Source organism: Rhinolophus ferrumequinum, chromosome 6 (genome assembly GCF_004115265.2).
Source record: "Rhinolophus ferrumequinum isolate MPI-CBG mRhiFer1 chromosome 6, mRhiFer1_v1.p, whole genome shotgun sequence".
NCBI lineage: Eukaryota > Metazoa > Chordata > Mammalia > Chiroptera > Rhinolophidae > Rhinolophus > Rhinolophus ferrumequinum.
The window spans coordinates 86,187,016-86,259,104 of record NC_046289.1 but is presented as its reverse complement, the minus strand read 5'-3'; the positions used below and the strand labels follow the sequence as shown (position 1 = coordinate 86,259,104).

The 72,089-nt window shown below is 37.0% G+C and overlaps 1 pseudogene; it reads left to right on the top strand.

The window, feature by feature from the left end:
* The first annotated feature begins 25,289 nt into the window (after nucleotides 1-25,289).
* LOC117023210 (leucine-rich repeat-containing protein 34-like) lies at nucleotides 25,290-69,550 on the top strand (annotated as a pseudogene).
* Nucleotides 69,551-72,089: the final 2,539 nt, after the last annotated feature.

Below are 72,089 nucleotides of genomic sequence, written 5' to 3'. Positions count from 1 at the left end.
GAGTAAATAAATCCTGTGGTGGAGGGATCAGTGAGAAGCTAGTTTTGAATTAATGAACCAGATTTTATGTGTATACATGCATGTGTGTTTGTGTCTTGTTCACAGCATGGGACTGCTGTTGTTGGCTTTATATCCATTCATTGTCTCTACCTATAATGGGTAAAATGGAGACCTAAGCATCCAAGCCACAATGTGTGTCTTGAGCCATAAGAATCTCCTATTCTGAGATCCAGAGTGGAGTGTGTAGGATGGGTCAATTAGCGATATTTCTACTTCTTCCTTTTGTCCAAATACCCAGAGAGTGAGAATCCTTAACTAAGTAAAACCCTGTGAGTAGACTATAGAGAACAAAAATAGTTGCAAAAAACTGAATTAGCTCACAGAAATTTTTCAGCAGCATATAGTAGCAGGAGTCGAGTGGACTATTACAGAATTGTCACAGCCTTTAGGCTAGCCTTTAGGACCTCTCTTGTCACTGTGATTCTACTTCTAGCTGACTTTCGGATAATTCAGGATCCCAGTTTGAAAAACACTGGAGCTGTTTCCACCTGCTTCAAAATAAATTCCTCTGGACTCCAGCATTAGATTTATTTATTCATTCTTTAGACAGTATTTATTTAGTCCCTACTCTGGCTACACTAGGTATGGCTTCCAAATGTTGGGGATATATCAGGGAACAAAACAAAGTGCTGTCCCTGGATAGAGCTTATAGTCTAAAAATAAACAAGAAGAATAAAATAATATAAATTCAGAAAATAATAAGTGTTATGAAGAAAATAATACGGGATGAGAGAGAGAATAACGGGAGTAATGGTGGTTGTGGTTAAGGGAGATCTTTTTGAGGAGATTGTTTGCCAGTTTTACTTAGTTTTTGGGAAAAGTGTAAAGGTTCAGCTTTTTAAAGGTTTTCAGTAGTCATAAAAAGAATGGAGGGGCTATATCAGGCAGGACCTGCTAGGCATTTAAGATGGGAAATACTTGTACTCATTCTTATGGCCTATGTTTCATACCTTCTCTGTGTGTGTCCTCAATTAATGTATGAAAAATATAAACATTGATGACTGGATTGCATGCTGTGATTATAACAGAGTCAATATTGGAAATCAGAGATTCTGAATTATTTGTGCTTCTGTTGAACCATATCTTGTTTGTCCTTTTCCTCCTTCTCTTTTTCCTTTAGACTGTTAGTTTTTTGTTTTTTTCCAACTTAGATTATTCTCAGATTTTTTGAGAATAATTCTTTTCTCTGGACCACTGAAGAGTGTATGTGCTACAATGAAATGTGCTGGATTTTAAGAACTCAGACCTTTCAGTGTGCTTCCTTGAAAAGCACTTGGCTAGGAAAAAAGCTTTTCATGTGGGTAAGGATAGGGCAGATGTGTTTGTCCTAAAGTTAGAAGATGTTTTACTGCCACTTCTACCGAAAAGTAGATCAGAGTTAAGAAATCAGTTTCAATTTCCAAAGAAATGTCTGCCTGCAACTCAAATATTTTACAAGCTTTTGGGATACGGTCACATAAAATAGCTGTTTCTACAACATTTCATTTTATAATGGTGATATAACTTATATGAGATCTTTGAGATTCATGGTTTTGAATTGTTGCACTATGCAGCATGAGCACATGGATCCAAATGTAGCAGGCAGTTCTCATTTCTCCTTAGTAGAATATCCCCTTTAAATCTCAGCACTACCTTTTCAGTTCTAACTACCAAATATCAATCTTTTCTATTGGCTTTTAGTTTGGTCATCACCAGTCCCTCTGATGGTTATGAATATTTTATTTTCCAGGGTGTCTAGAAAAGATTTCCCATAAATGGACAGCATCTTTTGTATGTTTATGTGCTTTGGTAATTACTCCCTTTCTCTTTTAGAGAAAAGAGTAGGAAATTGGGCAGCATAGTGGAATGAGAAAAAATTTTCCTCTAGTCTTACGTTCATCTATTTTCAGAAAAGCTTTTACGGTGTGTTGATTAAAGGGCAATATAATATTTGTTTATAGAGATAAAATGCAAAGGAAGTAGTAGTTCTTAAAGTCCATTAGTGGAAATGGTGTACCTTGGTATCAGATCCTTTTGTGATGTGACTGGGGATGGAGACAGGTAAGGAGAACAAATATGGTAACAGTTGGAAATCTCAGTCAAACTTTAGAATATAAATATTTTTGTCAAAATTATCTAAGACTCTTAGATTACTACTTAGGGTATCATGGTACACCTTGTATCAGACTAAGTCTCTTGCAGTTAGCAATTATAAACTCTGAACAAAATATGAAAAACTACTTTTAAAGGCATCGAGGAACACCTAAACACAGACAGAAACACAGACAAAATCATAGTTGGAGATTTTTAACAATTCTCTTGGTAACTGATAGATCAACAAGACAAAAAATGAGTAAGAATAGAGATCTGAAAAACATTATTAACTAACATGATCTAATTGACATAGATAGGATACCGCACCTAACAATGGCAGAATATACATCCTTTTCAAACACACATGGAATAGTCACCAAGATAAATCATATGCTGGTCCATAAAATGAAACTCAATAAATTTCAAAATTGAAATTTTACAGTGTATTTTCTCTGACCACAATGGATTAAATTAGAAATCAATAGCAATAAGATATTTGCGGAATCCTCCATTATTTGGAAATTAAATAACACTCTTCTAAGTAACCAATGGGTCAAAGAAGAAATCACAGGGAGAAAATATTTTAAATGAATAATGTAGCTAAAAAAGTGCTGAGAGGGAAATTTATAGCTTTGAATGTATATGTTTGAGAAGAAAAAACAAGTTTCTACTTTATAAAGTTAGAAAGAGAAAGTGAACCCCAATATAAGTGGAAAGAAAAAATAAAGATAAGAACAAAGTAAAATCAATTAATGAAATCAAATGCTGGTTCTCTGAAAAGGTTAACAAAACAGATAAACTAGTAAAAGTCATCAAGAAAAAAGAGAGAGAAAACAAACAAATTAATCAATATCAGGAATGAAAGAGGGAGATATGACTGCAAATATTTTATGCATCAGGAGGATACTAAGAGAATACAATAAACAATTTGTTTTAGTGAAGCACAGTCTCCTGTTGGTGCAAATTACCTATCGAAGGTGATTTATTTTTTGAGAACTTACGTATTTGAAAATGTCTTATTCATGGTCACCCTTGGTACTCTGGCTTGGTATAGAATTCTAAATTGAACATAATTTCCCTGTAATATTTAAAGGCATTGCTCCATTATCTTCTAGCTTCAGATATTGCTATTGCAAAGTCTGGTGATACTGTGATCCTGAATTTTTGTATGTGATTTCTTTCACTGTGGAAGCTATCAGGACCTGAAATTATTTGAGAAATAAAATTACAAAATGATACTCTTTGGCACCAAGTGTAACCTTTCAGTTTGAAATCCCATATTCTTAAATTATGGAAAATTGTCATTTCTTTGATAGTTCCCCCCCCCCCCCCCCCCCCCCCCCCCGCCGTTCTGTATAATTCCTGTTGTTCATATCTTTCTTTTTCATACTTTCTGGAAGAAAAACACAAACCAAAAATTTTTATCTTCCAGTCTTTTTTGTTAAAATATAGAACTTTATTCTTTTTTTCTTTAAATTTCAAGAATGCTTTATTATTCTTAGTATTTTAATATAGCATCCTGATCTTATTTTACAACAATGCTCTTTCATTTCTCTGAGATTATTCATTATAATTGATTTCTTCTTCTCTTTGTGTTGTTTCTCTTTGCCAAGTTCCCTTTTTTAAAAAACCACTTTATTTAGGTCTTTGTCTTTCATGTTGAGGGTTTCTTCAAATGGCTAGTGATACCTGGCTTGTGTTTGTATTTAAGAGTGAGGTACTAAAGAAGCTGATGGAGACACCAAAAAGCTGGCTGGGCTTGTTGATTGGGCAGGGATCTCATCCAAATTTTCTTGGAGAAGACATCCAGATCTCATGATACTATGTCTTTTCTCTTGAGCCGATCAAGTTCTTCAGAAAGGAATTCTTCAATTTCTTGATTCCCAGGATTCTAGGAGTAGATATGGAGAAGGGAATCATTAGTTTATTTTTTTTTATATAATAAATCTCTAATTTTTTCATTTATCAGAATAGGGGAAACTGTCTGGCTGGACAGGGTGGAGGAAAATATCTGGGCAAATAAATGCTCTCTGTACAGATTTTCAGCTAGTGCTTCTATTTTCAGTCTGTGTGTGTCTTTTAATCTGAAGTGAATCTCTTGTAGTCAGCCAATGTAAGGTTCTTGTTTTCTTATGCATTCAGCCACCCTATGTCTTTTGATTGAAACATTTAGTCCATTTACATTTAAAGTAATTCCTGACAGATTTGTAGTTATTGCCATTTTATCATTCATATTTTTTGATATTTTTTTCTTCTTCTTCTAAAATAAATTTCTTTAACATTTTATGTAATACTGGTTTGGTGGTGATGAACTCCTTTAGCCTTTTCTTGTTTGGGAAGCTTTTAATCTGTCCTTTACTTCTGAATAATAGCTTTGCTGGGTTGAGTTGTAGGTCCTTGCTTTTCATCATTTTGAATATTTCCTTTCAATCCTTGGTTGTAAGTCCTTGCTTTTCATCATTTTGAATATTTCCTTTCAATCCTTTCTGAACTGCAAAGTTTCTGTTGAGAAATCAGCTGACAGTCTTATGGGAGCTCCCTTGTAAGTAACTAACTGCTCTTGCTGCTTTTAAGATTCTCTCTTTGTCTTTAAGCTTTGGCATTTTAATTATGATGTGTCTTCATGTGGGTCACTTTGGGTTCATCTTGTTTGGGACTCTCTGTGCTTCCTGGGCTTGTATGTCTATTTACTTCACAAGGTTAGGAAAATTTTCCATCATTATTTCTTCAAATAGCTTTTCAATTCCTTGTTCTGTCTTCTCCTTCTGGTAGACTCTATGATGCAAGTGTTGGTACACTTGATGTAGTCCCAGAGGTCTCCAAACTACCCTCATTGCTTTGGATTCTTTTTTCTTTTTGCTGTTCTGATTGGGTGTTTTCTGCTACCTTATCTTCTGAATTGCTGATTCGATCCTCTGCTTCATTTTGATCTACTGTCGATTCCCTCTAATGTATTCTTCATTTCAGTTATTGTATTCTTTATTTCTAACTGTTCTTTTTTATGTTTTCTTTTTCCATTTTGAAGTTTCCTATCTCTTTGTTGAAGTTCTCCTGGAGATTACGGAGTGTCCTTATAACCAGTGTTTTGAACTCTGCATCTGGTAGATTGCTTGTCTCCATTTTGTTTACTCCTTTTTCTGGAGCTTTGTTCTGTTTTTTTTTTTTTTTTTTTTTTTTGGGTGGGGAATACATGTTTCTTTGTCTCCTCATTTTTGCTGCCTCCTTATGCTTTTTTCTATGTATTATGTAGAGCTGCTATATCTCTCAGTCTTAGTAGAGTGGCCCTATGTAGTAGGTGTCATGTGGGGCCCAGTGGTGCAGTCTCCCTGGTCACCTGAATTGGGTGCTTCAGCTGTGCACTTTCTGTGTTGTGTGTGCCCTCCTCTTGTAGTTGAGTCTTGATTGAGGTTGGCATGACAATGGACGGGATTGACCCTAAGGCTGATTGTATGTGAAGATTCGTCATGACTACAGTGGAGGAGCTGTTGTGCAGGAGCTGATTTTACAGAGCAGGATTCATCATAGCAGAGCTCTGGTGCCTGCTGAGTCTGCCTTTTGTGTGTGCCATTTGTGGAGTTGGTTGGGTGGTGCTGTGGTGTGGTCTGAACCTAGCCACCAGGTGTCTTGCTTCTGGGTCCTGTTGGGAGGGGCTCTGGTGTAGGTCCAGGTCAGCCACTGCCTGTGCTCTGCCCAGGGCCACTTGGTATGAGCTACAATATGATCTATAGATGGTTGCCCCTTATGCTGAGCTTGGAGGTGCCTGGGACAGGCTAAGCTGCAAACTGAGGCTGGCTGCTGCTAGTGCCCAGTTTGAGGCTGCTTAGCAAGAGGTACAGGGCACACTGAGGAGAGATGCTGCCTGTTTGGGGTTTGTGAACTTTTAAGAAATTTTAGGAAAGTATGCAGCATGAGCTAAGACAGGCCATGGCTTGGGTGGGTCCACAAGTTAGGTGGGGTGGGCTCTCAGGGAATCACCAGTGTGGGGTGAACAAACAGTGTTAGCCAGGTTGATGGAGACTCAGATATGGCACCTATTTGCACCTGTACATGCAGCCTGGGTGTGAGGAGAGCTCAACAAATGAACAAAGGCTTCTGCCAGCCCTTCTGTCTGGGAGAAAGCTACCCCTCCAGCTCATGTCCTGAAGCCAGACAACTCCCTGTATGTCCCCAGACCCTTTTGAACTGCTGCTCCAGTGCTGGAGCTCAGAGCAAGTGAGTCGATTAACGAGTAAGTCCATGTGTGGGCTCTTTAAGAGGTGTGCCTGGGACTCCAGCAGCCCTTCATTTCACTCAACCACAATCTCCTCTGGTTTTCACAGCTGGAAGTTATGGGGACTTCTCATCCTGGCACTAGAATCCTGGGCTGAGGAGCCTGGTGTGAGACTGGCAGCCCTCACTCCCAAGGGGGACCTCTGCAGCCAAGATCGCTTTCCTGATTTTTAACTGACACACACTGGTGTGAGACCAGCCCCTTCCACATCTCTGCCCTTCCTGCCAGTCTCCACTTGCCTTCTTCTCTATTTCCTTAGTTACACGGTTTTTGTTCAGATAGACTTCCAGTGATTTTCAATGATCATTGTCTATAGTTTAGTTGTAATTTTGAGGGGGTTGTGGGAGGAGGCAAGTACAGGGTTTACTGTCTCTACTATCTTGACTGGAAACCTGTCATGAACCTTTGATGACTTCAAATTGTGTTCTCCATCCAAGTGTTTTGGAGCTCTTGCAGTATTTAGTCAGTCAGTCAATAATTATTTTTTAAGTGCTGATGCTGTGCCAGGCTCTGAAAAATATAGAAGTGAACAGGAAAGTAAAAAGCCCTTCTGTAGAGGAACCCTCTGGTTTGAGGGTTAGACATAAACACCCAAACCAAAAACATATATGAATATCTTCTCTCTTTTTTTTTCAAAGTATATTTTTATTTTTATTATTTATTTATTTATTATTTTTAAAAAGATTTTATTAGGGAAGGTGAACAGAACTTTATTGGGGAACAGTGTGTACTTCCAGGTCTTTTTCAAGTCAAGTTGTTGTTCTTTCAATCTTAGTTGTGGAGGGCGCAGCTCAGCTCCAGGTCCAGTTGCCGATGTTAGTTGCAGGGCGTGCAGTCCACCATCCATCGTGGGAGTCGAGAAATCGAACTGGCAACCTGTGGTTGAGAGGACATGCCTCCAACTGACTGAGCCATGCAGGAGCTCAGCGGCAGCTCAGTTCAAGGTGCCATGTTCAATCTTAGTTGCAGGGGATGCAGCCCAGCATCCCTTGTGGGAGTCGAGAGATCGAATCGGCAACCTTGTGGTTGAGAGCCCCCTGCCCATGTGGGAATCGAACGAGCAGCCTTTGGCATTAGGAGCACGGAGCTCCTAACCACTTGAACCACTGGGCCGGCCCCTGAAAAGCTTCTTAGTTTATAATTTTGCACTATATAAGTGTACCAAATCATCACATTGTGCACCTTAAACTTACACAATGTTTTATGCCAGTTATATCTCAGGAAAGTTGGGGGGAAAAGTATATAAGGGTAGCAGAGTTAGTTTCCCAATATGGTAGTTCTTAGGGTAGAATTATGGGCTAGAGATCTTAGCAGGGTAACAAAAACCATTCAAAAGTGGAAGGATAGAATCACGTGAATACAGAAAGTGAATATTAATACTGCAACCCAGGACATCCGACTGAAATCACAGATGTGGATTTCTTATTTGATCACACCAAGTATGGTCGATTTTCTTTTTTAAAATCATGTTGCTGACACTTCTTGCTGTGAATATGAGGAAAGATTTAATCTTCTCCCTGTAATAAATCAATTTCTAGTAAAATATAAAATGAAGAGCTGGAAAGTTATTCCAGGTAGCATATAAATGTCTTTGCAGGAAAGTGCTTTGCTATTAAATCAATCTATGCAGTCAAGCCAGGTGATTCTCCTGTCTAAGCTGATTTTGTGGCTGAACTTTCATTATATTTTCAAGGTGATATATAAGTTAGACAAATGAAAGACAGTTTGGGTAAGGATTGTATTCAGCATTATGTTCATTGTATGCAGTTAGATATTTTTTGTATTTTGATATTCTCTTCTTATTTGTTTTAACATTCATTTCCTATCTTAAAATTTTTATTAGGAAACTTTTTTGAAATAGAAGTTTTGCCATATCATCTCATTCGAGGCACTTGTATTGTGACAGTTTTTCTAACTGTGGTGTTAAACAATTCAGGTGTGATGTTAAACAATTCTTCACAATAATGATATTTGGCTCTCAGTTTATCTTGTTATATAACTATAATGGATGCAGTTAATGCTCATTTATCTCTCGTTCCCTTAATCCTATTCTATTTTTAACCACTCACTTCCCAGTGGAGCATGAAAGGAATTATCTTTGGAATCATACATGTCACCCAGTTGCGATTTGTCTACTGGGGACTGTCCATAGAACTAATCTGAATACTTTAGGCCAATAACTCCACTTTGTTCTATGCAACAACAAGGGAATTATATTTGACTGAAGTGTGAAGGAAGGCTCCAAGCCAATGGGAACACAATGGCTAGTAGAATGGCATGGTGAACGGTCAAATGCATGCTCCATGGAGAGCCGGGGAACATGTACTTTTCAAGTAAATGATTTGGATTCTGACTCGGTTCACATTCAATCTCTGCCACTCACCAGTTGTGTGACTTTGGACAAATCCTCTATGAACCTCATTTTTCTCATCTATAAAAAAGAGAACTTAATGTATTTTCTATACAATGATGCTTTTTTTCTTTAACTGAGACTGTAAGACACTACATATATAGAATGGCACAAACTAAGTGCTCTAGAAATATGGAGACAGAAATATATAGAGAGATAGATTCTGTCCTAATATTTTCTAGTTTCCACAATTTTACTTGTTAATGATGAAACCACTTCAAGGATATTGGCTAAATATTTGAAATGGGGTTCAAAGCAGGTTTGGCAATATAGCCTAGTCAGAAGAAAGACAGGTAGATAGTGGGCAGGGTTGTATACTGTACAAGCAGTCCTGGTAGCAACTCTTTCTATGGCTTTACCAACTGAAATATCTGAATGTTTTCAATGCTCCTTATAAGGCAGGCATCCATAATGGATCATTAGTACTTAAAAGTTGCATTAATAAAGGAAAAATCAAATCAGAATATTCCAGAAGAAAAAAGTTATTCATGAGATGATATAAGTGACCTAAAATCATACAGAGTATCAGATTCAACAGTTTTTTTTTTCTCTCTCTCTTTTTTTTTTTTTACAAATCACTAAAAGGGCTTCTCTCCTGATTTGACAGCCCATTTTTCTTTTGTGTGCTCCATCTCAGTGTGGTGCAGCTTTCTGTGGTGTTCAGTAAATATTCGTGATGGCCGATTTCTTCCTAGTGGCTGCACTACATGCAGACACAGATGTTCTCACTGATCATTTATGATTTGTAGACCAGAATTTAAAAAAACAGCCTGCTTAATTCACAAACTGAAAAATAATACGTTTACACAAAATGTACTTGGAATATTCAGACCTACAAATCCTTTCCTCTTTCATTCAAATACTTTGTTTTCCCTAAAATAAGACAAGGTTTGCTCCAAAAGACGCATTAGGGGATGTCATCCCGAAAAATTATGCTAGAGCTTATTTTCCAGTTAGGTCTTATTTTCAGGGAAACACAGTAGCAATGACATTTTAAAAAAAATTTGATGTATAAAGTAGCTTGCCTTCTTTCCCTGGATGTTAGGAAGTCAGCCTCATATGTGAAAAGGCTATGTATTTACTTTTTCGTAATTTATAAGACAGTAAGAATTTTTAGACAAATTTTCTTTTAGAATTGTTCACGTATTAGAAATGTACTTTGTATTAAGATTTGGTGGAACCATCGCTGAAGGATCTGATAGAACATAAAGCCAACACAATGAATAAGAGTTAGATCTACAACTGATTATATAATGCAACTACTTATTTGACATGGTACAGATTTTAGAATGTAGATAATGAATAATTTTTATAATTCAACCATTTATAACTGAACTTAAAAACAATGTCTTGGATTCAGAAACTTCCAACTAGGGAGAGATGCTTCTCTCTCATGGTATGACTCAGGCACATTGAATTTGAAGTAGGCACAAAGGAGGGGAAGGTTTAAGGAGAGAAATGGGTATACTGATTGAGCAGAAGACTAAGTGGGAAATACAAGTGCCAGCAAATACACGTGCCAGTGTGCATTGGTGAGGTGTGATGTAGATGTCCACAGAATTTTAGACTTCTCAGTGAAGAATGCTGTTTTAATACGAAGCAAAGAGGTGTGACGTCTGTTGGTATTGGCATGAATAAACATTTATAGTTATTTTAAAAACTTTCAAAATGTCCTACTTCCCAAGACTTTTTAATTTTGATTGTGTGTGTGTGTGTGTGTGTGTGTGTGTGTGGTGTGGTTTTATGAGGATTTGTCAGTAAGTGCCTAGTTCTTTATAAACAAAACCACACGAGACTAACGTGTTTAAATTAGTATCCTGAGACCAGAGGGGATTTGTAGCTCTGGATATTCCAAGTATATTTTGTGTAATTGTATTATTTCAGCTCTGCAGGTTTAAAAAAATTAGAAGCATCAACATGTTAACAACTGAATTTTTTTTCTATTCTCAATATTTTTAGGCCATGATTTTGATAACTTGAAGTAATTATTTGATTTTTTATATGAAGTTTAGCTTTGTTTTCTATCTTATGTATTCTTTGCTAACATAAATTTCATATTTTCTTTTTTTCAGAAAAATTAACTTTAGGTCCTGAATTTGCCTAAAAATTTCCCTTATCTCATGTAGACCTTGATTTCATTCTTAGCTCTTAATCTACTTGGTCAATTATATATTCAAGCAACTTTGAGACATAGATCCGTGTTACAAAACATTCTGAAAAGGACAAACTTTTGGAGTGCAGCTCACAGAAGTTTTATGAACTTTAAAATAAACATGAGAAAGTTATACATTTATAGGTACTCTCTTATTTTAACTAATTTTCAGTGTAACCTGTAACATGAGTAAACACAAAACAAGTTAATTTTTTTATCCCTCATACTCCTTTAAAACACATCCCTGGGAGTGGCATTTTCCTTGCCATATATGAAATCTCGGTGGGCCCAGGACTTTTCTGGTGACTTTAAGTAATAGAAAGTCCTAGAGTCACATTAAGCTCCAGGTAGTCTCAACTCAGAATGCAGAATGCACAATGTGCAACAATCATCAAAACTCTCTTTCCTCTTTAAATTAAAGATTATTGGGGCAACAATTCATAGATTTCAGGTGTACAATTCTGTAATACATTATCTATATCTCACATTGTGTATTCACCACCCAGAGTCAGTTCTCTTTCCATCACCATATATTAGACCCCGTTTACCCTCTTCTAGAGCCCAGCTCCCCCCTCCCTCCTTACCCTGTGGTAACTCCTGAACTATTGTCTATGTCTATGAGTTTTTGTTCGTTCAGTTGTTTATCTTGTTCTTTTGTTATTTTCGGTTTATATACCACATATCAGTGAAATCATATGGTTCTCCACTTTTTCTGTCTGACTTATTTCACTTAGCATTATAATCTCAAGATCCAACCATGTTATCACAAATGGTCCTATTTCATCTTTTCTTACTGCCAAATAGTATTCCATTGTGTATATATACCACAACTTCTTTATCCATTCATCTATCGAAGGACATTTTGGTTGCTTCCATGTCTTAACCACCATACATAAAGCTGCAGTGAACATTGGAGCACACTTGTCTTTATGGATAAATGTTTTCAGATTTTTTGAGTAGATACCCAGGAGAGGGATTGCTGGGTCATATGGTAATTCTGTTCATAATTTTTTGAGGAACCTCCACACTGCCTTCCATAACGGCTGCAGCAGTCTGCATTCCCACCAACAGTGTATGAGGGTGCCTTTTTCTCCACAGCTTCTCCAGCACTTGTTATTATTTGTCTTGTTGATGATAGACATTCTAACTGGAATAGCCATTCCAAAAAAAAACTTGTGGTTTTTATTTGCATTTCTCTGATGATTAGTGACGTGTATTTTTTCATATGTCTATTTGCATTTGTATGTCCTCTTTGGAGAAATGTCTCTTCAGGTCCTCTGCCCATTTTTCCATTGGGTTGTTTTTTTGTTGTTGTTGAGTTGTATGAATTCCTTGTATATATTGGATATTAGCCCCTTATTGGAGGTACTGTTGACGAAAATCTTCTCCCATTCAGTTGGTTGCCTCATTATTTTGTCGATGGTTTCCTTTGCTGTGCAGAAGCTTTTAAGTTTGATATAGTGCCATTCATTTATTTTAGCTTTTACTTCCCGTTCCTCTGGAGTCAAATTCATAAAATGCTCTTTGAGCCCAAGGTCCATAAGTTTAGTACCTATGTTTTCTTCTATGCAGTTTATTGTGTCAGGTCTTATGCTTAAGTCTTTGACCCATTTTGAATGAATTTTGGTACATGGTGACAGATAGCAGTCTAGTTTCATTCTTTTGCACGTGGCTTTCCAATTTTCCCAGCACCATTTATTGAAGAGGCTGTCTTTTCTCCATTGTATGTTTTTTGCTTCTTTGTCAAAACTTATCTGTCCATATTTATGTGGTTTATTTCTGGGTTCTCAATTCTATTCCATTGGTCTATGTGTCTGTTTTTCTGTCAATACCATGCTGTTTTTATTATTGTAGCCCTGTAGTACAAGCTAAAGTCAGGGAGTGTGATACCTCCAGCATTGCTCTTTTTTCTTAGGATTGCTTTGGCTATTCAGGGTCTTTTGTAGTTCCAAAAAAATCTGATGATTTTTTTGTTCTATTTCTTTAAAAAATGCCATTCGGATTTTGATGGGGATTACATTAAATGTGTATATTCCTTTGGGTAATACAGTCATTTTAACTATGTTGAGTCTTCCAATCCATGAGCACAGAATGTCTTTCCATTTCTTTGTGTCTTCTTCAATTTCTTTTAAAAATGTCTTATAGTTTTCAGCATTAGGTCACATTCTTGGTTAAGTTGATTCCTAGGTATTTCATTGTTTTTGTTGCAATTGCAAAAGGAGTTTTTATTTTATTTCTTTTTCTGAGATTTCATTGTTAGTATATAGGAATGCAATGGATTTTTGTACATTGATTTTGTAGGTGACAACTTTACGGTATTCGTTTATTGTTTCTAACAGCTTTTTGGTGGAGTCTTTACAGTTTTCTATATATAGCATCTTGTCATCTCAAAGAGTGACAATTTAACTTCATTCCCAATTTGGAAGCCTTTTCTTTCTTTCTCTTGCCTGATTGCTCTGGCGGGAACTTCCAACACTGTGTTGAAAAGCAGAGGTGATAGGGGACAGCCCTGTCGTGTTCCTGAACGTAGAGCAAAGGGCTTCAGTTTTTCACCATTAATTATGAGATTAGCTGAGGGTTTGTCATATATGCCTGTTATTATGTTAAGGTATTTTCCTTCTATACCCATTTTATTAAGTGTTTTAATCATAAATCGATGTTGTATCTTGACACACGCCTTTTCTGCATCAATTGATATAACCATATGATTTTAGTCCTTTATTTTGTTTATGTGATGTATCACATTGATGGATTTGCGTATGTTGATCCATCCTTGTGCCCCTGGGATAAACCCCACTTGGTCGTGATGAATAATCTTTTTAATGTATTGTTGCACTCGATTTGCTAGAATTTTGTTTAGGATTTTTGCATCTGTATTCATCAGAGATATTGGTCTGTAGTTTTCTTTTTTTGTGTTATCCTGACCAAGTTTCGGTATCAGGGTAATGTTGGCCTCATAAAATGAGTGAGGGAGTATTGTCTCTTCTTCAGTTTTTTGGAGAGTTTGTTGAGTAGGACAGGTATTAGATCCTCTCTGAACGTTTGGTAGAATTCACTACTGAAGCTATCTGGTCCTGGACATTTGCTTGTGGGAAGGCTTGGATGACTGATTCAGTTTCTTTACTGGTGATCGTTCTATTTAGATTTTCCATTCTTCGTGATTTAGCCTAGTAAGGCTATATGTTTCTAAGAACTTGTCCATTTCTTCTAGGTTATTGAATTTGGTGGCATATAGTACTTCATAGTATTCTTGGATGATCCTTTGTATTTCTGTGGCATCCGTGATAACTTCCCCTCTTTCATTTCTGATTTTGTTTATTAGTGTCTTTTCTCTTTTTATGTTAGTGAGTCTAGCCAAGAGTTTGTAAATTTTATTAATTTTTTTCAAAGAACTAGCTCTTTGTCACATTAATTTTTTCTATTGTCTTTTTGTTATTTGTTTCATTTAGTTCTGCTTTGATTTTTATTATTTCCTGCCTCCTGCTGACTTTGGGTTTCATTTGTTCTTTTTTTTCTAGTTCTTTAAGGTGTAACTTGAGGTTATTTATTTGGAATTTTTCTTGTTTCTTGAGATAGGCCTGTAATCATATAAATTTCCCTCCTAAACTACTTTCGCTGCATCCTCAAAATTTTGGTAGGATGTATTTTCATTCTCATTTGTTTCTATGCATCTTTTGATCTCTCCTCTTATTTCTTCTTTGACCCAGTCGTTCTTTAAAAGAATGTTGTTTAATCTCCACGTATTTGTGGTTTTTCCTGCTTTCTTTTGGCAAGTTGATATCCAATTTCAAAGCCTTGTGAAAAGAGAATATGCTTGGTATTATTTCAATCTTCTTAAATTTGCTGAGGCTAGTTTTATATCTCAGTATACGGTCTATCCTTGAGAATGTTCCATGTGTACCTGAAAAAAAATGTATCGTCTGATGTTTTAGGATCAAATGCTCTATAAATATCAATTATGTCCATTTCATCTAATGTGTCATGTAGGGCTGCTATTTCTTTATTTATTTTCTGTTTGGATGATCTATCCATGGCTGTCAATGATGTATTTAGGTCCCCTACTATAATTGTGTTTTGGTCAATTTCTTCCTTTAGTTCCGTTAGTAGTTGCTTGGTATATTTCGGTGCTCCCTGAACGTGGGCATAAATATTGATGACTGTTATGTCTTCTTGTTAATCATTATAAAATTCCATCTTTGTATCTTGTTACATTTTTTATTCTGAAGTCTGTTTCATCTGATATCAGTAGGGCTACACCTGATTTTCTCTGGATACCATTTGCTTGAAGTTTCAATTTCCACCCTTTCACTTTGAGTCTATGTTTGTCCTTTTAGCTTAGATGTGTCTCTTGGACACAGCATACGGTTGGGTTTAGTTTTTTTATTCAGTTGGCTACTCTGTACCTTTTTATTGGTGAGTTCAGTCCATTTACATTTAGGGTGATTATTGATATTAGGATTTCCTATCATTCTATCTTTAGTTTTCTGGTAAGACTGTGTCTCTATTTTTTTTTTGCCTTTTTGTTGTTGTCTTTTGTTTCATTGTGGTGGTGTTCTATGATTTTTCCCCTCTGTTTCTTCTTTTATTACATTATATATTTCAGTTCTGGATTTTTAAAAATTTTTATTGGTTTTTTAGTGGTTACCATTACATTTATGTTTGATATTTAGAGTATTCCATTTTCTTCAGCGTGCTTACTTTCTCCATTCCCATATTCCCGGTGCAGGCCTTTTATGTTTTGGTTGTCACCAATTATCCCTATTGATACTGGTCGAATAACCTCCTTCAGTATTTTCTTGTAGTGCAGGTCATGTGTTAGAAAATTCCCTCATCTTCTGTAAGTCTGGGAAGGTCTTTATTCCTCCTTCATATCTAAAGGATATCTTTGCTGGATATATTATTCTTGGCTCATAATTTCTCTCTTTCAATAGTTTTAGTACGGGTTCCACTTCCTCCTGTCTTGTAGAGTTTCTGCTGAAAAATCTGATGATATTCTAATGGGCTTTCCATTGTAGATTACCATCTTCTTTTCCCTGGCTGCCTTGAGGATTCTTTCTTTTTCATTGATTTTTGACAGCTTCAATACAATGTGCCTTGGAGACGGCCTATTGGGGTTGAGGTAATTAGATGTTCTATTTGCTTCTTGGATTTTAGGATCCAGTTCTTTCTACAAGTTTAGGAAGTTCTCATTGACTATTTGTTTGAATATACTCTCTGTTCCCTTCTCTCTTTCTTCTCTTTCTGGTATGCCCATTATTGTTATATTACTCTTTCTGATGGAGTCAGAAAGTTGTTGTAGCGTTTTTTCATTTCTTTTGAGTCTCAAGTCTCTTTCTTCCTCCATCTGTTTCATTTCCAGATTTCTATTTTCGATGTCACTGATTCTTTCCTCCATCTAGTCAACTCTACTACCTAAGCTGGCTGTTTCATTTTTCATTTCTTTTATTGTATTCTTAGTCTCCAGAAATTCTATTTTTTTTTTAAATTTCAATCTCTTTGGTAAAATGTTCATTTTGTTCTTTGATTATGTTTCTGAGTTCATTAAACTGCCTGTCAGTGTTTCCTTGCATCTCCTTGAGTTTTTAAGAACTGAAATCTTGAATTCTCTGTCATTTAAGTCACATATTTCCATGTCTTTAAATTCATTTTCTGGAGACTTTTCATTTTATTTCTGAGCTGTCTTGTTGCCTTGGTTATTCATGACAATTAATGATTTATTATTTCCCTTCCTAGACATCTACAGAAGTGTGTTGTGCCACAGGTTGATAGAAAGACGTCTTTCTTTTGTTTTCCATTAGGTGTTTGTAGAATGTTTTATTTTCTCTCGACTGGAGCCTTTTATTCTCTTTTACACTGTTGTGTTGTTTTCTCTGCACTATTCCAGCTTCTCACACAATGGGGGGATTCCCTGGAAGGTGGGCTTCTCCTCTGTGTGCTGTTCGCCTGGATCATATGGCGCCTCCTCCATGGGGGGAATGTGGAGAACTTCTGAAGTTCCAAAACTCTTCCTGCACCAGATTCAGAGCCCATGTGTTTCAGCATTTCTGTTTACTCCTGCAGGGATCCTCCCAGATAGGCAGGGACAGGGGCGGGGTGGGTTCTGAGGGGTCACCCAGAGCAATGGCGGTGACTGCCATCTCAGCCAGTCCTGCTTCCACAGCTCCCTCCCCTTTGCCGGAACTAGTTGGAGTGTGAGTCTGTGTCTGTGGACCACTGTTTTCAGAACTGCAAATATTCTGTTCTTTTGATCTGACACTGCTACTGTTCCGCTTCTAGCACTGGGTGGGGGGCAGAGGCGGGGTGAGGTCTGGTAGGGTAAGGAGGGTGTGGCTAGGCTCAGTGCCTAAGGCCTCCTTACTCTGCTTCGCAGTGAGGGCTTAAATCACTGTTTTCATCCTTCTTCCCTCAGTTTGCTTGGAGGTCTCTGCCGTGAGCATTGGGTTCAGCTGTGTTATATGCTGTCCTTTCAGCCCTGTGGGCCATAAGCGGAGCCCTAGCAGTCCGAGTTCTTCCCTCTACCACAGCTGTGGTAGTTTCAGAATGCAGGGAGCTTGGAGATCGAGTTAGGTCTGTGTCCTGCACCTGCATGGTCCCGTCTCTGCACTTCTCCTTCCTTCCTCCCCTGCTCACGCAATTTGCCCACCTTTAGATGATTTCAGTAGTGTGCCTCTTAGTCTTGCCTGTTTGCTGTGCAAGGAGTCCTTTTTGGAGTATAGTTGTTCAATTTGTTGTAAATTCCAGGGGAGATTTCAGGAGGCTTACCTCACACCACCATTTTTATGACGTCACTTCATGTCCTCCATCAAAACTCTTAATGTGATTTAATGTCAAAATTTTCCCCACCTCCTGGAAGGACCCAGGGCAATTGCCGAAGACAGAAGACAAGAAGTTTTTTGTTTTCTCATATATATCCTTTTCCATTTGCTGGTTTTGGGGTGTGGGAGGGAGGATTTGGATTTTCTTACGTGAACAGGCAGTATCACAGGATAAAGTGCGCTGTAGTTGAAGAACCTGACAGTTAGCTTTTTGATTGCACTGTAAGTGTCTGCTTTTGTAAGTAAGTTTTTGACTCTGGAGGCATCAACTTCAAAGATACCCATCTCCAGTAGATACATTGCTAGCTATACAAGTCAATAAAGACCTAGGCCACCCCACTCATAAAGTTCCCGTTTTTAGAACTTTGGTTTGACTGCTCCCTTTTTCCTTACTGTACTTTAATTACTGCTCTCTCATGTTTTAAATTCATAAATAAAGAGTGAACCCACAAAACCCTAAGCACTCCACTCTTTACCCCATGAAGGACAGAACCCCAGGTTGGCTGACTTGCTCTCTCTTCCTTTCTCTCTCCCTCCCTGCCTCTCTCTCCTTCTGACTTGGCTTCACAGTCCCCTGGGATGCATGGTACTGGGTTTGTATCCAACATGACTTGTGAGTAGTAAATTTTTTCAAAGTTCCCTGATGGCTTTTGTTGAGGTGGGTCTTGCAATCAGAATAAGAATCCTGAGGGCCAGTTCAGCTGCCATACTGGCGTCAGTTGGAGAAATGCCAGGGGGGGCTCCCCGTGCTACTCATAGCACGGCCCCAGATGAGTGCCCCAGGCACCTTTAGCCAGTCACTATTGGTAGGTTGAGATCACCCTTAACATGTGCCCCCTGGGCCAGGCAGACATTTAAAGTTGTCCTTAAACTCTGTGGACTCTTCAGTGGGCCTTCAATCCTCCCTCGTGAACTCTTCTGGCTCTGGGATGCCAGAAGGGGATTCCCCCCCAGCCCAGTAGTTCTTAGGAAGATGCTCCCTTCAGGACTTCTGTATGTGTCTCATTGCATCTCCTTTCAGAGTAGGATTTTCTTGGGTGGGACTTAAAACAACCTCAGACTCTTTCACAAGGAAGGTCCCCATCTGGTCCACAGCAATCCTCCCACACTTGTTGGATCCTTTGAAGGAAGGCAGAGCTGTTTATTTCTAGATTAAGCAGCAGATCTTTACTTTGCAGTAGCCAGTGTCTGACCAGCTTGTCTCTCCTGCTGTCCACATTTTCTGATAGGAGTGTCACTGTGTTTCCTAACAAAACAACAAAATGAAAATATTTTGTTATTGACAGCAAGGACTGACGAGGTCATCAACCATTTGTTGTATATAATTCATTGTAGTCAATTCAAAGATATGGAAATTAAGATAATTTTTATAATGAGATTTTACCTTCATTATAAATATCTAGGATTCACTCTTTTGCTTGGTATTGCTTGGTGGATTATAGATAAACTATAGAAGAGAAGATCTCTACAAAACTGACCATATTAAGCTGGTGTTCCACTGTGGTTTAGGTTTGCCAAGATTTTGATCCCCTCATTCCTCAGGGTGGCCAGGAAGCATCCAGTACAAATTTTATCGTCTTCTGAGTGTGGAATAGAACATCTTGGGAAACCTTGTACTGTACTTTATGTTAATGATAGAGACATTAACATGAAGGTTGAAAATAATTTAAAAAATTGAACTTACGGTAGTAAAATTTCATTATGGGCTCTAGGATATGCAAATTGCTGTTAGTAATTGCTGTAAGTGATATCTAGTGTCAACTCTATATAAATGTCAGCAATGAACAGCTTATGTTACATGTTTTTGTCATTTCCAAAGCTGACTAGTTCCTACTTGTTTTGAAAATATGTCACTCTTTGAAGACTATTTAGGAAGGACCTATAATTTGTCAGAAGTAATCATTTTAGATTTGGGTATGCAGGACTTTATGTGATGGGTTTTGCAGTGCTAGCCAAAGTTTAAAGTATCTTATTTGATGCTACATAAATTCAGTCATATAAATGATTAGTAATGATCATGTGCCTTTGTTAAATCTTTGGTTTTACCAAGCATTTTCATCCACATTATCTTATCTGATTATATTTCTGAATTAAATATTGAGCTAAGTTTCAGTAACAATGTCCGGTTAAGTGAAAATTTAGTCATATTTTATGGAAATCAAATCTTTCTTCATTTTGTTCATGATGGTATGTATAAAAGATATTTCATCCCTCAACATTTATTTGTGTAGAGAGATGGAAAAGATAATGACTGAGTATAATCAAAGTGTTTTTCATCTTCCAAAGATCAAGCATAGGAATAATTTTTATTTTTTTAATGTACTATTAAAAAAGAACTCTACATTTCTTTTTACCATGGAGACCATTGAATTACCCTGCTGGAACCCAGACTTCATTTTGCTAAAAATATTCAATCAAAACTGAGAAGTTAAAAATATTCTTCCTATCTGATTCTTCTACGGAGATTGAAGGAGTGTCTGACAACCCCTAAAATTTTAGAGAGGGAACAGAGCTCCAGGCAGTCAGTGATTTGATTCTCATTAACAATTTTTAAAAATCACAAAAGGTGAGTAGTCCACTAAGATTGTTTTTTGATTTTCTCATCTGATTTAGAATTACTTGCTGATAGAAAGTTGGTTGGGTAGATTGACAGGAGTAACAAACCTCTGTCAGGTGAAATGCTTTGAAAATAAAAGTGAACATGCTTTCCATTTTCTTCATATTTTTAAAAGTGGCACAGAGTTCTGGTGCACAAAGTAGGTTCAAATGATGTGTGTTGACCTAATGAAGTAAAATTTGTGAATCCTAAACTAAGTATGCGGCCTTTAAATAACAGACAAATAATGAGGTACCCTGGCTCATAGTCCCATGACATCATCAAATACTTCCCAGTTGTGCCATTTAACTTAAAGAAATGTTCTGATGCTTTTTAAATGTAGTTAAAGAAGTATAATTTGTGTATATGCCTGATATAGATTATAATCAATGAAATACATTGCATTCACTACATCATTCCTTTAAATTAATTATTTTCCTTAGACTGCAATAAAAATTACCTTCTCTCATCAATTTCAACACTTATCCAATGTATAAAGTGACAAAGTCCAAACTATTCAGCTTGGAATATATATTGGCAGCTTCACAGTTATACACCAGCGGCCCCAAGAGATACTGTGAAAAAGATACCGTCAACCTAGCTCTTATTGATCTGCAATTACATTTTCATACTGTCCTAATAAAGAACAGCAAGAAAATTCAGAACTTGAGTGTCTTCTTAACATATGTATATGAGTCATGAGATTAAAAAAAAATTGAGAGATTTTGTGAAAGCTGAGCTTTCTCAGAGAACCATAACAATAATTACCATCTTTCTGATGTAGTCCTTAGGTTTTTAATGACAAAAAATATAGGCCTGGTTTTCCAGTATAGTTTCCTACTTGAGAGCACTTATCAAAATGGATGTGTCTAACTGAAGTGTTAACTTTACTTACAAGAGGAGTAGGACTAGCTGACAGAGATGAGTTTTACTAAGAAACTGCCTCCAAGATGGACATTTTTCATGTAGAAAGTTTACTGGGAAGTGGTCTAGGGATCAACAGCTATATGAGAGTGACAGAGGCAGGATTGAGTAGAAGTTCAACTCCAGTGCAGTTGGGTGATGGTTAATTTTATATGTCGACTTGACTGGGCTATGGGGTGCCCGGATATTTGGCTAAGCGTTATTTCTGAGTGTGTCTGTAAAGATACTTCTGGATGAGATAGCATTTGAATCTGTTGACTCAGAAAAGTAGATTGCCCGCCATTTATGGTTGGGCCTCATACTAATCCATCGAGCGCCTGAATAGAACAAATGGTGGAGGAAGGGAGAATTAATTTCTTTTCTGCCTAACTGGTGAGCTTCAACATCATTCTTCTCCTGCCCTTGGACTGGGATTTACTCCATTACCTCCCCTGGTTCTTAGGTCTTCAGACTTGGACTGAATTATACTATTAGCTTACCCAGGTCTCCATCTTGCAAATGACAGATCAGGAGACTTCTCAGCCTCCATAATTGTTTGAGTCAATTCCTCATAATAAATCTCCATGTAGAAAATCTCCAGTTTCTGGAGAATACTGACGAATACAAGTTGCAACAGGGGCCTCAGTTGATCCCGCAGAGAGTACTAGAACAGGGATGGCCCTTTAGAATTGGCCCAAATTAAGACACAAATATGGGACCATTGTAGCCCTGGGGTGGAGATATGATTTTTGGGTGAGGTGGCTCTTTTTAGTGAGGACAAGGCCAGAAAAGGGACTTAGCTCTAAACGGTGGACCACCAACACTCTCAGTGATTGGGGGAATGAGTGTCTCAGTCCTGGGGTGGGGAACTGGGCATTGCACTGGTGTCCACTACTGTAGGTAATCAGTGGTTCACAAAACCTCAGCATATCATTTTTTATTCCTATTGGAATTTACATTTTGAATTTCTAGAGCTATATACCCTTCTCCAATGAATATTCAATATTTTCTGATTATCTATTCTGTTAGCCATTATGCAATATGGGAATGCAATAATAAGTAAGATTTAAGATTTGCTCTAGGGTGTTGATAATATATTAGAAAAAAGTGAATCTTTAGTGGTGGGATATCAAGCATTTTGGTAGACTAAGAGTAAGGGATGGATTTACTTCTTTTTTTTGGGAGAATTGGTTTTCAGTGCCTCCCATATCCTGCTATACTCGTTCTTCCTGTGCTTGAAGCTATCTCTGACACTTTCATTGAAGTCAAATATGTCTCTTTTGAACCCTCTGAACTAGCAGATAGTAATAATAAACACTATTTCTCTATAATTTTGCAATTTACAAAGTACAGCATCCCTTTATCATTATTTGAAAATAAGAAAGCAGATGCCCAAGGAGGTTATATGATTTGCTCAAGTGATAGAGTCAGAAAGTGATAGAACCGGCATTCAAACACTGTTTTGCTTCCCTACGTGACTGGTCAGCTTGTGGAATTGCAAAGGGACCAAAGGAGGACACTTACTGAGCCCATATCCTCCAACCCGATGAACCTTCCTTGTCCAAGATGGATGGGTAGTTTTTCTAACACCGTGGAAGTATTTAATCCCATCATGAGAAAGATTATTAGAAAGGTTTGCCTTATCTTTCTTCAATTCAGGTGCATTTTCTTCAGATTTGTTTTCTAGGTGGAAATAGTTTATTCATATCCACTTCACTCCCCATGTTTTCTCTTATTTCCCTTTTCACAGAGTCCTGTTTTCCAGTGTTATTGCTCTTACCTTATCCTGTCTTTCTCTTAAAGCAAAAAGATCAAGCTGAAGGCCAGGAGTTTTATTTTTTTCCCCCTATAACTCCACAAAGGAGAAAACATTATCAAATATAATTGAAAGATTATTCTCTTAAAACTTTTTAATTTTCAGGTAATTGCAGATTTATGTGCATTTGCAAGAAATAGTATAGAGAAGTCCCCTATACCCTTCACCCAGTCTTCCTCAGTGATGATATCTTGTGTACCTATAGTACAGTATCAGAGCCAAGATTCCTTTTTATAACTTGCATATAATACTCTTGCTAACTCTATATTTGGTACTATATGGCTAGTTTATTTATTAGTCAGAGGCAATAGAGTGATTATAGGCATTAGAGTCGGAAATCAGTTTGAATCTGAAATCACCATTTGCAAGTTGGAAACATTGCTTCAGTTTCCTGTTTTGTACAATTCATGTCATATGACCAAGTGAAGTATAGACCGTAAAACCCCTTTGTAAACAATAAATAATAAAAGTGACTACCTTTATTGGTATCTTACTGCATGCTGTGTTTGGAGCCCATGTGGACAACAATTTCTTGTCCACTGTTTTAGCAGAGAAAAATGAAATTCTTTACATGATTTCTTTCATGTTGGTTATTACCTATTACCTTATGCCTTTTCTGTTTTATGAACCAGTTATAAATTATACATATATTTGGAGGAAGTAACAAAGAATCAAAGTTTAAAATCTTCATTTTGCAATTTTCAGGGCTGTTCATTTCTTTCTTTTAGGTGAAGAAGACTTTTTTCTTTTTAAATAATCATGTAATCCTTCACCTACACAAGAGGTCTTGGGTGACATAGTTAGCCATTGATTTAGACATTTACCCTTAAATAGTGTCCTCTATGTGAAGACCATATGGCAAATATCTCTCATTTCTCTCACTAAGTTGATGCTGTTTCTAAGTTATTTGTTTGTTTTTACCAAAAGGACATTGAATGTTATGACAAGCATGATTTTTCTCTTTGAGTTTCTGGTTAGATGGAGTAGAAACAGATGTGTAACCCATCTTTAGAATTTTGCAAGGAACTGGAACTTCTTGGCCTACATTTTTTTTTTTTTTGTACTGACCTTACTCATGGTATCATTTTACTTTCTTACCCACATTTTCCCATTATCTCTATTTTGTTTTTCTTGCTTTAGCTTGCATTTTTAAAGCCTCCTTAAATCCTTTATGGGGCAAGGTAGGGTTACATAAACAAATAATATCTAGTCTTCAGCCTATGAAGAGGTACAAACTATGCAGTATAAGTGTGGATATATGTGTAGGTGCTGCCTGTGCACAGGGAATTTAGGAGTTCAAGCATGCTATCCATAGATAGTTTACAATTAATGGGCATAGAATGAAAACTGAAGCTCTAAAATATCTTCTCACGGGGAAAATATGTTTTGAGTATCAGTTATAACTAATTGTTGGTAATAATATTCTGGAAAGTAAATGATTATGTTGAAGTATGATAACAAAATTTCACAATGCAAGGGGCTTAGCCCTGCAGTAGTAAGTATTAAAACTTAAAGGTATGAAACAATTCCTGAAAAATCTGTCAGTTTTATAAGTTTGAACAATCAAGTTTGCCATTCACTGTTGCCATAGCAACAAAACTGCCTATATGAAATAAGCAACTAAATTTCATTGCTTCTTGGTGTAAAAATAGTAGCTGTTAATGGCTCTTCTTCCTGTCGGAGAAAAACAAAACAAAAAACTGCACATACATTTGTGCCAATCCCAAGCCGAAGTTGATGGTCAGCAAGGTTAACTAGCCCTCCCAGTTTGCCTGGGGCTGAGGGGTTTCCCAGCACATGGGACTTCCAATGCTAAAACCAGGACAGTCTGGGCAAACTGGGATGGCTGGTCACCCTACCAATCCTCCTCAGAGCCACTTTTTATGTTGTCCACAGGCACACCTCATTTTGTGAAATACAGTAAGTTTTGAGCAGGAAAATGATATGATGAAATGCTGTTTGGCGATGACACTGTGCAGCCTACCCAGGAAGGCGAATCTAGAGATAGGGAGGGCAGTTGGAAGGCTCCTGCACACATCCAAGTATGAGGAACAGGATATGAAGTGTACCCTCACTTAAATAAATGTGCTCTGTCACACTCTAGTGTGTGATTAAAAATAAGGCCACCCTCTTTTTCTCTCCCTAAAATTAGGATGAGATAAGGTCCCACTAACTTGATTATATGTCCCCTAAGATGTGCTCATATAGAACAACAAGTCAGCCCATAGCTGCCACAGGACACTGTTTGCACTGCCCTGGTGTGCACTTGTCCATGCCTACTATCTACAGAAGTGCTTTTGCCCCTGCCAATTATGAGATGCCAGCGCCCACACCAGGAGTTCTACCTTTGGATGCTCCCAAAGCCACTGCTTCTTGCAGTGGTTAGCACAGCTATGCAGAGTGGCCTCTCCAACTCTGGGCCCCACTCAGTCACCTTGACCCCAGGGCAGCTCTGTGTGTGGCAGAGTTGCACAGTCTCTAACCTCCTTCTCCAAACTGGCTCAAAGCCAACTCAAGAGATTAGATAAGAGCCAGATGCACTTCTGTCCCCTCCAGGGCTCTCATCTTTTCTCTTGCCACTCTCCAATAAAACTCTTCTCTCTATTTACAAAGCCAAACTCCCCACCCCAGCAGTTAGTGAAGGCAAACAGATGAGAGTAGGGGCAAGGAAAAGGGAGAAATGAGATGCTGTTTACAATTTCTGAGCAAAAGCTCAGCCTACCAAGTTGCCCTGTTTCATAGACATTGTTAAGGAGAGTGGCATTTTTCGGTTGTCCTTCTCATGGCCAGCAGCATAGAGACTGCAGGGTGACAGTTGGAAATATATTTGAAGCAACTCCTTTTAAAGAAATTCACACCAACCACCCCCTAATTACCACCACTAAATATGAGTTCTCATGTGGGTCAAGAATCCAAGAACACTGTAATCAAATCAAACCATCATGCTTTGTTCTTAAAGGTACACAGTCATGTGTGCCAGTTATTTCTCAATAAAACTGGGGGGATAAAAAGAATCCAAGAACATAAGAAAGTATTGTCTTTTGTAGGAGAGGAAAGAGATTAGAGACAGAGGTTGTCTGGGACAAACTAACTCTGCTGTCTTGGCCTACTTTGGACCTTTTTTTTTCTTTTTGCCTCATGCCTTTCACTTGGAACTTTCCATTGTGTCTCTGGTATATTCAGTATCTCCTTGTCCTCCTCTCTGCATGCTACCTCTCTCCTCCAGCAGAACCCAGAGCAGCGGGTGGCATGGGGCCAGCTGCTTAAGTCTTCAGGTCCAGTCCTTAAGGAAGTGAAGTACAGTGGCTAAATCTCTGGGTGCAGAATGCCTGGTTATACACCCTGGTTTCTCACTCTCAGTGCCTTGATTACCTCGTTTTGAAAACAGAGATTAAAAATAGCTACTTAATAGGGCGAAATGAAAATAACATAGATTACTATGTGCAGAGCAATTAGAATGGCGTCTGGACGTAGTGAGCCATACGTGTTTGCTGTTACTATTGAGCTAATGGGTTGAAAGGAGTTGTGTACTTCACATGTGGCAGAGACCACTCACCTGCACAGGTATTCCATGGGTTTTGAGATAACACACCAGCTAGCAAACAAATGTCTTCTTTTTTTGAGTGGAATCATTGGGGTCTTAACAAGAATGGCTGTAGCGGATGGTATGCAGAAGTGATTCTTGTGTTAATCTTTTCTTATTATCTTTTGATTAAAACAAAGTTTGAATGAACAAGTAAAAAAAAAACCCCTCATTCTTCATTTAATATTGACTAAATCAGATAATAGTGTTCAGATTACATAAACCAAATAAATAAAAATTTTCAGTCTTCCAAATTGAAATTTTGGTATGAAATCCAAATTTCCAAAGGCCTCGCCTATCTGTGGGTACAAATGTAATTCAGTTCAATAACAAAATAATATTAACATAATTTTATAATATAATATTATGTAATAATATTAAAATAAAATTCATATTAATAACTTTCTTGCTGGTGGTGGTGTAGTCCGTCTTCTGCACGGGATGTCTGGCTCTAAGCAGTATCCCTACTCAAGCATTTTTAGATGTGTGCCCACAGAGCACCTCTCATGGATTTACGAACAAGTCTCCTCATGTTTTTCCACTCATTAATATTTGCTGCTCTGAAGGCATTTGAAACAATGTTTCATTATTGTCCCTGTCCCATTGTCCTTCCTAAGAAAAGTAATATTCATGCCAGTAGTGTTGTTTTTTAGTATTCTCCAACACTCGAATCCTCGGGGTTGGAGAACAGGGGTACATTCCCTTCCGCCGTCGCTGGGTGGGAGCCATGCGGTGGTCAGAGCAGAACCAGGCAGAAGCACGTCCATCCATAGAGGTGAGACTGCTTTATAAGGAGGATGGAGTGAGTACTCTCTGGTCACTGGAGGTTCTCCTAAGAAACTGCAGGCCTTTGAAGTCCGTATTGTGTTCCCCTGGTTTATATTCCTTTCCCCCCGTTTACCTCCATGCAACATGAACATTGAGCTTCCTCAAACCGAGGGTGAAGAAAAAACTGTAAAGATTCACCAATGGGCACCTAAGCTGTTCCTGTCCTTACGTCTGATTTAAAGCTATTACATGTCCCCAAGGTTGAAGTCATTACTAGTTTTTGAGTAAGTCGATTTAATGTCCTAATTAACCCCAGTGGGGAGACGTTCATGACATGGAGAGAGGTTTTCTTTTTTTCTGATAACCAATCTGCACTTAACTTTTCTTAATTTCTTCTCATTCTCACTATTTAAAATCTGTGGTGTTTACAGTTCACAGGAGTATTTGTAAGCTGTTCTTTCCTTAGGCAAGCAAAACGTGTTAAATGATGTTATTTTTCACACAAACATCAGTTCTGTTTTCCAAATTACTTTTGATGCTCATGTTGGAGCTTTGGGCAAACTGTGCATATTGAGGTATACCTCAATTTACAAAACAGACCTAGTGCTGAAGACTGCGTTCAAAATTTTCAAATTGAATCCAACTGTTCCTCTGACTGAGGTATAAAATTGGCATTGTGTTTCCTTGGGGGCAAAGGGAAATCCCATAATGGCCTTAATTAAAACTTTTGTTAGAGAATGGGTAAACATCGAGCTGGCTTCATGTTGTTGTACTGCACTGTTTCCTGGGAGGATTCGTCTCAGTGGTGTTTTATTTTGAGATTTCACAATAAAACTAGGGTGTCTCTAAACATTCCCCACGGCCGCTTACCATTACAGAAAGGCTCTCCCTGCCTTTCTCAACTATTTTTAGTATTTCGGCTGAGCCAGAGGCTACTCACCAGCAACTCTTGGCCTTTGGCCCAAGGGGAGATGTATCAAGGACCCTGGCTTTCTTTTTCTTTCTTTTCTTTTTTTTTTTTTTGCTAATTCCATTTGTGCACAGCAATTACACGTTTTGGATTTTTGACGACAGCTGGATGTTAAGTATCCTGCTCCATTGTCTCCATTGGAATACCCAGGCTTCCTATTATTGTTTTACTATTGAGTTCTGAGAGATGCTAACAATATAAATGGAAGAAGATGACACCACTGAGAAATGAATAATGTTTGTTCATTAGTCTAGAGGATAGAGATATGATTTTTCCCTAACTTCATTAATGTAGTTTTAATAAATTTTACATCTATTTGATTGATTTTTGTTACCGAAAGTGTTTATTTCTCTGGTGTATATGTGAAAAGGGAGGAAATAACTATACACTCAGGCATAGAAGGGAACAGGTGGGAACTAAACATAAAACCAACTGAGAGGAATGAGAGGAGATACTGAATTTATAGAACATTCTTGTGTTCTATATGGAAGTGCTAGATGCAAATAAGAAAAAAAGTAGCTGTTATTTTTCTATAAATAACTCTCTAGTCACATTTCCTTTTTGCCTGTCTAACTTTCACTGTTCCATATCCATATTATTTTCTTGTTATTCATCATATTTTTCAGTTTTTCTGTTTTCTGCCACATATCTAACTTCCTCAAATAATAGTATTCCTGAGGGCTTGTTCGGGTTGGGTTGGGGATCTTGTACATTCCTAGAATTTATTTGGTAGCAAAATTGAGGGGTTTTAACTATATATTCCTGAATATGGTTAGTGAAATTTCTTAGAAAACTCTTCGAAGAATAAAACAGTGATCACTGAAGGAAAATGAAAAAGGTGGCAAGAAGGGTGACTTGGATCCTTCACTTTTTTACTGAGCAGAAACTGAACAGTAAAAATAAAAGGAAAATAAACAGGAAATTTTAGAAATTTGAGTTAGTGGCAGTGACAGGAGTTTGACTCTGGATGTGGAAAAGACTCAGAATTATCTCCCTCACTCATTAGCCATGGAACTTGACATTCCATCAAGATGGACTCATCCTGTGGGTTCACTCCTGGGAATGCTAATTTAAAATGCAGACATTCTTACAGGGGCTGACCCTTAGCAGGAAGGCATTCAACATAAACACATTTTAGCGTAAGCTAGTGTATTAATTAGGGTTATTCCTCTTAGGTAGCCAGGATGTGGGCACTGAATGAAATGAGGTTTGAATAATGCTATCTCACCTAGCCCCATGGCTTCAAATACCATCTCTGTGCCAGTGGCACCTATTTTAGATCTCCACTCACAACGATGAACTCTAGACTGCTTATTAGATATGTTCATTTGGGTGTTTGTTTATTAGCATCACAAATTCAACACATTTGAGTCAGACAAAAAGCGAATACCAGGATAGGATTAAAGGTTCAATCCCATTTACTGGGGAAAATGCCTGTGAGAAAGATGGGGAAGGCAGCTAGAGAAGAGTGAGGAAACTGGAGGAGGCTGGGACGGATGTCAGACGGTCATGCAGGGCTGACCCATGTCAGGGGCAGCCAGCCTCAGGCGTACAGTCCTCTCCTTACCTGGAGTATGGCCCAAGCAAAAATTTCTGTCCCTAGGACTGTGGTAAGGAGTAAACGGGAAAAGGCATGTAAAGCGCAAAGCACACCTGGCAGAGTAAAGGCTGATACATGGGAGCTCCTGTCCCTGCCGTTACTTTATTTGTGTCTTTACACTGTGCTGTTCTGGGGGGGAAACTGTTATTCACACATTTTTGGAATCCTTGGGCTTAACAGAGTGCCTGAGATACTAGTAAGTAGCAGTAGTGCTTTAACTACTCAAAAAGTGTTTGTCGTAAGATAAAAGACTGTATAAATCTTTAGTAACAGTGGGACTCTTTGTCTTAGCAGATGTCTCTGTGCCCTGATTCAGCTTCCCGTTTATCTGGTCTTAGAGTGTGTACCTCCGTCTTCATGGCCTGCTTGCTCCTCATAACCTTGACCTGGGGTCAGCCAAATGATGGCATAACACTTTCATACTGCTCAATAGAAATGTTAGACTTGATGCTTCCTAGGAAGTTATGGGTTGTGGTAGCCTATGAGTTACCTAAATGAAGACAGGAATGTCATGTCATCTATTTTTTTTTTTTTTTTTTGGCTCATAGGCAATTCATTACACATGCTTTCTCTGTAGCTAAAATACCTTTATTATATTTTATTTAATCACTTGGGGAAGACCCAGGAGGAAGCAGAATTGCATTTCTCTATAAATAACCAGGAGAGGGCCTTCTTTAGAAGGAAAGTGCTCTAAAGTTATTTTCTTTGCCCCTCCAGGCGTCCTTTAGAGAGATGCCCTACAGAGAGATATATCATAAACTATGAATAAGACGGGAAAAAACCCAAAGATGCCACATTTGATTTGGAAAGTAAGTCAGAGAGAGGACCTAAATTCATGAAATCGAATGTTCCATTAAAATATTTTCCTCTCCCTGTTATCATTACCCTTTTAGTTTCACCATGGGCTGATTTCACCATGGGCTGATCTGTTGTGGTCTTATTTTAGTTTGAGACTTTGCTATGGAACCAACTAGCCAAAAAGGAAGCCCAGCACAATGATTGCTATGACTGCACTAATTAGATTTATTGAGGTTGTGGTGAGATAGTAGTCAAGTTTTCTCTTGGGAAATACTTACTCCATGAGAGATTTAACATTTATAGCTGACATTCCGGAATTAACATAACTATGGCTGGAATCATTTTTCTTTTTTATCATTCTTTGCCATGCCTTCCTTAGTCACTAAATGCTGTCGGCTCTGAGCAACCTTGATAGATGAGGCAACATGCTTGTAAATAACAGATATACTTGTAATGCTTGCCAAATAAGAAAGAAATGCATCTTTGCCATTGCATTGTAACTGGAACAGATGTCTGAATATTTTAAAACATGATTGATGTTGTAAATTAAGATTTTGGTCATTAGAAGACATTAAAATTTCTGCCTAACCATTTTTGGATGTGGTAGAAACAATGTCTTCACATGGTAGCACCCACAATAAGTCCAATCATTTGGAGAAAAAACAAACACCCCTCTCCAATGAATTATTTTGACGTTTAAGGAAAATTCAATATAGAGATCTTTCATCTCCACAAAGGATAATAAATTTAGTAATCAAATAACATTGATTCTAACATAGAAAATATAAACTTACTGTACGAAGTTGGACAATTAAGTTTGTGAACTCATCCTAGAAAAAGTGCTACACACCTCATTGCTGAATATCACTATGGTCACCTTTGAAGTACTCCCTTTGGGAAGCTACGCACTAACACCAGTGCCTTCTCCATCCTTCAAAGCAATTTTGGAACTCTTTTTCTGGAATGGCCATCAGAGCTGTCATCGTATTACCCTTGATGTCCTGAATGTCATCAAAATGTCTTCCTTTCAAAATTTCCTTTATCTTCAGGTAAAGAAAGAAGTCACTGGGGACCAGATCCAGTGAGTAGGGAGGGTGTTCCAATACAGTGATTTGTTTACTGGTTAAAAACTCCCTCACACACAGTGCCATGCGAGCTGGTACATTGTCGTGAATCAAAGGCCATGAATTGTGGGCCAAAAGTTCAGGTCATCTAATCTTTTCATGCAGCCTTTTCAGCACTTCCAAATAGTAAACTTGGTTAACTGTTTATCCAGTTGGTACAAATTCATAACGAATAACCCTCTGATATCAAAAAAGGTTAGCAACATGGTTGCAACAAGTTCACGAACTTAATTGTCAGACCTTATATAGTAGTACAGAAAATAATAGTACAAAAATGAATCCAAGCTCTATTAATTAGCTGATTTATATGTGACATGACTAGTTTTCAAAAAAGTTTTGAGTATACAATGATGCATTAAAATACTTCAAATACATTCAAATAAGATAGTTTTTCAAAAGTGAGGAAATAGGGGTAACAGGGAAAGGTAATGACTGGAAGTAGAATGACACTCCCAGCAAGAGCCACATGTTAAAAGTGGGCTGTACAGTTTTTCCTGCCAGAGGTGGATCACAGATTAAGCGCTGAACTTTCTAGCAGCCAACAGATTGAAGGAGACATGATTCACAAGGTCTACAAGATGAAAATCAAATATGTTGCCCTGGAGAAGTGTGACTATTCCTGAAATTGAGACCAGAGAGAATTTTTCCCAATTGTTCCTCATGAGAGGACACTGCATAATTGGGGCACTATATTTCACCTTCAAAAATATCTTTACATTAAATATAGGGATTCGTTTTATAGGACAGTTCCTTAAAGCTATCCCTAATATAGTCCAAAGGCATCCAGCTAATATACAAGTACCAGACCTGCACAGCTCATGTGCAGTGTGATGAGAGTGTAGCAGTGAGGCCTGGGGTCCCGAGGTCACCAGAGGTCGGGCTGTGTGTTGGGGGGGAAGAGATTCAATCCACTTGTGAAGTGTGGCAACACCGTGCTTCCTAAAAGAGAGGCTTAAATTGAATAATGAAAGGAGAGTAGCAGCACCCTAGAATATAGCCTGGTATGCTATTTTGTAACAAATTAAAAGATAAAATATTAATTTTGCTTCCATTTTCATTTGTTATTTTAGGGAAAGATTTCTTTCAAAAATGACATTTATTCCTCTCTTGTTGAAACTTTACTAGTAATAGTTATTTTAGAACATTTACAAAGGTAAAATATAAAGAAAACAAAAATTAACCAGAAATAAAAACGGTTAGTGTATTTGTCTATTTTCTTCCAGTTTTTAGTTTGTACATTCCACATGTACATATATATGTTTTAAAATTGAGATCATACTGTATGCATAATTTTGCATCCTGTAAAATATAACACTATATCTCTCCCCCAGTTAACTTTCTTTGAAAACTTTAAATAGCTGCATATTATGAACTTTTATATTCATTTTGGTTGTTTCTATTTTTTCCTAATTAAAAGCGTGTTTCAATAAACATGCATAAGTCTCTGCATAACTTCTGATTGTTTTCTTAATATAGGTTTTCTAGATGTGTAATTATTGAATTAAAGAATATAAACATTTTCAAATCACTTGATAACTATTATCAAATTGAAAATGTTTCTACTTTAGTTTACATGAAATGTTGTACTTATACAGAGGGTGCAATAAAATGTACATACATTTTAAAAAAGGAAAAAAAACCTATTAAAATTGTAATACTCAATATATACCGATAACAAAAGATGAATACAAGACACGTTTGACTTCTGCAATTACAAGAGGTGCTCAAAGTGGTTACCATGAGCATAATTTTAATGCAGTTTTTTCTTTTCTTAAAATGTGTATACATTTTTTTGGTACCCTCTGTATGTGTACATGTATTTACTTATTTATATTTATGTATTTGGGGGTTTATTTTATTCTCATAACAATCAAATGTATTGGGAAATCAGATTTTATTTTTACAGAAGAGAAAATCTACATACCAGGTTACTTGCCCATTATTACAGAAAGTGTATGCATGTTTTCCCTGAATTGAGCCATGCTTTGATTTTTCTCCTTCATTTTGCATAAGTGGGTACTACAATGGTATTTTAAGATTGTTTTCTTCTTCCACGGAAATCATCAGATGGCTTGGTGATTTGTTTTGGTGTCCTTTTTATTATTAATATTTTGTCTTCTAAATAGTAAAGTCATAGATGAAGTATAAAGCACCACGTGGGGAAGTAGAAATGCTGAACGGAGATATGAGTTTGTTTGCACAATAAATTATGAAGGTGATTTACCTAAGCCAACAAGAATCTCTGTCAAGACTGTCCTGAAAGGATCCTAGCACATTTTAAGAAAATTGTTGAGTGGCAGTAAATGATGGAAGCTTCATTTGGCAAGCCCAGGTGGTGGTAATCCTTATAAAGATAAATGATGAAATAAGGCAGATGCATGCATGGTTCAGCGAAATAAACATTTTCACCTCAAAAGCTGCATTATCGCAGCAAAGCCTATTTATTCCCTTGCATTAAGGTATTTCATAGAATGCCACAAATTTAATTTCAGTTTTTATGTGAAGGCACGTCTTGAAAGAAACATTTCGCTCCTTGGACATAATCAAAACTCATGAAATAGCAATGTCCTGCAGGGTGCATATACTGCTCTCTGTGGTTCTTTGCCAGAGGCCGCCTCCCAGGGAGGGCCACTACATGTGAGGGCCTCCTGGTTCTCCCTGCACGAGTGGAGCTACACCTGGGAACTCTGCTCAGAAGTCAAAGGTGATCAACAGTCAAGTCCACTTCTGCCGCTGTGGATCACAAAAGGCTTGGAAAAGGAGATTTTGTTTTGTTTTGTTTTGTTTTGAGAAAGTGAAGCTGTAGATGAGGACTCAGATTTTAAATGTGAAAATGTGAATCAAAAGAGTCTTGATCAATCAGAAAATTTTCACCTTGGGATAAAATATGTTGCCATCCATAGAATTTGGAATGAAATTGCTTTCAGTTTTAGAAGTCCTTCAGGATACAGTTTTTCTCTTAGTCCTCTATGCAAATGTATTTCAATCGGACCAGGGGAAGGGTCTATTATCTGTAGAAATTTAATTGTAACAAAACAATTAGTTTTGTAACACAAAATTATCAGCATAGGAGAAGACAAAAATCCATCTGGCATATCTCTCTGGTCACGTATAAATGATATTAAAATATAATGTTTCTCTAAATGCAAACTTATTGGACAGCTTCCCAAAGGGAATACACAGCCCAGGGTTTTCAGTGCTTGAGGTCACTAGAGCATGGCTCATTACCATCCTCCTGGAAAGCTAGTCACTGGGCACCCCTTCTCTGAGTCCATTACGAGCGGAGTTTTGGTCTGACTTGTCTGTGCAGCAAGGGTTGCACTGAACCTAGAGATCCCAACTCAGTGAACTGCTGGCCTGTTCCTGTGCATTATTTTTGCAGCCACCTGCTCACATTCCCAGGCTGCTTGGCAATTAATACCGATGTATGCGAGTTGATATTTTACCTAGTTCTTAAGAAGTATGCCTTATCCTTTCTCAGCGAGTTCCACTTTCGCCAGTAAAGCCTGGGATTTCACATCGGGCAAATCCACACATACACTTTAGTTTTGTTCTGGATATCATTGATCCTTTCTTGTGAGAGTCAAGCCATTGTTTTATTTGGAAGAGGAAGCTTTTTTTTGAAAAACATAAATCTGTTTTTAAGGAGGCATAAACAAGATTTTGTTGTTTTAAAATCATTTAGAATTTTAAAAAAATGTTTTTCTACCTTCTGCTTGGGTGCATCCTTGTTATTTTGCATTCATCGATGCTATCGTCAAAAGTTAAAAGAACAAGACAAACAAATGAGAAACAAAAACTCATAGACACAGACAATAGTTCAGTGGTTACCAGAAGGTAAGGGGGGAGAGGAGTAGTAGATGAGGATGAAGGGGATCAAATATATGGTGATGGAAGGAGAACTGACTCTGGTGGTGAACACACAATGCGACATATAGATGATGTAATACAGAATTGTACACCTGAAATCTATGTAACTTTAACAATTGTCACCCCAGTAAACTTTAATTGAAAAAAAAAGTTATATCAAATTAACATTAATTTTCTAATTATGTATAAAGTATTCAGTTTGCTGGGCATTAGAAGGCAGGTTGCTTTCTTTGGAGAACTAGTGATCTGATTAATGGGGGTAGAAAAGAATAACACATGTATACCTGCAATATTAACAGGAAACTCATCTATAATCAAATGCTGGGTTATGTGTACACTCCAAGTATTGCAAGACTTCAGAGACTGTATAGTGAATGGAGCAGATTGGAAAGGATATGGTGTGTGGGGTAAAGAAACCAGTTGATTATGGTGGGGTGAGAATGGCAGGGGTGTGCCCTGGGTTATGGTGGGAAATACATGCAGAGTTCGTGAGCCGTTCAGTGCCAGGGTCAATGAGTTTAGGTTTGATTTAAAATAGCAGAAATGTATTACAGTTTCTGAATTAAGAAGGTTACATGATGGCTTTAGAAAGATTTATATGACAGTGATGTGTGGAGATAATTTATAGAGGGAGAGTGTAGAGGCAGAGTGAAATTTAAAAAATCATTTTATGTCTATTTCAGGGTCTTTATAGTGTCCTAATTTGCCATTTGGTTTATTGTATATTCATCTTTATTTAGGGTAGAGATATTCATTGAGCTTGGATATTTAAGTGTGAGAGCAGGACTCTTAGCTTTGGTTATTGCTTGAGATTATAATACTTGCCAAAGTTGACCTGCAATACTCTATACTTATCAACTTTCTAACATCATATTTATGATTTTACAAGTATTTATTATTTTAAAGAATCTTAAATAGATGGCTGTACTTGCTTTCTAAGTGGATTTCCAGAAATTTATGGAACTATTGAGAACCTGTATAAATCAGACTAGGCTAAGTTTGCTGAAGTATCAGACAATCACCAAATCTCTGGCTTAACACCATGAAAGTTGATTTCTGATAAGTGTTTATTTATGCTGAATGTTTATTGTGCGTCCTTGCAGTCACTTGGAGCCCTTATGTCAGTATGTGCTTCCATGCTTGCCAAGGCAGGAAAAAAAGAACTTGGCAAATTACATATTATCTCTTAAAACTAGAGGGATACATGCATTTTTTTTTTACTATAAATTTTATTGGGGAATATTGGGGGACAGTGTATTTCTCCAGGGTCCATCAGCTCCAAGTCGTTGTCCTTCAATCTAGTTCTGGAGGGTGCAGCTCAGCTCCAAGTCCAGTCACCATTTTCAATCTTTAGTTATAGGGGGCACAGCCCACCATCCCACGCGGGAATTGAACTGGCAACCTTGTTGTTGAGAGCTTGCACTCTAACCAACTGAGCCATCCGTCCACCCTGGGATACATGTACTTTTAAATCACATGTAGTTGGCCAAAGGAGAAGACCCGGCTATTCCCGGCTATTCTCTTCAGAGAGATAGAGAAGTACTGTGCCATCATATGCCTCCAATAAGGGAAAACAAGATATGTGTGAACATCTCTAACGACCACCACAGGTTGTAGCCTCTTTTCAAAGCACTCATGAGCATAGGTCTAGAAAAAATAATATCTCTCAAATGAAATTATTTTACTGAGAAGAAGTATTTCATCCACTGATTTGGTCTGTAGGCTCATAGGCCCAGAGCAAATTAGAATTTTAATATAAATGGTCAAGGTGACTCACAACATGACTAGAATATGATTCTCCATTATGAATTGATAAGTGTGAGGAGAGATTTTAAAAACTTCTCATCGTGGAAGTTTAATATTAGATTCGTTAGGACTTGTATCCATATTTGAGTACAGAAAGGCTATTATTTTTAATGGAGAAACAATGTATGTAATGTATCATGAATGTTTATTATATAAATGCATGCTACTTATGCCTATATATACATAGACCTTATATATTACTTAGTTAACAACTAAGGGATGAGTGATCAATATACAGAGACTATGGATCTCTCTCTCGCTCCCTCTCTGTCTATATATTATATGCATATATTATATATATATATATATATAATATATATGCATATAATATATATATGTATATACATGTATATATATGTATAAATATACATATAATATATATGTATATTTTTAAATTAAATTTATAGGGTGACAATGGTTAGTAAAATTACATAGGTTTCAAGTGTACAATTCTATGTAATACATCATCTACCTATCACACTGTGTGCTTACAACCCAGAGTCAGTTCTCTTTCCATCACCATATATTTGAACACCAAGTCAGTTCTACTTATCACCATATATTTGAACACCTCATCTACTAGCCGCCTCACCCCTTACCCTCTGATAACCATTAAACTGTTGTTTGTGAGGTTTTTGTTTTTTTGTTTGTTTGTCTTGCTTGTTTCTTTGTTGCTTTCAGTTTTAATCCCACATATGAGTGAAGTCATATGACTGTCTACTTTTACTGTCTGACTTATTTTGCTTAGCATAATAATCTCAAGATCCATTCATGTTGTTGCAAATGGCACTATTTCATCTTTTCTTATAGCAGAGTGGTATTCCATTGTGTATATATACCACATGTTCTTTATCCAATCGTCTATCGAAGGACACTTTTGTTGTTTCGATGTTTTGGCCACCGTAAATAAAGCTGCAATGAACATCGGAGTACATATATCTTTATGGATGAATGTTTTCAGATTTTTTGGGTAAATACCCAGGAAAGGGATTGCTGGGTTGTATTGTAATTCTATTCTTAATTTTTTGAGGAACCGCCACACTGCCTTCCATAGCGGCTGCACCAATCTGCATTCCCACCAACAGTGTATGACGGTTCCTTTTTCTCCACAGCCTCTCCAACACTTGTTATTATTTGTTTTGTTGATGATAGCCATTCTGACAGGTGTGAGGTGATATCTAATTGTGGTTTTTATTTGCATTTCCCCAATAGCTAGTGAAGTTAAGCATTTTTTCATGTATTTGTTGGCTGTTTATATGTCTTGTTGGGAGCCATTTCTGTTCATGTCCTCTGCCCATTTTTTGATTGGATTGTTTATCTTTTTTGTTCTTGAGTTGTATGATTTCCTTATATATTTTGGATATTAGCCCCTTACTGGTGACATTGTTTGCAAATATCTTCTCCCATTCAGTTGGTTGGCTCTTTGTTTTGTTGATGGTTTCTTTTGCTGTGCAGAAGTTTTGTAGTTTGATACAGTCCTATTCATTTATTTTAGCTTTTACTTCCCTTGCCTTTTGAGTAAAATTCATAAAATGCTCTTTGAACCCAAGGTCCATAAGTTTAGTACCCTATGTTTTCTTCTATGCAGTTTATTGTTTCAAGTCTTATGTTTAGGTCTTTGATCCACTTTGAGTAAATTTTGGTACATGGTGACAGATAGCAGTCTAGTTTTATTCTTTTGCACGTGGCTTTCCATTTTTCCCAGCACCATTTATTAAAGAGGCTTTCTTTTCTCCATTGTATGTTTTTAGCTCCTTTGTCAAAAATTATCTGTCCATGTTTATGTGGGTTTATTTCTGGGTTTTAAATTCTATTCCATTGGTCTGTGTGTCTGTTTTTCTGCCAATACCATGCTGTTTTGATTATTGTTGCCTGTAGTACAAGCTAAAGTCAGGGAGTGTGATACCTCCAGAATTGTTCTTTTTTCTTAAAATTGCTTTGGCTATTCGGGGTCTTTTGTGATTCCAAACAAATCTGATGATTTTTTGTTCTATTTCTTTAAAAAGTGCCATTGGTGTTTTGATGGGGATTGCATTAAATCTGGATATTGCTCTGGGTAATATGGCCATTTTGACTATGTTGATTCTTTCAATCCATAAAAAAATCCATTGAATTCCTATATACTAACAATGCAATTTCAGAAAAATAAATGAAAAAAAAATCCAATTCCTTTTGCAATTGCAACAAAAACAATAAAATACCTAGGAAAAAACTTAACAAAGGACATGAAGGACCTATACACTGGAAATTATAAGGTATTTTTAAAAGAAATTGAAGAAGACACAAAGAAATGTATCTCTGTATATTTAGCATATATATTGGATGACTTTGAGAGCACAGCATGTGGATTTTTAAAGTTTTAAGTGAGAATATTAGAGTTTTAGCATAGGGAACACAAGTAGACTTATTTCATAATATTTTAGTTATGTGAAACATAGAATTTACCATTCTTATATAAAGTTTGGATTTTATCTGTTGTATCCTGAAATTTCAAATTCTACAAAAATCATTTTATTTGATGGAATTCAAGTGTGGTCCATAGGGGCTGGCTCAGAAGACAGTCCAAATAGTAGACTGTGTGCTCCACATATTTAGCTGCATCCCTCTTTGGCAGTGTTGGTCCCTGGACCTTTAGTCAGTTTCAATGCTTCAGCTTTCAATATTCTTAGGGGTGGCTACTTCCCAGAAGTCTCCTTGAAACCTACTGTGAACGCATGCAGTACTCAAGTTTGAGCCTCTGCTAATGGGTATAAAAAAGTAGAAACCTGCAATTTCAGCAACTGTTTACACATAGTACCTAAATATTTATATTGCAAAGTATGACCAATTCTTTGATATGACTCGGGAGGCCTAAAGATGTACGCTTGGATTTTAGACTCCAGGCGTTGAGATTCAAGTTGCTAAAAACGATTGTTTTGAGTGGAAGGGGAAACAGCCTTTTGAGACTGCATATAGAGGTAGCAATTGTGTTATTGTTCTCATATCAGTACATCAATATTAATAATACTAATCTCAGTGTGAGTCATTCTGTTTTGTTAACAATAATTACGTTGGTGATGCTTGTAATAGTTAGGAAGTAATGGATGGTAATTGCATTGACTATTGTATAATAATAATAATTATTATTGTTATTAAAAGATAATTTTATGTCAAGTTTCAGAAAGAAACTGAAATATAAAATGGGGACTGAATAGCTAGTAAGGATATAAAGTAAAGGGTGTTTGAATGGGTAATGTATAATGTATCTGATTTCAGCTTCCCTATTTATCATGACTAAACAATGATTTTCAGAGTACTGAGAAATTAGTGGACGTAAAGCTATCTCAAATCTTTTGAAAATTGCAAAATGGTGGCACCGAAAAGCACCCAATGCCACATTATTGGTGTCTTCAGTGTTGTATTTGAAATGATCAACTTGGACTTCAGACGTTTAAGTATGCCACTGTTACCTTGATGTTTTGGAGTTTTCATAAAGGACTCAGGGAATTGATATTTGTCAGAATTGTTTCATCAGCTTTCAATCAAGTATGTTCTGTATATTTTCACAAGAACTGATCTAGAGTAGTGACTACCAAATAAGTATATTTTTGTGCATACGTGTGTCTACACACAATCATACATAAGGATGAAACTTTCTAATCAATTTGTGTTAAAATATAAAAAGTGGATTTCTCCTTGAGATTTTACACTGCAAAATATATCAGTTTGTTTTGATAGCTTTCAGGTAGGCAGCACAGTATGGTCTTCTGCCCAGCTGGTTACCATCTCGGGGACTCATCTCAAGGGTCTCCTAGTGATGATCTCAGCTCTTGCACTCCCTTTATTCCCTTCTCCAGTTTTCTTCCATCCATCCCATTTCTTCCATTTTTCCTAGAAAGTTGCTTTATTTTCATTCTCCCTCAATTCACTGATGTTACTTATAAGAATGCAATTCAGTGTACTTCAGTGTTGCAGATAAACTGAAGAGGTAGGTGAAGCACAGATGGACTAGCCTAGGCATATCTTAGTGCTCATGGTAAGGTTCCTCTTCTAGCTCTTATCATACATACAAGGTATAACAATTAGGTTAGTGAACTTGTTGCAAACCTTTTTTGATATCAGAGGGATTATTCTTCTGAATTTGTACCAACTGGACAAACAGTTTACCAAGTTTACTATTTGGAAGTACTGAAAAGGCTGCGTGAAAAAGTTAGATGAAAATGACTTGAACTTTTCGCCAGCAATTCGTGGCTCTTATATCATGACAATGCACCAGCTCATGTGGCACTATCTATGAGGGAGTTTTGAGCCAGTAAACAAATAACTGTATTGGAACACCCTCCCTCCTCACCTGATTTGGCCCCCAATGACTTTCTTTACTTGAAGATAAGGAAATATTGAAAGGAAGACATTTGGATGACATTCAGGACATCGAGGGTAATATGACGACAGCTCTGATGGCCATTCCAGAAAAAGAGTTCCAAAATTGCTTTGAAGGGTGGACTAGGCACTGGCATTGGTGCATAGCTTCCCAAGGGGAGTACTTCAAGGGTGACCATAGTGATATTCAGCAATGAGGTATGTAGCATTTTTTCTAGGATGAATTCATGAACTTAATTGTCCTGCCTCATACACATACAGATGGTATAAGTGAAGAAGAGAGGTGTTAAAGTAGCAAGATTAGGCCCAAGATGGAGTTGCTCATGCTAAACCCAATGTCAGTAAACCAAAACTTATCTAAGTTTCTATGCGTGGCTCTCCCAGAATAGGAAGAGCTAGGTCAACCAATTAGCACTTGCCTGCTCAGCACAAGTTACCTGATCCAGCTCCAAGACTTCCCTTTACTCCGTATAAGGAAAGTAACCTTGCTTTATCCAATCAGTGAATGCCCAATATAACTTCCTGTTCCTGTTCACTGTGGTTTATACAAATCTCTTGTTTTGTACAACTCTTCAGGGTTCCTTCCTATCTACCAGATTGGATGCTGCCCAATTCATGAACTGCTGACTAAAAGCCTACTAGATCAGAAAATAGTCTGTGGAAGGACTTCGAAGCACTGTAGGAGAGCTGAGAGCAACCAAGGACATGGGAGTGAAATCAAGGTGGCCCAGAATGGGGGTCACAGTTCTTTTTTATATTGCCAATTAAAGAAAGACATCATTTTACTATATCATACAAATTCGGTTGAGTCTACTTATCATACAAATTAGGTTGAGTCACATTGGAGTATTGAAACACACAGATAATTTAAACCAAAAAGAAAAATCCCCCCCTTTAATTTTCTAGATAGTGCAGGCAAACATGTATTTTAAGTCACGAATTATGCAGAAAACTTCTTCAATTCATCATTATACTTTTTTCCCTGAGATTTTCACAAATACAGCGTTTGGGTGAAATACAAAAGGAATGAAATGTCTGTCAGAGACTTAGATTTCTCTTCGATTTATCTCTTCTTATTCAGGCTACCACCTAATTTCCTTTGGGATGTCTTGACTGTATACATCCTGAATACACAGCCATTTGCTTATTTTCTTTGGCACTGTGTCTGATATTTGCTGTACGTTTCAGGAAGCCCCTTGCATATTTAGGAGGATCACTGGTCATCTGCAAAGAAATAATATTTAGACTGTTTGACATTTTTAATCTAAACTTTAAACTTTTTCTTTCACAGTCGTATCCCCTAGTGACGGAGATACAATGTCAAAAAAGCCTGGACCAGCCTCCATTAGCCAAGGAAAGGAAGAGAGGGGATAGTATAAGTAACACGAAGGAATCATGTTCAGCTGTATCTGCATTTGTATTGTAAACTCTTTTGGGGTATATAATGTTTCTAATAAAATAATAAGTCACATTATAGAAACTCAGAAAAACATGGGAAATTGTTTCATTTTCTAATTCTTCCCTTTGATTCTGCAACTCTTCCTCCACAGAATGGAGGGCATTGGGTTTATTCTGCTGAAGCTGAGCTTTCCTTTTGCCATGAATCCACTGATAGTTTAGTTTATGTGTTGTTTGAAAAGGAGGAGATAGGGGATCACATTTTGATTTTAAAGAGGTTTTTCTTGGTGGTTGGATCTGGATGTGCAAAGAGAAGGCAGATATCTCAAGTTGTTTACCCTTCCAACTTCAAGCGAGCTGTACACATTCAACCCTTTCAAAAGAAAAGCCAGGGAGTACATCTGATACTTCCCCACAAACTGCACACTCCTCTAGGAGACAATTGATATTTGAACCTAATAAATACCAAGTAATTCCCACTGAATACTTTTCAAAAGAACTTAAGCAAGAGGTCCAGTAAATGCTGCACATTTCTTAAAAATAACATATCTTCATTGTATGCTTTGATCGGGATTCAGCCGTCTCCTCATACCTAGTGTCACTTTTGCTGGTTCCCACTTGCTGAGATAGATTATCTGGGAAAGGAGGATACTGAGTAGGACCTAATCAGCAGTATTTACCTAGAAGCCATAGAGTTAATATCACTGCAAAGAATACCAGGCCCTTGTGAAAGAAATCAAGGTCACATGCAAGGATACAGTTCACATCAGAAGGGCACAGTTAACATCAAATAAGGTTTAGGCAGGGCCCCATCAATGTTCCCAGTTACCTTTGGATCCAGGAGATACTGATTAACATCTGTTAGAAAAGTACTCCAGGATCTGGCCTCTGCCTACAGCTCCAGTTTTTTTCTCTCCAGTTCCTAACTCCAACTCTATTCCAGGCCAGTGAATTTCACCCTTTTCTCAGATACTTGATCTTTCTCACAGCCAAGCATCATCCACACCTTCTGGCTAACTGCTCTAGCTCAGGGAAGAGGCATTTCGTTTCCAGGGAGAGTCAAATGTGCTAAGGAGAGATGTGGAAGATGCTTTAGCACCCAACTGAACTTTTCTAGTTGATGTCGTTAGGAACATTTGAAGGACACTGAAAAAAAAGACAACCTTCAAGGAACAATGGCTGCCTGCCTGCGCCATGGTTGGGTAGGAATAAATGCTTCTAACTTTTCCTACTGTCAATCTACCACATAGTCAGTCTGCATTTTAGGCTCCTGATGGAAATATTAACCTTGAGTTCCCTGCTGCTCAACTCTTTCCTAGAGCTCACTTAGAGGAATAATATTCATGGAGAGACAAGTGATCTATTTATTTCTCTAGATAAATGTTACTCTGGATCAAGTAAGATTATCAGGGAACAGTGAATGGCTTTAAGTGAATTATATACATCAATGACTTGTTCTTTATGCACTATGTGAAATTCCACCCTTTACGAAGCACTTATGTGTAAGTGGCCATATTTTTAAGGGATGTTTTTAAATATACTTGGTGACCCAGCAGTGTCATTCTTGGATATATAACTAGGTGGAACTCTTATACACTTTTAACAGGAAACATGAACACGAACCCCCAAATAATCCAAACACCCACCAATGAGAGAGTAAATGAACAAACTGTGTTATAGTCATGCAGTGAAAGGTTATAAAGCATTCAAAACAAATGAATTACAGCAATATACAATAATATAGATGAATCTTTCATTTAAAATTTTTTTAAGACTTGTTTTTAGAGAAGTTTAAGATTTACAAGAGAATTGAGGGGAGGTAATAAGATTTCCCATAAAGCCCTGCTCTCATACATGCATAGCCTCCCCATGATCTGCATCACTCGCCAGAATGACGCATTTGTTACCAAGGATGAACCTCCGTGGACTCATCATTATCACCCAAAGTCCACACTTGACATTCGGGTTCACTCTTGGTATTGTCTATTCCATGGGTTTTAACAAATATATAATGACATGTAGCCACCGTTATAATATCAGACGGAGTATTTTCACTGCCCTAAAAATTCTCTTTTCTCTGCCTATTCAATTCTTCATGCCAGCAACCACTAATCTTTTTATTGTCTCCATAGTTTTGCCTTAATATGGATGAATCCTAGCAACATAATGTTAAGTGAGAAAATTAGTTCTAAAATTACATACAAATGATACTCATTTTTGTCAAGTTGAAAACAACTAAAATAATAAAAATAAAAACTTTAGGGGTATATGTAAATGTAATACATTTATATAAAAAGGCACCCAGTGAATGAGGAACCTGTGATTCAGGGATGGTTGCCTTTGGTGGAAGGAGTCTATGGCTCCTTAGGCTAGGTTGGGACCATAGTATTGATGTTTGGCAAAATAAACCTCATTTTTATTGACCAGAATGAAATTCCTCTTGCCATGCCAATGACTTTAAGAAACTTTATCATTCAGTGTTTTGTTCTTCATTACCAACAATAAATTTGGGAAACAACAAATTGTATTCCCAAATGAATCCCTTAGTTAACGCACGTCTGTCTATTTATACAGGGAAAGTGGAGTTTAGTGTTTAGAATTGTGATAATATCTGTGTGATTCGGAAAGTAAAGCATTTAGACATTTTAGATGAAAACAGGAGTTTTAGATCTGAGTTGGTTGGATAGTAGCCTCAGTTCTTAAGTTTATTTTCTGTACAACCACAGCCTGAAAGTACAGGCTAATAAAAGGAAATGGACCTTTGAGTAAAACAGACTGATGGGAAGGCCTTAGGATTTTGTCTACTCCTTCTGCCTTCCACTTGATAAATAGCCCTATATAGTGCATGGGCAGAAGGAAAGAATGAAACTGTATTTCCTTAACTACTCAAAGGCCATAACATTTGGATATGTTCTTTAGGTTGATCCTAAAGCTGTAATACCCTTCAAGCCCTGGATGACTCATAAAAGTGTATTATAACCGTAGATTTGTACTCTCCTTATCTACCTTTAACCAAATGTCTTGACTGCCTTATGAATCGCTTTTTCATGACCATGGCACAACTAAGCAGCCATTTTGTTCTACATAGACTGTGAAATTGAAGCAGTTACTGAATAACTGAAGATAATGAACACTCTTTCCAAAATATCTGGATGTTTGTAGAAAGACAAGCCCTTTTCTGTTGACATAAATTAAATGTTTCTTGTTCACCTTTTATTTTGCTTGGTGTGCATAGACACAGCTAACATGTTCATTCAGTGGCTTGCTTTAGTCTTGCTTTCAAATCCCGTCCATTGCTCTTTGACCATCTTTATTTCCTCATGGGACATAGGTTGTTGTAAGCCTACGAAGCTAGGAGTTTTCTCACCAATCTTAGATTCTATCCAGCAATGGTTATTGAAATCATTTTAACCTAAAGCTAATTTTAATCTTATTGAACTATCCCAGGGATTCATTTAATATTTTACACACTCATCTCATTTAAGCAATAAATAAATTTAATTGAAAAAAGCCTTCCTTAAAGAGAAAAAAAGCTCAGACGTCATGATAATACGTCCTCTTTACTGAACACTTTTATACACAGGGCTTTTTATATGGGTTATCCAAAATAATCTTCACAGTGACTGTATGAGATAGGTATCACTATTACCATTTTATATCGAGAGAGCAGAGGCTCTCAGAAGAGGTTGAACCTATGATGTAGTTCGACACTGCATTCCTAACATTTGGCTATGCCCCAAACAGGCTTATGAACCTATGAGAGGTAATGAAACTGATTTAAAAATGTGGCTTGGAGAGTTGGTCTTATATAATTGTTTTCTTGAGAGGTTTCTATTCTGTTATCACTTGCTTATTCCAACATATACCCAGTAGAGACAGAATAACTCTATAGTTCTGCAGTGGCAAATGTGGAAAGACGATCATTTTGACCATTTCATATACCACACATAAAATTCATTTGGTTTTGTGAAGTGGCACTTGAAGTATTTGTCTTGCAGGTTGGCTATGCAAAGGGACACTGGCCTTTTTTTTTTTTTTTTTTTTTTTTTTAAGATTTGTATTGGGGAAGGGGAACAGGACTTTTATTGGAGAACATTGTGGAGAAAAAAGGCCCAGGACTTTTTTCCAAGTCAAGTTGTTGTCCTTTCAATCTTAGTTGTGGAGGGCGCAGCTCAGCTCCAGGTCCAGTTGCCGTTTCTAGTTGCAGGGGGCCCACCATCCCTTGCAGGACTTGAGGAATTGAACTGGCAACCTTGTGGTTGTGAGCCTGTGCTCCAACCCACTGAGCCATCCGGGAGGCAGCTCAGCTCAAGGTGCCTGTTCAATCTTAGTTGCAGGGGGCGGAGCCCATCATCCCTTGTGGGACTCGAGGAATTGAACCAGCAACCTTGTGGTTGAGAGCCCACTGGCCCATGTGGGAATCAAACCGGCAGCCTTCGGAGTTAGGAGCATGGAGCTCTAACCGCCTGAGCCACCGGGCCGGCCCCAGGACACTGGCTTTTGTTATTTCAAAGGATGAAAACAAATAGGAATAACCTCAGGTGTCTCCTTTCTGTCATCATAAAACAGGGTACCTTGTGTGTTGGGTTGTTACTAGGATTCTAATAGCTCACACAGAAATTGCCCTATAAATCACCAATATGCTACTGAGCGCTTTGTGATAATTTAAAAAATCAAATCCAGTCAGAAACCCACTAAATATTAACATTATTCCTGTTTTGTGTCTCAGAGTTAGATTAATTATCAATTCAGCACTGAAAAAGACATCAGGAAGTTGCCTTAATAAATATTCTGGTCTTACTTACTTGACAGTAGATATATGAGCATTTTGGAAAAGGCTTAGCTGGTGCACAGGACCATGAGGCATTAGTTTTTAGATGAGAGTGTTAACACCAAATCTGAAAAACAGATCAGAATCTTGGCTTTGAAAAATACTGATTTTGGTCAGACTGAAGAGAGTTGATTAGACCATGACTAGTTGTCAGACTCATTTTTCAAAGGTTTGCGCCAACCTTTATTTTTTTTAATACTTGGTGAGTGGATTAACATTCAGAAGAGAAAACAACTGAGATATAAATAACACACTGGAGTTTGGAAGGTGCTTGTCTTGAAACATACATATATGTAGCTTTAGTATTTAAATCTTGTCCCTGAACCTACAGATATTTCTTGTATCCACCCTAAATATTAGTTATTTTGTCATGGGTGTTTTTTTTTCTACCCAATGATAAATGTGCGTTTAATGAGCTCTTCCTTGCTGCAGTCTTTCCAGACAGAGCAGCTCTTGATTTTTTATAGTTTTAAAAGTTAAATATAATTTTCATATCCCACATTAGCAAAACCTACTCATTTTTTAGCACGATCCTACAGAATAGAGTTTTTATATAATTGGAAAATTTTAGACTTGGAAGTCTTTGTAATTTATATAAACTTGTGTAATTTAGAAGTCTTTGTAACTTGTACAAGAATAAGGATGCCAAAGAACTGAGGCTGACTGAAGATGGTCATGGAAAGTGAAGAGAGCAGAGTAACAGGATATTGAAGAGGAAACGGTCGCTACCATGGCAAGGAGCACAGGCTTAAAGCTACAGAGAGCCAAAAAATCATAATCTCCATCTATCCTGTGTGTTTTATATTGGAACTCTCCTTAGTTTAAGAGGAGATATTAAGGAATAATAATAATAATAATAATAATAATAATAATAATAATAATAATGTAAATAGTCACTGTGTGCTCAGTGCCAGGCACTGAGCATCTTTACCAGGCATTCTAAATTCTTTACCTACAGTACCCATGAGGTAGCAATCCTTATTATCCCCACTTCACAGATGAAGATACTGAGGCACAGAAAAGTTAATTACAAAAGATCACACAAATGAGTGGATCCATCGTTATAATTTTGACTATTGATTCTACAACTTGTATTTGTAACCTCTAAACATTAACTATGAATAAGAAAAATATTCATATTAGCTTCTCTTTTCAGTACACCTTATGTGGAGGTGACCTTGTAGCTTCGTATGGTTCTTGTTTTGTTTCAACTTTTATTTTTACTGGCATGTCCTTTTCTGCTTACTTACCAGCTCACCTCCTTTTTCTTGTTTGCCAGCCTTCAGGGAGAAGGTATGGGCTTTCCTGGTCCTGGGAAGGCGGGTGAACTGACATGAACAGACTTCATAGTATAGTCAAGTTCATTAATAGCATCTTCACTGGCAAGTTCATGGGCTCCTCCCTCATGAATAGTAATGTGACCTTCTCATAGAATCAAGGATGTGCATATGATTCTAGGTAATCCTGTTTCTTTATCTTTATTTCCTATTCAGATTATCAAGGTTTAAATTTTATTGCAGGAGTGCAATAAATAAAACTTGCAAAATCTCTGGGAGCATAGAGCTTCTGAGAGTAAAAGTAAAATATTCCTTAAGACTGTCTTAGCACAGCTGATAATTAAGACAGATGCTGATTCTTTCCAAGGGCAGACGCTGCGCCCTGAATACAGTTATGATCAAAACCTGAAACATTTCACATAGCCCACTCATGCTCTGAAGAATGCAGACTAACTTATCAACATTTATAAGCTAGGAAAAAGAAAATAACACTCAGAAGCCTCTAATGAGAGTGTGTACAGTGATCCATCGGTAAATATAGCTTGTGTACAGTGTAATCGTTTGGATTTGGAAGGAAAAAAAAGGATTATTTACAGGCCTTTCTTACAGATGGGGCATGGCTACATGTATTTGCATGCTGTTCAGGCTACAACTTCATTGGGTCCACGTTTTCCTGACAATAGGTATTGAGCCATCTGAAGTCTATAATTAAAATGATAGCAAATTCGTTTAGGAAAAATATATGTACTGTCACATCCACTTGGTGATATCCTTTACTTTGAGAATTATCGGTGGTAAAGATCAATGAGCTAAGACTCAAGCTCATTTTGTTAACCCTCCACCCCACTTTCAAATCTTCTTTAGTGATGATTACGTCCTGTAGCCTCCACATTTTAGCAACTGGAAATCAATGATGTCTCATGTCTCTGTGGGGTGAACAGAGCTGTAGTTCTCTGAAGCCAAAAGATGTCTTCTGAAAGGTGTAAATTCTGGCCCACAAATGGTAGTGGGAAGGTAAGATTGGAGAGGATAGTTTAAATAAAAGTGGGAAGACTTTGTAGGGAAACTGCATCCCAGATGGGAGTGAAGAGAAGGAGAAATGCTTAGTAGTGGAAAGATCTCTGGGTTGGTGGTTCAGGTTTGCTACAATTAGCTGAGAAAATAATACAATTAGCTGAGTGCTGTGAGCGCTCTTAAAAAAGATTGCTAACGAACTTCTCATTTCAGAGGTTTGTCATGAGGATCAAATGGAATGGTATTTTGTGAAGGGGGTATTGAAATATGTTCTCATTAGATTTGGTGTGCATGAGATTGTGCTAAGCACTTCAGGGGAAGAAATATGAATAATATTTGTATTCTCATCTTAAGCTAATTAGGTAGATAAAATAAGCATCTAAACATAAATACAATGAGTAGATCACAAAACCAGTAAATTGTTTTATGTAAGTTAAAGAGTGATTTTTTACCATTTAAGACAGGATGTCTCTAGCAAATTGGCTCTCAAATCTGGTTGTGCATTAGAATTACCTGGGAGCTTTTGAAATATACCCATGCCCAGGCCCCAGTCCAGAGATTTTAATTTAATTAGTCTGGTATGTCCCACTTGCCTCCCCTGCACATTCTCATTAAAAAAAAAAAAGTGACCCTGGGGTTTTTAATATTCAGTACTTCTCAAACAAACCGTAACTTCATCAGAATTACCTAGAGGACTGGTTAAACCTCATTTTGCTGTCCCCTTCTTGAGGTATTCTGATTCACTATATCTGGGGAAGTAGCAAGAATTTATAGTTCTCAGGTCATACGCGTATTGATTGTCTATAGATCATACTTCAGAGCCTGGACATGCATTTGATTTTACTATTAATGCTGTGTATGCAGTCCACATATTTATGTTTTCTGGCTTGAGAAAGCAGAAATCCACCCTTTGGTAAAGCAGTAGAAATAGTTAGTTTCACAGCTGGGAAAAATCAACACCGTGTGGTCAAATGAATGCAATATCACTTGATTGAAGACATAAACTGGCTGACATAAAAATGTCTTCATACAAAGGACGCTTTCTTACAAATATGCTAGTTTGTAAAAAGCTTCTGCACAGCAAAAGAAACCATCAACAAAATATACAACCCACCAAATGGGAGAAGATATTTGCAAACAACGCCTCCAATAAGGGGCTAATATCCAAAATATATAAGGAACTCATACAACTCAACAATAAAAAGGCAAACGATCCAATTAAAAAAATGGGCAGAGGATGTGAACAGAAACTTCTGCCAACAAGATATACAGACGGCCAACAGTATATGAAAAAATACTCAATTTCACTAGCTATCAGAGAAATGCAAATAAAAACCACAATGAGATATCCCCTCACACCAGTTAGAATGGCTTTTATCAACAAGACAAATAATAACAAGTGTTGGAGAGGTTGTGGAGAAAAAGGAACCCTCATACACTGTTGGTGGGAATGCAAAATATACAACCCAGCAATCCCTCTCCTGGGTATCTACCAAAAACTATGAAAACATTTATCCATAAAGATATATGTACTCCAATGTTCCTTGCAGCTTTACTTACAGTGGCCAAGACATGGAAATAACCAAAGAGTCCTTCGATACATGACTGGATAAAGAAGATGTGGTATATATACACAATGGAATACTACTCTGCCATAAGAAAAGATGAAATAGTGCCATTTGCGATAACATGGATTGATCTTGGCATTGTTATGCTAAGCGAAATAAAGCAGACAGAAAAAGTGGAGAACCACATAATTTCACTTATATAAAACTGAAAGCAACAAAGGAATAAGACAAACAAATAAAGGAACAAAAGCTCATAGACACAGACAAGTTTAGTGGTAAGGAGGGAAGGCGGTGGTAGATAAGGGTAAAAGGGGGATCAAATATATGGTGATGGAAGGAGAACTGACTCTGGGTGCTGAGCACACAATGTGATATATAGATGATGTATAATAGAATTGTACACTTGAAACCTATGTAATTTTACTAACTATTGTTACCCCAATAATTTTAATTTAAAAAAATGTGCTAGTTTGACATTATCCTGTAAGATGAGAAGGCATTATTTAGGGGACACCTGGTACGCAAAGCCATGATCAACAAAACATATTTAGAGAGAAAGTTTTAGATTTGGAAGGGAACTCCTATTTCTTTTCTCTGGAAATATCTCCCTAAGCAACAGAATGAATGATTCACCTTTCCAAATCCTTGGGTATCAGAATAGCTAAAGCAACATAGCATAATTTTCAGAAATAGAACCCTATTAAACTTGCACAGCCCAAGTAAGATGTTAGTGAGAAAATGTGCAAAATTGATCATCCTGTGTTTCTTACTTGAAGAAGGGCATTCAAGGTTGATTTCAGTGTTAAAATGTATGAACTATTTATTTCCCAAAGAGTGTAAATCCTAAATGTCCATGCACAGCAGTTATAGGAGACTCTAGGGCTTTCGTCACCTTGAAATTAGGAAAATGGAAAATTTGCCTTGCCGATTTCTTCCTGAGGGTGGCAAGTTGACAGCTGAGGCTTTGTAGATGTGAGGATGGAATAACATCAGTGATTGGGGAGAGCTCACACCGTTTTATTTTATCACCTTTTTTTGTCATAAATATATTTTATGAGTGAAAGACAGGAAGCTTCTGCCAGGACAGTCTTTTTTCTTGTCATGCCCTACCAATCACAGATTGACTGGGGAAAAGGGGATTTTAAACACCTGTTAAAGTCAAAATCCAGGGAAATCTCAGTAGAAAAAAATTAATGTGATAAACTTAGTTTTATACATGCAAAATAAATGCAGCAATGTATACATTTGCTCTTGTATTGCCGTGGAATAGATAAAGCCTAGTAAGATTTTATAGACTTTTGTTTCTCCATTTAGAATCAGACAGGTGGAATCTATAGTATTTCTGGACCTGAATCATATTAATTCAAGGTGACACTGTTTTCAGTAAGAATATTATTAAGGAAGCTTGAAGATAGCTTAATAGGATATAAATGGAGATCATATTATATTATAAAGCAGGCATTGTAATATAGATTGTATAGTATATAATGCTCAAAAAGCCTTTTTTTTAGGATACACCTAAAATAAGACAAAAAGAGGAGTACACAAATTATAAAACAAAGTCTAAAGTGGCATTATAGGTACAGTCATATTTTATCTCTTTATCAAGTTTACAGTGAAAAAGAATTTACAGCAACAAAGTTCTGTTTTTTAAATAGAGACTAAAAAAACACTTATAAAACATTTTTTTCTGGGCTGGATGGGTACTGAGTCAGAGAAGTTGACATAGTGGTAGTACATGTGAAGTTTGGCATTCTCTAGTTGATCTTTATTCAAGGGCACTATTCTCTTTGGAATCTCGTCCCAGATATTCTTGCTCTTGTCCAACATACAGCCTTCTCTTCTTCAATGGCATCATTCTCTTTTTTCTGTGTCCACATTCTCCTTCAATTATTCCCACATGGCTTCAGTGATAACTTTTGTGTTGATGACTCACGAACTCTATATCCCAGGCTTGCGTTAATTTCTTAAGCTCATGTGTATGACTTCTGCCTGGTTGGTGCCCACTTAGCTCTGTTTTGTGGGCCCTTGAATTCAGTCTTCTAACACCCAAAGCTTGTTACAGTTTCTGCATTCCCTATTTTGATTAATGGTGGCATGATTCTTGCCGCTTAAGCCAAAAATTTGATAATCTTAAAGGATTGCCCTCGTTTACCTCCATCGAATGGCCATTAGCTTCTGTTAACATCTACTGAAATGTCTCTGAAAGCTATTACCATTATTATTTCTTTAAAAATGCTAATTTTGTTAAATTTAAAACATATACGAAAGTAAAAAGAAGAAAAGTAACAATCATACATCCTAACTTGTTCCCATTAATATAACCTGCACTGCTACCATCGTGGTCTCACATCATCCTTCACCTGGATTATTCCAGTAGCCTCCTCATTCTCTCTGTTTTACCCTTGTTTCCGTATGGTCTGGTATTTACACAACAGTCAGATTACTTAATATATAAATCAGATCAAATTATTCCTTGCTCAAAATCCTCTCTTAGCTTTTTATCTCATTCAGAGTAAAAACCAAACTGCTTATAAGAGTCTACAGGGCCCTTTTTGACTTTCTCACATTCTTTTCCCTCCTTCCCCAACCCCTTTGGCCTCACCTCCTACCTCCATCCCTTTGGGTCTTTGTGGTCTTCGAAGATGCCGACCATATCTTCCCTTAAGGTCTTTGTCCTTGCTTCCCCTTTTGCCTGGAGTATTCCTTCCCTTAGGTATCTCCATGGCTTGCTCCCTCCCTCCCTTCAAGTCTCTGCTCAAATATTAGCTTATCAAGAGGACTTCTCTGGCCACTATCTGTGACTTCCACCCTAAAGAACTTCATATCCTCCTTACCTGGGGTGAACATATAATTTGTCATCTAAAACAGGGCAATTTTGGGAATGTAAAAGAGCCCCAGTCAGAGAGAAAGTTGGAATAAGAATCCTAAACCAGATTGGCCCTGGCAAACTGGGACATATGGTATAGTTCTCCGTTCTTAGACAAACTTATTTTTTCTTTGTAGCTCATTTTATCACTCTGACTTAGTGCATGCTTTTTCTCTCTCTCTCTCTGCTCTCTCTCTGCTCTCTCTCTCTCTTTCTCTCTTTCTTTCCTTCTTTTCTTCCTTTCTTCTTTCCTTCCTTGTTTCCTTCCTTCCTTCCTTCTTTATTTTATCTATCTATCTATTTATATCTATCTATCTATCTATCTATCTATCTATCTATCTATCTATCTATCTAAAGTCTGTTCTTCCTTGCAAACTCCTTGAAGAAAGGGACTTTGTTTTCTCTGCTGTTGTATATTTAGAAACTTGGACAGTACTTATCACATAATAGGTACTCAATAAAGATTTTTGAATATTATGAATGAATAAATCCATATTCCTAATATCCAGTATTAGTCACTACTAACATCTTGGCATATCAGTTTTCATTTTTGTAAAAACTGTAAACATGCATTCTTAAAATCAGTGCTGGTAAGTGCAAAAAAACCACTAAATCACAACTAGAAATTCCCATTTAGTAAACATTCTGGATATCTTCCATGCAGATAAGTGGAAGGATAGAAGAGAAAAATAGAAGGACTTTAATAAAAATTAAGTCATATTACTGATGATGTTTTTCAAATGAAAGGTATTTTGTTAATTTTACTTGAATTTAACTGTAGAAAAATAAATGAGTAAAATTAATTTTTGGAATTCAAATATTTCTTTACCATAAAGATTTTATTTCTTACATAATCTCTTTGTGGATGGAAAAAGAAATTTTTTTCCCCAAATAACAATTCCCACAGTTATTTAGGACTGGTTTTATATTTAAATTGATTCAGTCTCACTACCAGTCTCTTTATTGTAGAGTTTCTTTATTGTGAAGACCGTTTTATCTGTCAATTTTCTGATATGCTGGATTTAACTGTCAGGCAAACTTTTAAAGAAATGACTACTGTATTATTTGTGTTATATTTTTGGGTTGCACTTTCTACTGAATTTACACATAGTGCTTTCTTATCTTCCGGCATTTAATGTCCCAGCAGAAAGATGGCATCTTTTTCCTTGTGAAGATGATCCACCCCCTTCTCCTTTGTTTGACTAATCCAAAAGTGGGTTTTCCTTTTAAGTTCAAAAACGTCTCTGTGTAGGGCCAGCCCGGTGGCTCAGGCGGTTGGAGCTCCGTGCTTCTAACTCCGAAGGCTGCCGGTTCGATTCCCACATGGGCCAGTGGGCTCTCAACCACAAGGTTGCCAGTTCAATTCCTCGAGTCCCGCAAGGGATGGTGGGCAGTGCCCCCTGCAACTAAGATTGAACACGGCACCTTGAGCTGAGCTGCCTCCCGGATGGCCCAGTTGGTTGGAGTGCGTCCTCTCAACCACAAGGTTGCCGGTTCGACTCCCTCAAGGGATGGTGGGCTGTGCCCCCTGCAACTGGAAAACGGCAACTGGACCTGGAGCTGAGCTGCGCCCTCCACAACTAAGACTGAAAAGACAACAACTTGAAGCTGAACGACACCCTCCACAACTAAGATTGAAAGGACAACAACTTGACTTGGAAAAAAGGCCTGCAAGTGCACACTGTTCCCCAATAAAGTCCTGTTCCCTTTCCCCAATAAAATCTTAAAAAAAAAAAAAAGTCTCTGTGTTTGTTTTAGAGTTGAGGTGTTTTTTTTCCCCCAAAATTTCCTAGAACACAGCGTGCTTTTTTTTTTTTTTAAATTTATCAGCAGACTCAGTTGTTTCTCCATTTCTAAGAAATTTTCTTATACTTTTCTTACATCTTCTGTTTCATTTGCTGAATTTTTTATTAACACATTATTCTTGTGTTGGACCATTTTTGTACTTCATTTCTATTAGCTTTTGACTAATAACTTTATTTTTTTTCTTAGAAGTCACTGTGATTTTTTTTTAAATACCCTTTTCTATGTTAACTAATATGATTTTCAGTAGTGCCTATTCTGTTCCTTGTTTCAGATTTAATTTTCTCATTTCATTCTGTTTTATCAGCTAGTCTTTGGGCTTTTTTTCTCTTTGATTTGATATTCTTAAGTTGTTTTATGGTATAAATCAATTAATTGAAAATTTTTTTCATTCTTTGAGTTATGTTTTTGTTATAGCTTGCTTTCTTTTTCTGGCTTTTGCATGCATATTCTTTGCTGTAATGTGTTTGTATAATGTCTATGCCATTTCTTCATATGTTGCTAAAGCATGGGTGTCTCTGATTCGACGTCCATTTACTCTGATATGGTACAGGTGATTTGATCCTTCTCCCAGAACTGCTTCCTTGAAAGCAATTCTTTTTATTATTGTTGTTTTCCTCTCCAAGCTATAGTGAAAGGGATGTATTTCATTATCCCCATTTTTCTGTCATCTGAAGAAATGGCAAGGAAAGGAGAGAACCCAGCATTCTTAGACTATGCGGATTCCGCTCTTTTTCCTAGAAGAGTGTTAAAGGCCACGTAACAGAGTTAATCTTGCTTACGTGGTGGGGGGTGTCCCATACTAGAGGTTTTGGGTCAGTTATACAATTTAATGTATAGACTTGGAGCCTTCAATTCCAAAGTTAGCAAGCACCATTTCTAAGCTTCCCAGTTTCATTTGTTTCTCCTCAGCAGTGGTTTCCATTGTATCTTAAAATGAACCAGGTAAAGATATTCATTCTGCTCTCTTCTTTCTAAATTTGTGGGTTCAGGGAAGACATTCTATTCCCTTCTATGTTTGTTTTGCTCTAGTTAATGTGAAACTTCTTGCAGGAAGCTGCTGTCATGTTTTCTTTTTGCCTCTGTGCCTCCACAAATTATTTTCCCTATGTCTGGAGTGTTCTTTCTCTTCTCTCTGTCTTCTTTTCATTCCATTTTCTGTCCTGTGAACTTTTACTTATCTTTAAAGACACAGCTCAAATGCAACAATTTCCTTGAAATTTAAATACTTTTTCTGCATTCCCATGGAGTTAATATGTGGATTTTATCACATTGCTGTGATAATTTGTTTGCATATTTTTTTCCATACTAAATTCTGATCTCTCTGTCCCTATGAAAATATACTTAATAATTGCTTGTGGAGTAGCTCTTCTGTCACAACAACCTTGAATAAATATTTTTTTTTGTGTACATCTGGGTGAGGTAGACCCAAATCTCTAAAAATAAAGAGGTTCTTAGAGAATATACTTTACATTACCCCTGCCTTGTCTCTTAGGATGATGGTCACTTTCTCAAGAGGCATTTACAGGACACTTGAAGTAATACCACCTTATACCAGAATCTTCAGGGCAAATATCTGTGATTTGCTTGACTTGGCTATGGTGCTTGCTCACTAATCACTGTGAGAAAATGCTTCTAGAGAAGGAAGGAATCCTGTGTCTCCTTGATGCAAGCTACCCTACAATGTGTGAAATTTATACTTCCATTTTTTTTCCTTTCTATTAATAACAAAATTACGTATTTCTATCCTTTTTTCCCTGAAATTGCTTATTGAGATCTTTCTCAAACAACTTCAGTTAAAAAGAAGATACAAACAACCACTGAAATTATTTCCTTCAGCTCATTTTGGCTATCAGAGAAGAATGTACATTAAAAAAATACAATTAAATAGAGATCCTCAGGAAGTGGAATGAAGTAATGCTCAACTTAGAGTAAAGGCCATTTTTAAAGAAAAACAGCCATTTCCATCACCCTGAATGTGTAATGTCAGACCATAAAAGACACCAACCACCTGAACTTATCACAAATGGGTAATTAGTATAAAGGTTCTTCCTTTCAATTTAAAAGTTCTTGTACTCCGATGACATTATTTAATGATTGTCTATCAAATGACAAAAGTGAGCTTCATTTAAAACATCTCACCTGGATCGACACCAGGAGACACTATTGTGACATACAATTATATATAAACTAAAATTTTATGATTATATAAACATAACATCAATAAAAAGCTGACTTATTTTTTTACTTACATAAAAGGACTGGATCAAGAACACACATCAGCATAAAATTATATTTCCCATAGTAAAATGAATTAGAACTGTATCTGTTATCTTCATATGATTAATATAGTAAAAATCAGCCTAAGGGTTTGAGTTATAAATTTTGATTGCTATGTGTATTAGACTAGTGACCACCAAACTTGATTCAAGTCCTCATATCTTTTGGGTTATGGAGACAGCCTAACATCAAAGTGGATAAATATTTTGATTAAGACATTTACTCCACCTAATGATATTTGGAGCTCTTTTTTCCGAATAGTATAAACAATATGTGAGACTCTTATCTTTTCTCATAATGTGTGTCTTAAGTGATCCACCTAACAATATAACTCACTTGTTTTAGACATCAGTTTGAGCTAACTTTAGGATAAAACTAAGCAAGACTGATACATTGTTTCACTTCTTTGTTGTGCTTTGGGTATCAAATCATGTGCTGCCTGATATCCAACCCACTATTTACATTGAAAACTTTAGGATCCATGAAGATTCATCAGTAGCTCTTATTTTTTTAGAATTTCCTCATCATAGTCTTAGAGTATTATTTACAGCAGTAGTTTCCGCTGACTAATATCTTTGCCATTAGTAAGATATATTATGAAGATAAACTTGCAAGTCTTTAAGTAGTATATATTGGTTGTATAGTAAAATGACATCTGGTGTCATTCAAGTGAATTTCCATTCGGAGATCTGAATTTTAAACATTTATCAATTCACCTTATTAGCTTAGGACTATTTCTGTCTTTTAGTAAAAGGGTCCTATGCTCTTTTACATTGTTTGTACTAAATGTACTAAACAGTTTTTGGCTTGTAGGTTAACCATTTTTAGAATTAAAACACAAAGAATAATATTTTACTTAGAAACCATTTGGAACTAAAGAAACGAGCTGGACCTTAAAAAACACGGTTTCTTTAATCCCCGGCACGGTGCTTCCATAGGGATGTCATGTTACTCATCCTGACTGTCATTTGCTGCTCGAGTCTGATTTATATATCTGTGGCAGTTGGGCATGTTTCCACTGCCGCCGTGAATAATGAAAGGTTCGAACATTTAGCCAATAGCATCAAGCTGTTTGGTTATATAAGCAAGGGTAAAAGAGACTTTGAAACAAATAAGGCTTTTTTTATTATCACATTAAATATGTATGTTAGCAAATATCTCAAGGTTTTACAATGTACATACACAAGGCCCTGAAGATGTCTCTTTATATAGTACAAAACCTCGTAAATGGTTCATCTGACCAAAGCACATCCATCTTCCCTTTGTGGTTCAGGGAGAGAACAGAGCGTAAGGTCGTGTATAATGCAAATGGTTCTTTCCTCAAGGCGTTGTTCTCTGATATAGTTCACCTTAATGGCTACTGTCATTTATGTAGTCACTGTACTTTCTTTGATGGATCGTGATGACACTGAGAGATGCTCTAAGAAGGATGAGGACATTAAGGCAAAGCAGTTTAACAAATGTAGAAACTTCCATCCATCACAGAAGTGGTGCTGGATTCAGGCTTTGTCTATGTGCTTAGACCAATCTACATGTTTCGATTAACGTGTTCAGTGAAATTCATCCTCATCCCAGCAGAGTAAAACAGAAAAGGCCCTTTTGGAAAAAGTCCAGAAAGATTGCTTTGTTTGTGTGTTTAGACAGAGCTTTGTCTTACCAAGGATATCAAGCACTGTTCTCATTTCCTTCTAGCACTCTTGGCATGAGAATGTTTTAAAGCTATTGTATTTTATAATTTGATTCAACAACTGTTCAATAATGCTACTTTTAATTAGGTTTAAATTACGAATTTTAGTAATAGATAATGGGAATTGGTAAAAAAGTGTCATAAATTGAAGTATGTCCCAATGTTACCTGCTACTACTCATTACAAAATCAAAACCACCTGAAACAGGACAATGTCCATTTGTGTGATTTAGCTAAATTGTGAGAAGTCTTGATAAATAAATAAATAAGTAAATAAATAAAGGCCCTCACTTTTTCTTGAAAGCTGGGCTGATTTGTCCCTATATCTGTGATGAACCTAATTCTATGATTATTCATAGATGGGGGTAAAGCAAGAATATAGAGCTGGAAAAAGAAAAAGAAATAATAATCTTTTTCTATATCTATAAGAAAACATACAAAAGGAAGTGTTTATCTAAATAATGTCTGATGACCAACTTGACTGATTAATTACTCCCTTCCTGTGCCTCTGTCCAGCAAATTAATTGGCTAAACTTGAAGCGTTGTTTTCCTCCACAAACATGGTCTATAAGAAAGTTAACACTGGAGGGAAAAAAGTTGTCAATATGATCTATTTTTTAATACTTTAATATACACATATATACATTTATAAACAACATATAGAATTGTTTTGCCTATGTTTTGAATGTAAAAAAAGGGCATACATTTTTGCATCAATATTTTTTAAAGATAGATCTATCTATCTATCTATCTATCTATCTATCTATCTATCTATCTATCTATCATCTATCTGTCTGTTACTTTATTCTTTCTTAAAGAGTTCAAAAAAATCCCTCAGTACTTCTTTTCTGGAAACTGAGGTGCCAAAATTCCTATCTCATTCTAACAGTAATTTTTTCATTATCTATACAATCTAAAACAATTTCTAAATTCAGTTAATTCATTAGAGAAAACAGTCAGATTGGTTGGAAGAAGGAGAGAGAAAGCTGTAGCAGGCCTTGACATTCTGTACTCAGTGCCAGCCTGACCCCTGCCTGTGCCCACTTGTCTAGGACTTTGAATTTCCTTGTTCTCCTTGCCTCCTGTTTGGGCTCCATAATGCAACATCTGTTATCACCTACTCTGTTCTTTTCCTTTCTTCTTTGGCAGTTTATTTTAGACTTGCTTTAGCCTCATCACCGTGGCAAGTTACTCTTCTTCTGATTCTGTGCCTTAATTTGGGACTCAAGGAGAGGCTCAGGGGTTCCAGGTCCTCCTCTGACCCATCCATTCCCACCCCTCTGCCTTTTGAGTTCTTACCTCTGAGTGTAAATACCAGTCCCTTAGGGTCATGCAATAATTGCCAGCAAAGTAATTTGGATTCAGGTAGCCTCATGTTTCTCTCTTTCTTATCAATTTCGCAATGTAAGACAACTTTATGTGAACATTTTTGAGTGTGAAAACCAAACTGAGAGAAAGAAAGAAGCAGATGACCCAAATTAGATGTGCGTAAAACACCTAACACAGTGCTTGTCACATAGAAAGCTCTTAAGAAATGGGAGTTCTTATGGGGATCTAAATATGATTAAATGGTATCATTGATTTCCAAGTTTTATTTATTTTTATATTTCCAGCATGGATTTAGGCTGATTAAACAAATAAACAAACAAACAAATGACCAGGAAATTTGTTTAGGCTAATGAAGAACAGGGAACTGCTTATGACTCACTGGTCTTTCTTCCCTTATTATTGGAGGCAAACAGGACGCCTGAGAGCAATGCAACACTAAGTCCAAGAGGAAAGGGGTGAGAGGCAGGGCAGGAATGGGAAAGGAAGCTGACTTCATCTCTGCAAATACATAACAGGTCCCATGGCAGTCATTGATGGCAGCTGGTGTTTTGAGAAGCAAAAAGACTGCTTGGGGAAAATAATTATGTAAAGAAAATTTGTTCTTGATTTTTTTTTCTAAAAAATGTGTGAGGGGTAGAAAACACACTGTAGATATAATATATTTAACTCATATTCTATGATTTATTCTTTAAAGAACAAATATCATCTGGGACCAAGTATAAAAAGATGAATTTATTTCCATTACTATCACAAGATTTTGTTATAATTGCATTCTTTCCAAGTGACCTTTAAGCTATGATAATGTTTGAAGTTGGCTTTCCCAATGGATGAATTGCAATTATAAGGTGATAGTTGTAATAGCTTAGGTCACAGGTGGAATAATTGAATATTATTAACAATGGCATTTGATTATGTTTCTTCATTTTTTCTGATGATATGTCAGGTTCCTCATGAAATCAAAGACCATGGAGATTCATTATTACTAGGGTTGATAGTATTGCAATTTTATAACCACCTAATAAATTAGCATTTAATGCTGAGAGATTTCATCTTAAACTCAGAAGGTTGCTTTTGTTTTAAAGAAGATTTTTGCAAAGAGAAGCAAAAAAAAAAAAAAAAATCAGAAAATGCAGGAGATAAAAAGTCTTGTCCAAGCAAATGGATCTTGGATCTTTGTAATTATTTGGATTATCAGAATATCATTCTATGGTAAAAAGGAAAAATAAGGGATTACATGTCAAAAATCACTGAGCCAAAATTCTCTTGACTTCACCAATTTTGTACTTCTCTGTTTCCAGATTTTTCACATAGTTCTCTCTCCATCCTGGTTATCCTTGTTCTTTTCTAGCTCATTTCCACACTAAAAGAAGTCATAAATATAATGTTCTATACAGAGTCAGAATTCTCTCACAAATGCAGATTTATATGAATGTCAAAGGAAAACATATTTATCACATTTTTCTAATTTGAGTCAATGATTATTTTATTAGGTCAGATATTTGGGTTAGGACCTTCACAGCCTCTTTTTAAAAACAATATTCATTAAATTAGCATGTTGACATAATATTATTGGATTCCAGATTTTGGCTTTTATCAACTAATATATATAGATGTATGTATGTGTGTATATATATATATATATATATTTTTTTTTTTCTTTTGTGGGCGGGGTGGGAGAATCATTTTCTATTTAAAATGAAAGGAACATGTGAATCAGGTCAAATGGCTAGTGTGTGTGTATGTGTGTGTGCATGAGTGTGTGTGTGTGTGTGTTTGTACTACTGCTTTCATTTTCCTTCAGAAAAAAAAGGAAAAAAATTAGTGCCATAAAATATGTGGATGAATATATAATGTGACATTTTACATTTTATTTATTGACATTTAGTCCTCTGAAAAGTCTGCTAATTTGTTATTAAATGAAAAATGGGCTGTTTCCAAAATAGCCACAACATTGTAATGCACTGATGTGTCTTCATGCTTGTCTTATCAACAGTAAGATATTAGGAGGATTTATACTGCATATGAAACGTCAGCTATGGTGTTCTGATGTCTCAATGAATGTTTACTACTCCAATCATTATTCAGTGGTTGCTTTAAGGTTAGGATTACATCTTTAACATCACTGGAAAAATTTAGACAAAAACTTGACAAATTTGATAGTAACTCCTTATGGTTCTTTTGGGGTTGTAGGGTTTGGTTTATTTGCATACTTGTCTAATGGTTCACATTAAGAAATTTGTGGCAGATAGATTTACTGCTACTATTAGTTTGACCACTGTATTCAAACCAATTATGTTGCTTTTAAAATGAATTTTAAAAGAGAGTATAAAGTTAGCTCTGTTTATAGCTATATGAAGGCACATTTTCAAATATGATGTTGTTTGAACTTGAGTGACTAAAACCAAATAAAGTTGGAGGTGATTCTGAAGTAAAGCATAAGAGGTGACATGAGTGGCTAAGTTGCCTACTTGTAGGTGTCACAAAAGGATTTATCCTCACATCAGAGGGCATTTTTGAAACAGTGAAGACTGGGGCTGTATGACCAGAATATGGTCACCCTGGTTGTGAGAATATTGTTTTCATAGTCACTTTTAAATATCTATAGTCCAACAGATAGTTGTACCAAGACATGTAAGGCATTAAAATGTTTCAAATTTTTAAAAACATTTTTCATTTTAAATCCCAATTCTTAACAATTTCGGGAGAAAGAGAGAAAAAGATTGGCAAGTGGAAGGAGTCACACAATTCAAATATTGGTTATTCATACGATGTTTCAAGTACACAGAGAGTTTTTCTGGAAATGAACATTGTAGTATGAATCTTCCCTCAGGGTGGTAAACTAATAGATCTATTTGAAACAAAAATATTTTTAACATTTTGCCAAAATTGCTGTTACTTATCTATCTGTATACCTACCTACCGACCTATCTACTTACTTATCTATCATTTGTTGCTGAACCATTAACCATTTGGATGTAAGTTGCAGACATTATGACACTTCACCCATAAATACTTCAGCATCCATCTTAACGTACCATAATGCCACTGTCACCCCTAAGATGATCAATAGAAATTCAATAATATAATTTGTTATACATTTATATTCAATTTTCTGCAAAGGTCCCCAGAATGTCTTTTAGAGTGGAAACAAATGTTTTGATGTAATATTTTGTTAAGTGAATCAAGTTCTCATATAAACATGTCATAATTATGTTTTCTCGAAATAGTCACTGGCTGTTAAATAGGCTTGGGTTTCCATGGCCCCAAACCTCCAACTGTATCCACTAGAGTAATTGCTAAAATGAGAAATGCTAACTGCCAAGACCAAGGAATGTTAATCAGCAACCAGCTTGACTATGATTTCCAAGGTGCTAATCACTTGGAAAAATTGCCTCTCATTGGCTCAGTCTATAGGATAATTACTAATTGAAAAGCAGCTAGAATAGCAAGAAGGTGTATTAGCATGTTAATAGGTCTTTGTGCCCAAAGGCTTTGGATTATAAATTATGAAGACTGCATTAGCCAGACGGACAGGACTAATTAGCATGCTGGTACTACCTGGCATCCTATGGTGGTTAAAGGTAAATAAAGTGACTGTAACCATTTAGGCACAGCTTGTTTGTCATTAAATTGCTCACTTTTGGTAGTCAGGAATAGGGTTTTATCCTGCATGTAGAGCACTGAGAGTCAGTAATTCTCGATAACTAATAACTAGCAAGGCATTTTGCCTTTTTGTACCTTGGCTAAGATCAATCTTCATGTGCTTCAGTTTCCCCCACCTCTAAGTAATGAAATGGGCAACCCATTTAATCTCTTCATGCCTCTGTTTCATCATCTGTAATATAAGGTTGAACTAGAAATTCTCTGAGATCCTTTCCCAATTTGAGATTTTATGGGGCGGTGTAGATTCATGCCCAGTAACAGATCTGGAGTGGGAGGAGAAGTAGGCTAAAAGCAAATGTGTTTCACTGAAGGCACCTGGAACCAATATTTCCAAATGAAAACAACGTATGAACAAATATAGTGGGGATGATTTTATATTTCCTAAGTCATACAGGCTGCCTCTTTGGCCTCCTGGGTGGTTATCCTTCCCAGGTAAGTAGATGATTGTTTTGTTTTTCTATCCTGGAACTGTCACTTTTTACCAAGGTGCTGTGGGAATCCTTGGGAAGAGAGAGAGATTCCCATCTTAGCTCATCTGAGAGCTCAATAGGAAGAAGTGACGTTACCTTCAAAATGCTCTATGTCAGTGGTTTCAGTTGTACTAAGGTAACGCTATTTAACAGAGTAAAATTTTTCTGCAGTTGTGACTTGAAGAGTCCACTTTAGTGCGTGTCATAAGTCAATGAATGTGTGGCTTTGATCAGAGCTATTTCTATTATTGACTATAACGATAATAACTAACATTTAATGAATACTTACTATTTGACGGGGATAGGACTAAGTGCTTTACAAGGATTATTAGCATATTATAGTTAATCCTCACAAAACACCATGGCGTTGGACACTTAATAGCCTCATGAAGAGCTTAGGAATTTAGGCCACCCAACTAAGTTAAAGGGTGGAGCTGAAATTTAAACGTAGGGCACATCAGAGTGTTTGCTGTGGTTCCTGATGCTATGTCTAAGGTTACGGAAGGCTTGAAATCTCTGCTTAGCAACACCTACAACTCCATGTCTCCTAAGAGAGACCTGAAAGTTTCAGAAAATCCTGGAAGCTTTCCTTTGTCTTCCCTGCTTGTTATTCCTCCAGTTGCCTGCATCATACGCCTCAGTAGCTTCTTAACTTTCCAGGCAGGGTAGTTGGCAGTTTTGTTGTAGAAGGGCTTTAAGAATTGAGGGCAGCAGGGTGGCTGTCAAGGTCCATTCTAGTTCTGAGTGCCTGCAACTCACCTACAACTCATAGCATACATTTAGGTTGTGGTTAGTGCTTTAGTGCTAGCACTTAGCCTCATCTCAGTGTGATGTCCCTAACCTGTCACGTTGATGTTCAACAGTTAATAGGTGGCATTGATAAAGCATGTTGAAAAACCAAGTGTGTTGGTATGTTAATTTCTGTAGCAGGTCCATGGTTCGCTGGCACAATGAGATAAAAGACACCACTGCTTATGACCTTGGTCAATAGTGCAGTGTCATATTCCTGCCATGTTTTGTTGGCTCCCTAAAGTAACTTTCTCTCCTCTTTGTGTAGCAATGGCACTCAAATAGCAGAATTCAGTTACAACTTTCAGTTTTATTTGAAAGACTTTCTCTTCTCAATATAAATTTATTTAATCACATAAAAGAATGGGGGGATTTGAGGGTTCTATTTAAATAGCTATTTTCATATTAGTGGTCTGTCCGTAAAATACATCGTACTTTGCTGGTCATCTCAGTCGAAGAACCCTGGATCCATTCCCCAAAGTGGCTCTGATTCCACTGCTGTGTAAAACCCATATATAACACCCTGGTATATTAGTCATTTCTGGCTACTATCACAGGAGACTGGGTGGCTTAAAGAACACAAATTTATTTCTCATAGTTCTTGAGGCTGAGAAGCCCAAGACCGAGGTGCTGGCAGCTCTGGTATGTAGTGAGATCCTGCTTTCTGGTTTGCAGAATGGCTATATGCTTGTAAGCTCACCTGGCGAGGAACAGAAAGAGAGGAAGCAAGCTGTCTTGTGTCTCCTCTGAAAGGGTGCTAATCCCATTATGAGGACTCTACCCTCTGACATAATTACCTCCCAAAGGCCCCGTCTCTTAATACCTTCCCATTGGGGATTAGGGTTTCAACATACAATTTGGAGAGACTTACACATGCAATTCATCACACGTTGGTAATAATTATTAGTAATAATAATGGTAACTAACATTTATCAATTATCTCCTATGTTCCAGGCCCTGGGCCAAATAAATATTTGACAAGTATCTCCATATTCAAATAATCTAATGAGATAAATGCTATTAAGTTTTAAAACTTCCTTGTAAAAAAAAATTATCAGCCACTTGGCCTGCGGGGTCAGAGGAGGATGTGGCAAAGCCAGGAGGAGGCCACCCTGGCCAAGTCCGGGTGTCCCCTTCTCCCGCCTTCACTCCACCCTACTCAGTCCTGGGCTCTGGCCCATCATAGGGGTAAGAAGTGGGGTGTCCTTCCAGGCCAGTCTGGCCCGCAAGAAATGCACAATTGCGAGGTTGTGCCAGCCGATCCCTCCCAGCAGGCTGGAGGCCGGAGACAGCGAGGCGGGAGGATGTCCCAGGAACCCCAGCTGTGGCCAGAATTTTGGGGTGCCCCCCAAACATGGGCAGGGGGAGAGCCCCAAGTCCCCACAGCGGGTCCTCCCTTCAAGTGATAGATTTTTCTGAAGGAAGCTCCAGAACCTGTTGTCAGTCTCCAGGAACGTTATAACAATCTACATATGAAAAAGTCCCAGAAAAGAATCCTTTTATATTGCATATACTCCGAGGAGTGGATGAAGAAATTGATAAGGAATTGGAAGGAATCACATTAAACATTGCTGGTAACAACTGGTTGGAAGAGTAACAGGTGAAGATTTTTGGCTTCTTTCCAGAATTTTAGAGAAGAATCCATATATCAATGAAACAATACAATTTCATTTACTTAAACCTTATGTTTAATGATATTGGGCCTGAAGGTGGAGAATTGATTGCTAAAGCACTGCATAAGAATTCAATGCTGAAATACCTAAGAATGACTGGAAACAAGATTGAAAATAAAGGTGGAATGTTTTTTACTGCCATGCTACAAATTAATTCATCCTTAGAGAAGTTATCTCTGAATGACTGCCATCTGGGAATGCAAAGTGTGATAGCATTTGCTACAGTCCTAACTCAAAACGAAACAATCAAAGGAATAAACCTAAACTGACCTATACTGTACAGTGAACAGGAAGAGCCCACTGTTCACCTAGGTCACAGGTTAAAAGAAAATCACTGTTTTGTTGAACTACACATGTGTAAGCATGATCTAAGAAACTGTGGTATAAGTTCTGTGATCTGAACAAATGTATCCGAACAAAAGCTGCAATAACATAATCTGACGGAATGGTGTTTTGAGCTGATGTACTAAAAGGTAATACTACCCTAGAAGTAATAGATCTTTCTGTTAACAAAATGAAAAAGGCAGGAGCACAATATCTCTAAAACTCTTGCTTCCCAGTACAAGAGTCTTCAAGCGTTGTCAGTAGTCAGCACCAACATACAGGGAGAAGGACTTATTACCCTTTCACAATCAATGAAAACAAATCCCACACTTGCTGCATTTGAGGAAATAGCTACATTTGGGGAATCAAGTTTGATGAGGCCACTTGTGTGGCGTATTCAGACTTAATTCCCACGGGTTGTCTAACCCCAGACAATACAGATGTGGAGCCATTTGTGAGGGATGAATGGGGGTATCTGATGGATGGGGGTATCTTGCGGAAGTCTCCAACGGCCTTAAAAAGCACCATTACTGGACACCAACTTATGGAGAAGATTGTAGCCACTCAGCTAATGCAGGTGTTAGTCTTGTACCAGTAGGTTGACATCTATAAAAAACAAGCTGTTAAATAATTTTCACGTATTTGTCTTATTACATTCACAGATTAATATTTTATTGCCTATTAAATTTTTCTTTCATAAATAAGAACAAGTTACTTTTGTCAAATGTGTAAAAGATATGACTATATTAAACTTTGTATAACTGCCCATTATGAAAAAAATTATTAAAGCAATTAATATATATGTTGAACAGTAAAGAACTTTAAATGAAAAGCAACTTTGCTTGCTATTTCTCGCTACTCCAAATTTCACTCCTTCTCCCCAGAGGAAACCTCGTTTTTTAAAAATAATTACAATTTTTTTAATTGAAAAACAATTGCCATACAATGGTATATTAATTTCAGGTGTGCAGCATAGTGCTTAGACATTTATATACCTTATGAGGTGATCACCCCAATAAGTCTAGTACCCATCTGACACCATATATAGTTATTATATTGACTATATTCCCTGTGCTATACTTTATATCCCATGACTATTTTTTATAACTAGCAATTTGTACTTCTTAATCCTTTCCTTTTTCACCTTAATCCTTTTCCTTTTTCACCAGATGATCCCATCTGGTGACCATCAATTTGTTCTCTATCTATGAGTTCGTTTCTGTTTTGTTTGTTCATTTGTTTTTTAGATACCACATATAAGTGAAATGATGGTATGTGTCTTTCTCTGTATGACTTATTTAACTTAGCATAATACCCTCTAGGTCAATCCATGTTGTCGAAAATGGCAAAGTTTCATTCTTTTGCCTGGCTGAGTAATATTCTATTGGATATATATACCACCTCTTCTTTATCCAGTTGTCTATTGATGGACATTTAGGTTGCTTCCATATCTTGGCTATTGTAAATAACGCTGCAATGAACATGGGGGTGCATATATCGTTTTGAATCAATGTTTTGGATTTCTCCAGATAAATATCCAGAAGTGGAATTGCTGGGTCATACTGTAGTTCTATTTTTATTTTTTGGGGGGAATCTCCATACTGTTTTCCATAGTGGCTGCACCAATTTGCAATCCCACCAACAGTGTACGAGCGTTCCCTTTTCTCCACATCCTTGCTGTTTTTTGATTTATCAATAACAGTCATTCTGACAGGTATGAGGTGATATTTCATTGTGGTTTTGATTTGTATTTTCCTGATGATTAGTGTGATGTTGAGCATCTTTCCATGTGGTTTCTATGTGGTTGGCCATCTGTATGTCCTCTTTGGAGAAAAGTTTCTTCAGGTCCTCTGTACATTTTTAAATCAGATTTTTTAAGAATTTGAGCTGTAAGCGTTTTTAAAATATATTTTGTATATTAAACCCTTATCGGATATGTAATTTACAAATATCTTCTCCCATTCAGTAGGTCAGAAGGAACCAATGTTGCATATTTATATTATTATTCTAATTCTTTTATATCCTCTTTTTAGAGATGAGGAAATTGAGGCAAAAGAGGTTAATTTTCCCAAGATCCCACAAATAGTAAAGCTGGGATTTGATCCCAAGTAGTGTGACTGCACAGACTTACATGTAACCACCCTTCAACACTTACTTCCAAAATAGAAGTTTTGGTAGCTGAAACTATGTAAGTGGAAAGGAAATCAGATTAAAATTAACTGTTGATTAATCTTGCAGTTGTCTAGAGACAGAGACTTTGTCTCTTACACGAGGACTTTTACTTAAAAAATGCTATTGTATTATACCACCCCAGTCGCCCAAATTATTGTTAGACTTATATGCCTTACTGCACATGAAAACAAAAGTCCACTAGTCGATTGAAGAAATGCCATTAAGTGGAGTTAGGGATTTATTAAAGTGGAACCAGTCCAGTTTGGTGCATGAAGGGTTACAGTAGCTTCCTTCTAATATCATTCTAAAGAAGTGATTTGGGAATCGAATAATTATTGGCTACTGTTACGTTTGTGCATGAGCCTGGACTGCTAACAGTATGAGTCAAGTGCATTCCATTAGTGATCTTAGCAGCAAAGCAAAGAATCATAATTGATTGTTGGTGTTGATTGAAGATGTCCAGTAAGCAGCTGGAAGTAAAGTGTCTCTGTTCAGTTTCTAAAAGTGACAGAAGTGGCCTCCTTTCATCATTGCCAATGTGGGGGAGAAAAGAAGTAGCCTTTTCTGTCAGGGCCAGTGAAACAGTGCTAGGAATTAGTGTCCAATATCACCAAAGACCCAGACACTTAAGTAAGAAGTAGAAATGGTGTCTCAGAAATGGAACGTGTTTTTCAAAAAGGTTCCTGTACCTTATAGTCCTGTTTTGTTCTTTGTTTCAGTATTTTCTTTAACACTAAGAAATTCAACAAACACCTATGGTGAAACCACTAAGCTAGGTTTTGTGGGGACAACAAGGGCGTAGGCCGCATATCTACTCTTGAGAAGTTTATAGTCAATCTGTGTGACCGGCAAAGATGTACATACAATCCGAAACTCCTAGGGTTCTTTAAGATAGAATTTAACCAAGCTCTGTACTCTGTAATGCAGGTGACAAATACTAACAGAGTCTCAAAATATTTTCTTTTTTTTT